The sequence below is a fragment of the Thalassophryne amazonica genome, chromosome 12 (genome assembly GCF_902500255.1).
Source record: "Thalassophryne amazonica chromosome 12, fThaAma1.1, whole genome shotgun sequence".
In the NCBI taxonomy this organism is placed as follows: domain Eukaryota; kingdom Metazoa; phylum Chordata; class Actinopteri; order Batrachoidiformes; family Batrachoididae; genus Thalassophryne; species Thalassophryne amazonica.
In genome coordinates this window covers 21,237,349-21,309,437 of record NC_047114.1, presented here as the reverse complement: position 1 = coordinate 21,309,437, position 72,089 = coordinate 21,237,349, and the positions used below count along the sequence as shown (strand labels likewise).

Genomic DNA, 72,089 nt, shown 5'->3' with positions numbered 1-72,089 from the left:
GGTGCTGTTTCGGAGCATGGGGATTTGCTGCATCACCGACAATCACACTGCAAAGCCTGCACCAGACAAGAAAGAAACAAGACCAAATGTCAAATGTAAGGGATCAGTTCTCAAATTGGGAAGCTCGAATGTCACACTGATAACAGGACTATCCAAGACATCAATGAAGAAAGACAGCTGTCATCAGCAATGAGCAACTAAGACTGCGGGTGAACAATGCCAGCTTGCAAGAGACATGGCTAGCTGACTCAGGAACGCTTCTTTAACAGAGCATGGGGTGGGATTTGCAGTCATGAACGCCTTGCTGAAAATGGTTGCACCAGTTGACAAGGGATCTGAATGACTGTTCAATTTCAATTTATTTTCATTTATATAGTGCAAAATCACAACAAAGTTCCCTCAAGTCGCTTTACCCCAGTAAGTTCAATTTCAATTTTTCTATTTATTTTCATTTATATAGCCTCAAAGCGCTTCACACAGGTAAGGTCTAACCTTACCAACCCCCAGAGCAACAGTGGTAAGGAAAAAGTCCCTCTGAGGAAGAAACCTCAAGCAGACCAGACTCAAAGGGGTGACCCTCTGCTTAGGCCATGTTACAAACATAAATTACAGAACAATTCACATTCATGGACGAATATACAAGAAATGCTATTGGCGCACAGGACAGGAGGATCGCCAACACGAATACAACTCCCATCTCTGGATGGAGCTGCACCTTAAACAGAGAGAAAACAGAATCAGGCATCAGAAAGACAAAAAATACTGTATAATTTGCCAGCATTAAACAACAAGGAAAACAGAGAAGTACTAAGGTGATCACTGGCCACTAGCCCTAAACTTCACTAAAAGACCCAGAATTTAGGTAAAGTTGAGGCCGCAGCCTGCTCCAATTACTAATAAATGAATTAAAAGAGTATAAAGCGTAAAACAAAACTGTACCAGTATGCTAGCCATATTAAAGGCAAATAAGTGGACTTGAAAATCTCCACAGAATCTGACTGTTTTATTGATGCAGGGAGATCATTCCACAGAACAGGGGCATGATAAGAGAAAGCTCTGTGACCTGCAGACTTCTTACTCACTTTAGGGACACAAAGTAGTCCTGCACCCTGAGAACGTAAAGCCCGGGCCGGTACGTAAGGTTTAATTAGGTCAGCTAGGTAGGGAGGTGCCAGTCCATGAATAATTTTATAGGTTAGTAGCAGAACCTTAAAATCTGATCTCACTGGGACAGGAAGCCAGTGAAGGGATGCCAAAATGGGTGTAATGTGGTTGAACTTTCTGCTTCATGTCAAAAGTCTGGCTGCAGCATTTTGAACCAATTGGAGACCCCTAATGCTAGATTGCAATAAACCAGAAAATAGAACATTGCAGTAGTCCAATCTAGAAGAGATAAATGCATGGATCAGGGTCTCAGCATCAGCCATAGACAGGATGGGACGAATCTTCGCTATATTTCGCAGGTGGAAGAAAGCAGTCCTAGTAATATTTCTAATGTGGAGGCCAAAGGACTACGAAGGATCAAAAATTACCCCAAGGTTCCTCACTTGGTCAGTGTGATGTATGACACACGAGCCGAGGCTGAGCATTAACTGGTCAAATTGATGCCGATGTCTCACTGGACCAAGAATCATCATTTCAGTCTTATCAGAGTTTAAAAGTAGGAAGTTTGTAGACATCCAACTTCTCTCTGCTGCAAGGCAATCTTCTAAGGATTTTATTGTGAACGAGATTACCAGCAGTTATCGGCATGTATAACTGAGTATCATCTGCATAGCAGTGAAAGGTAATCCCAAAACGTTGCAATATGTGCCCAAGGGGTGCTATATAAAGGGAGAAAAGCAGGGGCCTAAGACAGACCCCTGTGGAACCCCAAATTTCATATCACTAAGGTTAGAAGTAGTGTTACTGTACAAAACACAGTGAAAACGACTGGTCAAGTATGACGTCAGCCATGCAAGGGCACTCCCAGTAATCCCAAAATGATTTTCCAGCCTATCAAGTAGAATATGATGATCCACTGTATCAAATGCAGCACTGAGATCTAACAGCAACAGAACCGTAGTGGTGTCCGAATCCATTGTAAGCAGAAGATCATTCACCACTTTAGTGAGAGCCGTCTCTGTGGAATGATATTTTCTAAAAGCAGAATGTAGTGGCTCAAAGAGATTATTCTCAGTAAGATAGTCTACGAGCTGCCGTGACACCACTTTTTCCAGAATTTTAGATAAAAATGATAGATTTGATATCGGCCGATAGTTTGTCAATACACTAGGGTCAAGATTAGGTTTCATCACTGCGGATTTGAAACATTTAGGAACAGATCCAGAAGTTAAAGAAAGATTAATAATTTACAGCACAGTTGGCCCAAGAGTGGGCCACAGGTCCTTAAACAGTTTTGTTGGTATAGGATCAAATAAACAGGTTGTGCTTTTTGTTGACATTACGAGTTTTCTCAGCATGCCTAGTGAGATACTATCAAATTCTCTAAATCTAGGTAATACCTCAGTAGTGCCGCCCACCTCAATAGCAGGGTGTAGTGGCTGGGTTAAGGCATGCCAGGATATGTTTAACCTGATGTCTTCTATTTTCTTCCCAAAGTAATCCAGGAAATCTTGTGCTGTAAAAGGAGAGCTAACTATAGGTGGTTGTCCATGCATAAGTGTTGCCACTGTGTCAAACAAGAACTTTGAGTTATGCTTGTTTTTGTTGATCAAATCAGAGTAGTAAGTCCGCTTTGTAGCCAATAATGCATGCTTATATAGTCTAAGATAGCATCATGCCATGCAAGGTGAAATACTTCTAATTTTGAATGCCATTTCCGTTCTAGACCGCTTGCTTTATGCTTGAGGTCATGCAGATAATCATTGAACCAAGGTGACTGTGATTTGGGGGAGCGTGGTTTTAACACAGGTGGTGCAATCATGTCGAGTGTAGTTTTGAGCACTGAGTTTAAACTATCCACAAGTCTGTCTACTGACTGGGTATTTGTCAAATGTGAAGCTAAGACATCAGGCAGTCTAGTTTCGAGTTCAGTCTTAGTTGAGGAGTTGATGCATCGCCGTAATGATATATAAGGTTGTTGTTCCACTAAACATGGCAGCGAAACTGTAAACTTAATAAGTGATCGATCAGACATCACTGATGTAAGAGGCATGATGAAAATATTCGTGACTGCACTACCACGTGTGAGAACCAGATCCAGGGTATTTCCACTAACGTGCGTCGAATCCCGAATGCATTGCTGAAATCCTAATGCATCCACAATTTCCATAAATGATTTGCAGAGGGGATCAGAAGGCTTATTTATATGGATGTTAAAGTCACCAATGATCAAAATGTTATCTACACTAGTTGACAATTTAGAGATGAACGCACCAAATTCATCTAAGAATTCAGAATATGTGCCAGGAGGCCTATATACAGTGATAAAGTAATACGACTGATTTTTATTCTTCTGACCTTGGCAATGTGTAATATCCTGAGCAGAGTGGAGAATCAGATGCTCAAACGAGTGATATTTGTAACCCCCAACAGCTAATAGGCTAAACCTAGATTTATAAATAAGAGCAACACCCCCGCCTTGTATCGCATCACAAGGGACGTGACTAAATGTATATGCTGGTGGGTAGGCCTCATTTAAGGGGAGGACAGCTGTAGGTTTAAGCCAGGTTTCACATAGCCCAATCATATCTAAGTGATGATCAATAATTAGATCATTGATCAACAATGATTTTGAGGACAGTGATCTTATGTTAATGAGATCCAGTGTAAGGACCTCAGCGGGGTTGACAGTTGAAATGTTTGGGTTTAGGGGTGGTTCCAGAGTAGCATATATAAGATGCCCAGTAGGGTGGAGGCCGTCCGGCATCAGCAAGCCACGGCGGCCCCAGAACGAAGGCCAGTTATCAATAAAGCTAAAGCCTTGCTGTCTAAAGAACTGCGCCAGCCACCTATTTAACGATGTCAGCCTGCTAAATGCCTCATCAGTACCCCGGGAGGGGACCAGATACTATTAATCGATGCCGACACATCTTTCTGGCAAGGTCACAAGTCCTCTCTATGTCCATTTCTGTGACCTCTGAGTGCTTCATCCTGATATCATTGGTGCCAACGTGAATAACTATGTGACTATATCTCATGTCATGTTCCTTCGTCTGTCTTCCCTTCTGCAGCGTCAGCACCCTAAGATGAGATGCAATGTCGGGAGCTATGGCCCCAGGAATACATTTAACATCAGCCGACATCTGTAACCTGACTTTGCGGGTGATAGAAACCCCTATCACTAAAGTCCGGTGTTTCGGCCTGGAGACAGCTGTGGAAGTCACTTGTGGGCTCAGGGAATTCACATCAGGCAAATCCAAGGGGGAGAACCGATTCACAGTTCGCACTGGTGAGTGTGAACGGGGTGCCACAACCGGGCACCAAGCCCTACGGGGCTTCCTCCGCCTAGCCACAGTCTGAAAGCTGTCCTCCACAGCCGGCATTTCTAAGCTGATGCTAATGGGCTCGCTAGCCGGCCCAACACTAACCTCATCTGGAGTGCCCGTAACATCTAACTCCACTGAGTTAAGAAACTGCTCTAACTTACGGACACGGCTCTCTAAGAGAGCCACCCTATCTTCCAACATCACGCAGGATTTACGGAGGGTGTAAAGTAGAATTAGTAGTGTACTTTGTGCACTAAGAAATTCAAGAATGTAGCCAAGCAAACACGAGCTAACCAATAATGGATAAGCTAACCACTCCTTAGGCTCACACAGACGCAAATAAATGAATTAAAGTTCACAGCAGTTACACTGAAAAACTAACAGAAGTATTAAACAGGTAAAAAAGCAGCAGTTATAAAATACACTAAACAGTTAATTAACTAACAGGAGTGTAAGAAAATGAAATGAAAAAAATGATGACGGGGTCTGAAATAGCTAATGCAAGCTAACTGCTAGCGAAAATGCTAGCCGCTCCTAAGATTTTACACAGGAGTAAAATAATTACTTAAAATTCACAGCAGTTCGACTGAAAAATGAACAGAAGTATTAAACGGGTAAAAAAGAAACAGCTCTAAAAAGTAATGACAGAGAGGGGAGGGGTCAACCTAGCTAGCGAAAGCTAACTGCTAGTGAATGCTAACCGCTAGCGATTCACAACAGGACTGTTGTTAAATAACGTTCAGAGTAGATACAATTAATGACCAGAAGAGTGCTAAACAGAAATAAAAGAAGCATATACAACCGTGTGAAGTTCAGAGTGGAGTCACAGCAACAAACAATCCGTCAGAAGAAGTAAGTTCCAACCCTACCAATCCCCAGAGCAAGCTCACAGGTGACAGTGGTAAGGAAAAACTCCCTCTGATGATTCGAGGAAGGAGCCTCAAGCAGACCAGACTCAAAGGGGTGACCCTCTTCCTGGGCCATGCTACTGACACAATTTGCAAAAAACAATTTATAAAATGAATAAACAGGAAATTTTGCCTGTGCACAGGAAGGTAGGGTTGCAGAACTAGACACCATACCCATCTCTGGATGGAGCCACATGTCAAACAGACAGAAAAAAATAGAATCAGGCATTGGAAAGACAACAAATACAGTATAATTAGTCAGCATTAAGCAACAAGACAAACAAGAAATACTAAGGTGATCGCCGGCCACTAGCCATAAGCTTCACTAAAAGACCCAGAATTTAGATAAAGTTGAGGCCGCGGCCCACTCCATTTCCTAATAAAATGACTTTACAAGAGTATAAAGCATAGTAACATACTATGCCAGTGTGCTAGCCATACGAAAGGGAAAATAAGTGCGTCTTAAGTCTTTAGTCTTTGAAAGTCTTGACAGAATCTGACTGTTTTATTAATGTAAGGAGATCATTCCACAGAACAGGGGCACAATAAGTGAAAGCTCTGTGACCCATAAAGTCACAGCCCCGCTCTGTTCACTCTTCATTTTCAGACCTCCGACAACCCAGTCATTTTGATAAGTGCCTATGCCCCAACTCTGACTTTCACACCAGAAGCAAAGGATACGTTTTATACCAGCCTCACTGATGTCATCAAGAATGGACCCAACAGAGAACACCTTGTCCTTCTCCCTGATTTCAATCCAAGAATGGGAGCTGATCATGACTCTTGGCCTTCTTGCCTTGGACATTTTGGAATTGGTGGAATTATTGAAAATACGAGGTCTATTAGAAAGTATGCCCAGCTCTCCACAATTTCTCTTATACTCACTGGGCTGGTAAGCACTGAAAGCCGAGATAGGTATGTCCCAACTTGTCCCCTGGCACTCCGAAACGGAGGTGTTCCTTTGTCTCGCTCGATCAGCGAATCGGTCCTTACGCGCGAAGCCTCCGCACGGCTTTCCATGACAAAATCTCTTGTTAAAAGTGAAATCTGCCAGAAAATGGCTGATGTGATAACCAGAGAAATTGCTCATGATGGTCCCTGCTCTACACAGCCATCCGTTTAGAAATGATGTGGTGGTTTCTGCCTCTCGATGGTGGCTCGGAGCGCAGCGCGCCGTGCGCCATTGTGGGGCGTCCTTAAAGCTGTAGTAACAGTCCTTATTCTCTGTGAAGCACGTAAAAATTTTCACAGAAAGCCAGATAAATTTTTCGAATGGTTTCCAGCTGCTTGTCTCTAATAGTTTCTGAAAAAATTCTGATCGAAAAAAAGCCCAAATCATTCCACCATTTCCTCGCAATGAAACAACGACGAGAGGGGTGGACCACTCCTCCCACAAGGCGTGCTCACAGGCGAATGACGCAACCGACAGGCATGGAAAAACTCACGCATGCGCACGAAGGTTCAAGCTTGGCTGACGTAAAAACATATGAATCAAATCCATATGGTTTTTGAAAAAAATAATAAGGTCGGATACTTTTCTAATAGACCTCGTAGACAGTGCTTGGTAGAGATTTGCTTCTATCATGGCCTCTGCTTGACCAGTTTGTACCTTCAAACAAAACTTCAACACCTGCTCAAACCATGGCATCAGTTGCACACAGTGTTGTATAAAGTACCGGAAAATCACACAAGTAAAAGTACAGATACCCATTAAAAAAATGACTTTGATAGAAGTTCAAGTCACCGATTGAAATGCTACTCAAGTAAAAGTATCTAGTATTTATTGTACTTAAGTATGACAAGTAATGTACAGCTAAATGTACTCAAGTATTGAAAGTAAGTACAAGTAAATGTTAATAATCAAAAACGGACTGATTTTTTTATATTACAAAGTTTATCTAGGCTTGTAAATGACTGGTAGTCAAAATACTAAAAATTGTGCACATCACACAAAACACTTCAGAAACAAGGTTTCAAAACCTAAATGAGAGTAGGCTACTCACTAGGTGTTCACAGGAAACAGTTATTTCTATATGTATTTATTTATTTTCATTGTTACATGGGATAATCTTTTCTGTCATGTTTTGTTCCATTAGGTTCTTTTTGTCTCTTTCTCTAAAATTGTTTTGTAACATTATTAGTCTATTATTGACTATTATGTAGACTATTATTGTTGTTGCTATTAATATATGAATAAAAATAAATTTAAAAAATGACATTTTTTTACGACAACAAAGGCTGAGCCATTAATTATACAGAAAACAAATCAACACAAACGTGCTGATGCGAACAGCTTAATGCTAACTTTAACATTGAACAGCCATAGACATGCTAACGCGTTAGCATCGGTCCCGTTTTTAAGTTATAAAATACATCAACCATTTCAGAAGACCATAACAGGTCGGTTTAACAAAAAAATATTAAATATTACTCACAGACATATGCTTTTCAGTGTTTTAGCGGGGAAAAATTAGGATAAAGCAAAATAAAACAATGAATCCATGAATCACTGCTTCGATCTGCGAATCACTGCTTCGATTGGGTCAAGGTTCAAAGCAAAGCCGCGCTGCAGAAAAGTTGATTACAGACCCGCTGCAAGTCTGTAAAAAAAAAAAAAAGGCTGCAAAAAAGCCTACCGGACATGCCTCATGACAAATTGGCCTGACTTTGTTGCAGGCACTAGTAATCAGTTGTGTCTCTGGGTGAAAACACGACTTTTTTCATGTGTGTGTGTGTTTTTTTTTTTGTAACGAGTAATGGTATGGCGCATAGAAAATGTATCGGAGTAGATGTATGCAATTAAGGTCGGAAATGTAGTGAAGTATAAGTGAAAGTAAGCTGAATTTAAAAAACTCAAGTAAAGTACAAAGTCTCCCAAAACTTACTTAAGTACAGTAGTGAAGTATTCTGTGGGGATGTTTTTCAGTGGCAGGAACTGGGAGACTATTTGGTAGTGAGCAGAGGTGTCAAGTAACGAAGTACAAATACTTCGTTACTGTACTTAAGTACACTTTTTTAGGTATCTATACTTTACTTCATTACTTATTTTTCTGCCTACTTCTGACTTCTACTTATTACATTTTCACACAAGTATCTGTACTTTCTATTCCTTACATTTTTAAAACAAACAGCCTCGTTACTCTTGGCTTCAGCGCCGGTGGATGTGCGCTGAGGCCTCAGCGCACATTCACCGGAAGCCCGAGGCGTCAGCGCAGTTCCACCGGCGCGGCTTCACCGAGGCCCGAGGTGCCAGCGCACATCCACCGGCGCGGCTCCACCTGAAGCCCGAGGCGCCAGCGCAGTTCCACCGGCACAGCTTTACCGAGGTGCCAGCGCGGATTTACCTGACCATGGGTCCGAAGAAGGCACTGACGGCGGAGGAGGGAGATGCTGGACTTTTTGTCTGAGGACATCTCTGTTGTTAAAATGCAGCAGAAATCCATTATGGAGCTGGTGGAAGAAGTGAAGGCTCTCCGGATCCAGAATGCCAAGAAAGACCGGCGTCTGGTGTACCTGGAGAACCGTGTTGCGGAGTTGGAACAGTACACAAGGATGAACGACGTTATTATTACAGGAATTCATATTAAACCTCGATCCTACGCACGGGCGGTGTCAGAAGACAGGGAGGGGAGGCCAGTGAGCAGGAGGCCAGCTCAGTGGAACAAGAAGTGGCTGACTTCCTGCAATCTAAAGGTATTCAAATGGACTGTAATAACATTGAAGCGTGCCACCCCCTGCCCAGGAGAGAGGATGGAGACAAGCGAGCTGTTATAATGAGGTTTGTCAACAGAAAACATAAAATGGCATTGTTAAAACAGGGACGGAAACTCAAAGGAACAAACGTATTCATCAATGAACATCTGACCAAAAGAAACGCAGACATCGCCAGGAAAGCTCGTCTCTTAAAAAAGCAGGGAAAAATTCAACAGACATGGACATCCAACTGCAAAACATTCATCAAACTGAATGGAACACCAGAACAAGCGAAGGTTATGGTAATCAGGAACATCGAGGAACTGGACAAATACGACCAATAGGGTATGAGGACACAAACACATCACAACACCATGACACAGACCAGAGGAACCTATTCATCTACTACATCATCTACATCTGGAGACAAGAAGGATATAACTCAAAGGATTGCTGATCATGGAAAACTAGAACTGAGAACATTTAAATACACAGACCACAATGTACTGGACTTGGAGCACGATATAGACCTGGACAATAATTTCTTCTCAAATATTAATGACAGTTGTTGCTATTATACAGATGAACAGTTTAATCGGATCATTAAAACAGATAAATGATCAATAATCCATTTCAACAGCAGACGTCTGTATGCAAACTTTAACAACATTAAAGAATATTTAAGTCAATTTAAAAAAGTATTTAACATAATTGCTATATCAGAAACATGGATCAATGAAGATAAAGGAATGGATTTTGAACCAATCGAAGCAGTGGTTCGCAGATTGAAGCAATGCTTCGACCTATTGTTTTGTTTATTCTTTCTTTCGCTTAATTTTCCCCCGCTAAAACCCTAAAGAGCATACTTCTGTGAGTATTATTTACATTTTCTATGTTAAACCGACCTGTTATGGTCTTCTGAAACAGTTGATAGATGTATTTTATAACTTAAAAACGGGAGCGACGCTAACGCGTTAGCATGTCTATGGCATTTTCAATGTTAAAAGTTAGCATGAAGCGGTTCCAGCTGTCTTCACGTTCGGGTGCATTTGTTTTCAAATTGTAATATTTCTTAAATTTATTTTTGTTTATATATTAATAATTTAATGCTAATTATTATATACAATTTCAGAGAAAGACAAAAAGAACCTGAATAGCAATAGCAATATAAAGCAACTAACAATGAACATACATACATACACTCAAAAATATAAACGCAACACTTTTGGTTTTGCTCCCATTTTGTATGAGATGAACTCAAAGATCTAAAACTTTTTACACATACACAATATCACCATTTCCCTCAAATATTGTTCACAAACCAGTCTAAATCTGATAGTGAGCACTTCTCCTTTGCTGAGATAATCCATCCCACCTCACAGGTGTGCCATATCAAGATGCTGATTAGACACCATGATTAGTGCACAGGTGTGCCTTAGACTGTCCACAATAAAAGGCCACTCTGAAAGGTGCAGTTTTATCACACAGCACAATGCCACAGATGTTGCAAGATTTGAGGGAGCGTGCAATTGGCATGCTGACAGCAGGAATGTCAACCAGAGCTGTTGCTCATGTATTGAATGTTCATTTCTCTACCATAAGCTGTCTCCAAAGGCGTTTCAGAGAATTTGGCAGTACATCCAACCAGCCTCACAACCGCAGACCACGTGTAACCACACAAGCCCAGGACCTCCACATCCAGCATGTTCACCTCCAAGATCGTCTGAGACCAGCCACTCGGACAGCTGCTGAAAAAATCGGTTTGCATAACCAAAGAATTTCTGCACAAACTGTCAGAAACCGTCTCGTGGAAGCTCATCTGCATGCTCGTCGTCCTCATCGGGGTCTCGACCTGACTCCAGTTCGTCATCGCAACTTCGCACAGCCATTGAAGAGGAGTGGACCAACATTCCACAGGCCACAATTGACAACCTGATCAACTCTATGCGAAGGAGATGTGTTGTACTGCATGAGGCAAATGGTGGTCACACCAGATACTGACTGGTATCCACCCCCAATGAAACAAAACTGCACTTTTCAGAGTGGCCTTTTATTGTGGACAGTCTAAGGCACACCTGTGCACTAATCATGGTGTCTAATCAGCATCTTGATATGGCACACCTGTGAGGTGGGATGGATTATCTCAGCAAAGGAGAAGTGCTCACTATCAGAGATTTAGACTGGTTTGTGAACAATATTTGAGGGAAATGGTGATATTGTGTATGTGGAAAAAGTTTTAGATCTTTGAGTTCATCTCATACAAAATGGGAGCAAAACCAAAAGTGTTGCGTTTATATTTTTGTTGAGTGTACATACATACATACAGAAATAAATGTTTCCTGTGAACACCTAGTGACTCTTACACCTCCATTTCATCCCTGTCTTATTTAAGTTTAATGACAGTTTGTTTCAGTCAAACCATATTGTCAATGTGTTAATTTCTTCAGTGATTTCCTCCAGAACTTTCTGCCAAACTAGAAAACTGCTGCGTCCTAGTAAGAGCAGAATACTACTGGAATGAATCTGAATAAGGAAAGTTGTTTTTTTTTCTCACTAAATGGATGCTGCACTCACTGCAGTTTATTGTCTGGAATAGTCCCAGATTGCATTTCAGAGCTTCTAGAATTGAAACATTTCCATGCAGGTGGTGTTGGGGAGTAATTTTGGGTTTGGGGTCTTGGGCCACATGTAGAACGAATCAGTTTTTAAATTAAGCTTTCAATTCATATAGTGGCATCTACCTTTTTTTTTTTTTCTTTTTTTTTTAAGGTTACTTTATACTTTTATACTTTAAGTAGGTTTTGGAGCACATACTTTTTCACTTTTACTTGAGTAAAGAGGTCAAGTTGATACTTCAACTTTTACCAGAGTGTTTTTAAACTGCAGTATCTATACTTCTACTTAAGTAACAAATGTGTGTACTTTTAACACCACTGGTAGTGAGAGATTAATGCAGCAATGTACAGACATCCTGGATGAAAACATGCTCGAGTGCTCTTGACCACAGATTAAGGCAATGATTCATCTTTCGGCAGGACAATGATCCTAATCACTCAGCCAAGATATCCAAGGAGTGGCTTCAGGACAACTGTGAATGTCCTTGAGTGGCCCATCCAGAGCCCAGACCTGAATCGGATTGAACATCTCTGGCAGACATGGTTTTTGATGCTGGCGAAGCGGGCAGTGGCCTGGGGCACATTATTTTAATGTTTTTTATGAAACACAGGGGGCGGCACAAACACTTAAGAAAAAAAAAAAATCTGCACCACAAAGCAGTGATCATATCACTGTGTGGATAATTAGAAAATTAGCACTCCCTCCGTGCAGCTGTAGGCGCCCCCACTTGCTGAGCTGCACAGAACAGAACCAGTGTAAAAGGTTCGGTGGTTGTCTCCTACGTTGTCTCCTGGGACAGGTGCTCTGCTCCGCTTTGACTCCGGACAGATCATCCTGCAGTGCTCCCGTTTCTCTGCTGTTCCGCTCAGCAGGATCCTGCTGTCCGGTGGCAAAGTCCACTTAGAACTCTGCGCCCAGAACAGGCATTTGAAAGCGAACAGACAGAGTGTAAAAACAGGTTCGAATTTCACCAGAGACAAACTGCCCACTCGTGGAAAAATGTTTGCAGAAGGAGAACCTGCTTACTGAGGGTTTAGAAATTGAGCTGCATTCACATTACGAGCTGAAGTGACTTGAATCTGACCTTGTTTTTGTGTGTGTGTGTGTGTGTGTCCCTGCATGATGCAGTGTACACTTGGACAAATTACAACATATATGTATTTAATCTTTTTTTTGTTAACCCTCACCACATAACGTGGTTGTTTAACAAAATACGAGGTCTATTAGATAAGAAACCGACACTTTTTTTTTAACTATATGGATTTGAATGACGTGCGATTACACCAATCATGCTTGAACCCTCGTGCGCATGCGTGAGTTTTTTCACGCATGTCGGTGACGTCATTTCCCTGTGGGCAGGCCTTGAGTGAGATGTGGTTCAGCCCTCTCGGCTGAATTCCTTTGTTTCACACTCTGCTCGAGACGGCGCGCATTGCTTTATCAAAATTTTTTCTGGACCTGTGAGGAATATCCAAGTGGACACTATTTGAGAAATTTAGCTGGTTTTCGGTGAAAAGTTTAACGGCTGATGAGAGATTATGGGGTGTTTCTGTCACTGTAAGGACTTCCCACGGAGCGGGACGTCGTGCAGTGCTTCCAGGCGACGTTGTCGGCCTGTTTTGACCTGAAAACATCCTAATTTAAGGCTTAATTGACCCAGGACGTCGTGAGAGAACAGAGAAGATTCAGAAGAGGCCGGCATGAGGACTTTATGCGGACATTCCACTGTTTAAAACATTTTTTAATGAAAGACGTGCGCGCAAATTCGCTGAGTCATTTCCGTGACGACTCGGTGAATCTGTGTGCGCAGCGACAGGAAAAACACCTCCGTGTTGAAAACCATTTGTAAAATTCAGGCGGCTTTTGATGGCTTTCAACAAGTGAGTAACTGAGAAATTGTTTAACAGCTTGGGCATGTACCAACTTGCCCGTTAAGGTTTCCAACGGAGGTGTTTTTCCTGTCGCGACCCCCCGCGGTCGGGTCCGGCCCTACATGCGACTCTGCCTGCACGTTCCTTCATTACAAAATGTCTGTTAACAATGGAATGTCCGAATAAACTCCTCATGCCGACTTCTTCTGAAAGTTCTCTGTTCTCTGACGCCTTACTGGGTCAACAGGGCCTGAAATGTGGAAGTTTTCAACTTGAAACGGCGAGACGCTGCCGCCTCGAAGTGCAGATCACCGTCAGGTGCCGTGGGTCGTCCTTAAAGCGACACTACCAGACTAAAATCTCTCATCAGCTGTTAAAATTTTTACCGAAAACCAGCTGAATTTATCGAATGGTGTCCACTCAGTTGTGCCTTACAGTTTTGAAAAAATTTTGATCAAACAAAGCAGTCTCTGAGCCATTCCTGAACAATGAAAAAAATCGACGAGAGGGTGGGCCACTCCTCACTCTAAGACTGCCCACAGGCGAATGACGTAACCGACAGGTATGAAAAAACTCTCGTATGCCCACGAGGGTTCAAGCATGTCTGATGTAATCACACATGATTCAAATCCATATGTTTTTTGAAAAAAAATAATAAGGTCGGATACTTTCCTAACAGACCTCGTATATGCAACCCCAATTCCAGTGACGTTGGGATGTTGTGTAAAATGTAAATAAAAACATAATGCAATGATTTGCAAATCCTCTTCAACCTATATTCAGTTTGATACACCACAAAGACAAGATATTTCATGTTCAAACTGATAAACTATTGTTTTTGTACAAATAGTTCCTCATTTTGAAATGGATGCCTGCAACATGTTTCAAAAAAGCTGGGACAGTGGTATGTTTACCACTGTGTTACATCACCTTTCCTTCTCACAACACTCAATAAGTGTTTGGAAACTGAGGACACTAATTGTTGAAGCTTTGTAGGTGGAATTCTTTCCCATTCTTGCTTGATGTATGACTTCAGTTGTTCAACAGTCTGGGGTAAAGAGGAGTGGGTAAACCTGTCCAAAGATAGGTGCACCAAGCTTGTGGCATCAAGAAGACTTGGGGCTGTAATTGATGCCAAAGGTGCATCAACAAAATATTGAGCAAAGGGTGTGAATACTTATGTACGTTTGTGTTGAGTTGTGTGCTAAGTGGACCCCAAAGCAGAGACAGAGTCAGGTAATATCAGGCAAAGCACAAACCAGAGGGACACAAATGCAAGCTCGCAAGACTGATAAAGTTCAAATGGTTTAATAACAGGCAGGGGTTCGGTACACGGGTGGTCCAGCAGCGATGCAAAGGTAGCAAAAGGACAAGAGGCTGAGACGTGGTATAAAAAACAGGCACAGGTCAAAAAACACGGTGTAAGAGCTATCAGAGGCAAGGCAAAGTCAAGGTCAAAAACAAGGCAGAGTCAAAATACTTACAGGCAAGAACAAAGCAAGGAATTGGGCTGGAAGGTGTACAGAGACAACGATCTGGCAGTGAGCTGTGAGACTGTGAGGGCTTAAATAACTGGTGGTATAATCAGTTAAACAAGATGCAGGTGTCAGTGAAAGTTCTGGAAGGGGCGTGACCAGGGAAGACAAAGATTGTGCACAGTGCAAGAAAGTGAAGGCAGGAAAACACAGAGTGGAGTGATGAAAGAGACAAAGACACGTGAGCAGGTGCAAGAGTGGAAGTGGTAGAAAACACAGAACAAAAAGAATCAGTCACAGACGAGGACACAAGAGCTGGTGTAGGGGCAAACAAAGATGATGAGGCAAAAACAGAAACCATGGACAGATTAAAATACAACTATAACCAGGACAGAGCATGAACATGAGAACTGAAAACAAAACTGGACATAACTGAAATCACAAAAGAGAAGAGCCAAAATAAACTACTAATAAACAAACCCGATGACTACAGAATAATGCAATTAATGAAACAAGATAACTGATAAACAGAAATTGCAATACATAACAAATGGAACATAATCAGATAAAAAACACTGACGATAAATAATAACAAAACCCTGTGACTAAAGCATAATATAATAAATGTGATAAACAATTAAAACTAAGACTAAAGCAACTAAGGGACCAAGAGTGAAAGCAAATAATAAACAATAAAGCAAAACAAAATATGTGGCAAAGAAAAGATACACAGAGAATAAATGAAACAAAAGCAAACATAACATGAACATGACAATGATAATAAGACATGGCATAGAGGCTCAGAACATGGAAAAAAGGTCCAAAATCATAACAGCTGGCCCCAAAAGGGGCAGACCATGACAGGTAAAGTTTAACAGTTTATTTACAGCAGGTGGTGGTGACGGAGGCTGGCTGGAGGTAGGTTGTGGGAGGCAGCAGTGGCACCGGACACATCTGGAGACGAAAAGGCACAGGTAAGTATTGACTCAGGTAAGTATTAGCTTAGGTAGGCAGCAAGCAAAGAGAGAGTTATACTAACGACAGTCACTGAATACTCTGGCACTGGAGTCATGGCAAGGTGGGGTCTTATACCCCCACAGATTGAGAGAGACATCAGGTGTGCCCACTTAGCCGCAGAACCCAGCCATGCCCCCATCACCACCCACCAGCTCTGCACAGAGAAACCACAAAGGGAGGGGCAAACAGGCACAGACAACACAAACCCTAACAGTTTGATTTCTTTGGTTTTTTATTTATAATAAATTTGCAATAATAATAATAATAAAAAACTTTTTTCATGTTGCCATTATGGGGTGTTGTGAGTAGAATTTCGCCGCCACCTTGGTTAACGTCAGACACCCAAACATAAATAGAAATCAGTGTGGACATGATCAATGTTTTCAAGAGAGTTTCACCATGAATCTGCGTTTTCTGTGCTATTACATTTATTCAAACTCAGTCCCACATTTGTACAACCACTATTTGTCAAAACAAATACAGAACAGGATCAGACTATTTATATAATAGACTGGAACTGTTCGTCTCCCAGTCCAGATAGAAAATAATACCATCAGTTTGTCAAGCACATTATGTCTGCTACGACACTAGTAAGAGCTTCACATGCTCTCATCATATTAAAGTTATTAATATTAAAGTCTGCTCTTAACCCACCTGCAGTGCCGCATTTATGCAGCGCTGCAGGTGGGTTGAGAATACCATGAAAATAAATAATATAAAAAGAAATGAAACAGCCACGCCAGCCAGGGTGAAAGTAAGATTATTCAATCATCTCTGGACCCCCCCCCCCCTCAAGGGATGCCCCTTGGCAGCCCACCAGGCTTAAAAGGATAGTGGGCATAGAAGTCCCGAAGAAGGGAAGGGTCCAAAATGAGGGACCTAGAGACCCAGGAGCAGTCTTCAGGACCGTAACCCTCCCAGTCAACTAAATACTGGAACCCACAGCCCCAACGCCGAACATCCAGTAGTCGCTTGACAGTATAGGCTGGATGATTGTCGACCAATAGGGGAGGCAGCGGGGAATCTGCTGGAGGGCTCAGAGGACTAGTATTGACCGGCTTCAGGAGGGAAACATGGAAGGCCAGATGTACATTCAAAGAGGCAGGCATCTTGAGTTTGACCACCGTGGGATTAATAATCGTGTCAATTTCATAAGGACCGATGTACCTGGGAGACAACTTCTTAGATTCCATTGGAAGCGAGAGATCATGAGTAGAAAGCCAGACTCTCTGACCAGGCTCATATTCAGGAGCGGGAGTGCGGTGCCTATCCGCAAGCCTTCGGTTCCTTTCTGCAGTGCGACAGAGGGCCGCTTTGACCTCATGCCACACCCGCCGAGCTAGCTGAAGATGCCGCTGGATAGAAGGAACAGCTACCTGTGTCTCCTGGTTAGGGAAGAGAGGAGGTTGGAAGCCATTAGCAGCCATGAAGGGAGACATACCGGTGGCAGAGGAGATGAGAGAATTGTGCGAGTATTCTATCCACGGGAGATGAGTGGACCAGGAACAGGGATGACGCGCTGCCACACATCGGATAGCCGCTTCCAGGTCCTGATTTGCCCGCTCAGTCTGGCCATTGGTTTGGGGATGATACCCAGATGACAAGCTGGCAGAAGTCCTGAGAGCACGGCAGAAGGCCTTCCACACCTGGGAAGAGAACTGTGGGCCTCTGTCTGAAACAATGTCATGAGGAATGCCATGGAGTTTGAACACATATCGAATTAGCAGGTTAGCAGTCTCAAATGCTGAAGGTAATTTGGGCAAAGGGACAAAGTGTACTGACTTAGAGAAACGATCAACTATTGTCAGAATTACTGAATTACCTTCAGAAGGTGGTAGGCCGGTAACGAAATCCACTGCAATGTGGGACCATGAACGGTGTGGTATAGGAAGTGGGCGAAGCAGGCCAGCAGCGGCACGGTGGGAAGACTTGCTGCGGGCACAGACTGAGCATGCAGCGACAAACTCTTTGGTGTCCGAGGACATTGAAGGCCACCAGAAGCGCTGACGAACAAGCGCTTCTGGTGTGCGATGGAATCCTGGATGACAAGTAATCTTAGATGAGTGACTCCACTGAAGGACCTCTGACCTAGCAGACGGAGGAACAAACAAACGGTCTGGGGGACACATGTCCGGAACTGGATAGTTAGTCAAGGCTTCTTTGACAGTCTTCTCCACATCCCAAGTGGCCACACCAACTATACAAGAAAATGGCAAAATAGTGTCAGTAGTATCATCCACCGATGAAGAAAACTGCCTTGACAGAGCATCAGGTTTGATGTTCCTAGAACCAGGACAGTAAGTAAGAGTTAGATTGAATCGTCCCAGAAACAGCGCCCAATGAGCGCTGTACGGGAATTCAACCTGCGAGCAAAGTGGAGATAAGTTTTTATGATCAGTCCAAACCACCAAGGGATGTGTTGAACCATCCAGCCAGTGTCTCCATTCCTTCAGGGCCTCGACGACTGCCAGTAGCTCCCTATTGCCAGTATCATAGTTCTTCTCAGCGGGGCTCAGTTGGCGGGAGTAGAAGGCACAGGGGTGAAGTCTTTGGTCACAGGAAGAACGTTGAGAGAGGACAACCCCTATGCTGGAATCAGAAGCATCCATTTCTACAATAAACTGGGCTGTGGGATCTGGGTGTGAAAGGACAGGAGCAGAACAAAAGAGTCTTTTTAACTTATCAAATGCTGTCTCTGCTTCTACTGACCACTCAAAAGGAACTTTGACCAAAGTTAATCTGGTAAGTTGCGAAGCAACTCTGCTGTATTTCCGGATAAAACGTCTGTAGAAGTTCTCAAACCCTAGGAACCTCTGTAGTTGCTTCCTATTTGTGGGTGTAGGCCACTCTGATACAGCTTTGATTTTAGCAGGATTGGTTTTAATCTGCCCCTTTTCAACAAAGAATGCAAGAAAACTAACAGAAGTCACATGAAAGTCACACTTCTCAGCTTTTATATAAAGTCTGTTCTCAAGTAAATGTTGCAACACAAGTCTAACATGCTGAACATGCTCTTCAATGGTACTAGAGAAAATCAAAATGTCATCAAGATATACAAACACAAATCTGTTCAACATATCACGTAAAACATCGTTGATGAGTGCCTGAAAAACTGCTGGGGCATTAGTCAGTCCAAAAGGCATTACCAAATACTCAAAATGACCCATAGGGGTGTTAAACGCTGTCTTCCACTCATCCCCCTCCTTGATGCGGACTAAATGATAGGCATTACGCAGGTCCAATTTGGTGAATATAGTGGCATCATGGAGGGAGTTGAAAGCAGAGTCGATAGGTGGAAGAGGGTATTTGTTCTTCACAGTTATATCATTGAAACCCCTGAAATCAACACATGGCCGAAGAGTGTAATCCTTCTTTTCAACAAAAAAGAAACCAGCCCCGACAGGAGAGGAAGATGGGCGAATAAGACCAGCAGCTAGTGACTCAGATATGTAAGTTTCCATAGCCTCCCTCTCAGGCTTGGAAAGATTGTAAAGTTTGCAGGTTGGTAAGGGTGCCCCTGGGATCAAATCAATGCAACAGTCATAAGGCCTATGAGGTGGAAGAGCTAGGGCTCGGTCCTTAGAAAATACTTCCTGTAGGTCGTGATATTCTTCTGGCACCAGGGAAAGGTCAAGTGGTAGGCTTGGCAGAATGTAGACAGTGACTATGACAAAACAGGCTCCAATTAATAATGGATTGTTTAGACCAGTCTATGTGAAGATTGTGGAGCTTGAGCCAAGGGAGACCAAGGACTAGTGGAGCAGAGGGGGAACTGACAATGTACAAAGAAATAGTCTCATGGTGGTTACCAGAAAGCAGCAGTGACAACTGGATGGTTTGATGAGTAACGCTGGCCAGAAGCTTTCCATCTAAAGCGTATACGTTCTTGGGCTTAGGTAGAGGCTCAGAGGGGATTTTACACTGAGAAACAAAAACACAGTCAATGAAGTTGTCATCAGCTCCTGAATCTACCAGTACTAACAGGGGAAATGAGTCAGAGTGAGACAAAGTACCTTGAAGCTGAATACGTCGTGTGAAGGGACTTGACGGGGTATGGCTCACCAGCGCTCCTCCGCTGGCTGATGACCCTAGTCTTTTGGCAGTGCGGTGCAGTTGGCCACAAAGTGTCCTCCCTGGCCACAGTAGATGCAGAGTTTGAGACGCTGTCGATGCTGGCGCTCCTCAGGACGGAGTCTCATCCTACCAAGCTGCATAGGTTCCTTGGCCGAGGGTTCAGAGGATCCAGGAGTAGCGCAAGCAAGAGCTGGTGGAGTAGACTGGCGGGGAGGCTGGGAGTAAGGTCCAGTAGGTGGCGTGGCTCTTCTAGCTGTCCTTTCCCTACGCCTTTCTGCTAGCTGGTTATCCAGACGAATGGCTAAAGAAATCAGGTCTTCTAAGGAAGAGGTCTCGTCTCTAGCAGCTAGCTGGTCCTTGATCTCCTCACTCAAACCCCGGAAAAATACCCCTTGTAAAGCTTTCTCATCCCACCCAGTTTCAACAGCTAAAATGTGAAAATCAATGGAATAGTTTGTAACTGAACCAGTACCCTGGCGAAGTGAAAGGAGTCTACTACTAGCCTCTTTTCCCTGAAGGGGGTGGTCAAAGACCCTACGCATCTCAGTAGCAAAAGAATCCAGGGTGTTAGACAGTAGAATTGCTATTAGCTACTGCTACAGCCCAAGCAGAAGCCTTCCCAGACAGTAAACTCATAATAAAAGCTACTTTAGCTCTATCAGAGGCATAAGTTTTCCTTCCCACTGTCGCCAAGTGCTTGCTCACAGGGGGTCATTTTGACTGTTTAATTTAATTTAATTAGCTTATAATGCGCCAAATCACAGCAAAAGCTGTCTCAAGGTGCCTTACATAAAACAAGTCAACATAAAATTGAATAAATAATTAAAAATGAATAAAAAATTCAAATACATAAATAAAAACAGAAGTAAAAGAATAAAACAAATAGAAATAAAAACTATCCATAAGAAAGAGAATAAAAATAGGTTTTGAGTCTTGACTTAAAAATGTCCACAGACTCAGACTGCCTCACGGTCGCAGGAAGACTGTTTGACAGGGTGGGTGCACGATACGAAAAGGCTCTTTGACCTGCTGACTTCTTCTTCACTCTGGGAACACAGAGAAGTCCCGCATCCTGCGACCGCAAAGCCTGGGCCGGCACGTAGAGTTCCACCAGATCAGCCAGATAAGATGGCGCCAGTGAACAACCTTATAAGTCAATAACAAAACCTTAAAATCTGCTCTCACAGAGACAGGGAGCCAGTGCAAAGATGCCAAAATGGGTGTGATATGTTCAGACCTTCTGCTACGTGTCAGAAGTCTAGCGGCAGCATTCTGAACCAGCTGAAGACCCCTAATGGTGGACTGTAGTAACTCTGAAAATAGAACATTACAATAATCTAGTCTAGAAGAAACAAAAGCATGAATCAGGGTCTCAGCATCAGCCATGGACAGGATGGGGTGGATCCTCGCTATATTTCTCAGATGGAAAAAAGCAGTCCTAGTAACATCCCTGATGTGGAGGTCAAAAGACAATGTGGAATCAAAAATTACCCCAACCGTTGGGGTTTTTCTGTAATTAATGTATGGCTTTTGCCTTACAATATAAAGCGCCTTGGGGCAACTGTTTGTTGTGATTTGGCGCTATATAAATAAAATTGATTTGATTTGAAGTTAGCGGTTGTTGGTCAAAGACAAGCATGCACTGGTGTAAAAACTGACTGCATAACCGTACATCACCTGAGTATCTGGCAGGAACGGGGATGAAGGACTCATGGGGTTGAACAATGTGGCTGCTTGGGGCTGGAGGAGGAATCGAAGTAGGAGCAGCAGTCGGAGCAGGTGCAGGTTGATTAGGCTGATTGGGGAACTGGTCCAAATGAGAGGCTAATTGCTCCAAGTGAGAATTAATCCGAGAGAAACTTGAATCTACTTGTTTGAAGTTGTCCAGTATTGTCTTGAGAGCTTCATCATGTTGAGCCATGTGGGTGCCTTGATTGGTTATTGCCTGCTTAAGTCTTTCAACCTCTGCAGGGTCCATATTTGGCCAGAGTATTCTGTTGAGTTGTGTGCTAAGTGGACCCCAAAGCAGAGACAGAGCCAGGTAAAGTTTAACAGTTTATTTACAGCAGGTGGTGGTGACGGAGGCTGGCTGGAGGTAGGTCGTGGGAGGCAGCAGTGGCACCGGACACATCTGGAGACGAAAAGGCACAGGTAAGTATTGACTCAGGTAAGTATTAGCTTAGGTAGGCAGCAAGCAAAGAAAGAGTTATACTAACGACAATCACTGAATACTCTGGCATTGGAGTCATGGCAGGGTGGGGTCTTATACCCCCACAGATTGAGAGAGACATCAGGTGTGCCCACTTAGCCGCAGAACCCAGCCACACCCCCGTCACCACCCACCAGCTCTGCACAGAGAAAACACAAAGGGAGGGGCAAACAAGCACAGACAACACAAACCCTAACAGTTTGATTTCTTTGGTTTTTTATGCAGGTGGGTTGAGAATACCATGAAAATATCAAATAATATAAATAAAAAGAAATGAAACAGCCACACCAGCCAGGGTGAAAGTAAGATTATTCAATCATTTCTGGACCAAATTAAAAGAAATCTGCACTACAGTGTATACACGGATTATATCATAGAGAAATTAATCTCAGTTGTGTATATTCTTATATTAGTAGAATATACAATGTCAAAGTGACTGTCATGTGACCCACCAAATTGAGAGAAAAAACATTTCAATTCTATGAATTTGCTCTTACAGAATGTCTCAGGTTGGAAAACCTGATGTGAATTAAAAACTAAAAGCTAATTACAAAGGGATAAACTTAGACTTATGAAAGTGAGACTTCTAACTGAATCACTAAACGAATGATAAGATATTTATCATGACAAAGCAGGCAATAAAACTGAAGTCACTACTTTACAGAATACAGAGAGACACAAAAAATGAATAATTTTCTAACCTTTATTCAGCAATTTTAGTAATTTTCCCCACATCATTAATATTACATATACACATATGAAAGCTCGCGCCACAATTTTTTTTAAATGTATTTAACTCCTTTGTCAGCTTTCCGCAGCACAAACAGCATTTTCAGATCACTTTAACTCAAGTTTAAGTCAGCAAATAAACTGTTTCTATTTAATGAGCTGTCTATGTAAAAATCAGGCGGGGGCATCCACATGACCCGACTCAGATTTTGATTAAATTTTCACCAATTACCCTTCAAATAGATTGATTATGCATGGTGCAGTTTGTTTATCCATCAGGCAAAATTTTACTTGAGTTTTGGTCAATTCAAAATTTGATGTCAAAACAGCCTGAAATCTCTTTACATTAAAATATATAGTAAAAATGCCCAACTTTGAGGCAACACAGCGTGTAGTTTGAAAAACTGGCTATGGGGCATCATCAACCATCATCCAGATATCAAAGATTCATTTTCTGTCTGGCAGAACCTTTCTGTATATTTGTTTTATTCAAAATTTTTGAAAATCATATGTTGCCCTCCCAGGGTCAAATTCTGGAGGAGTAGGAAAATTGAAAAATGCTCATGAAATGAGCAATATTTGACATATCGCAGCAAATTAGGTATCATTTTGTATGTTTTTGGGTTTGGGGAGTTCATTTATGGGGACGTTTGTGTGATCCAAGGTCAAGGCCATTGAGAAATGTCAAGGTCATTGTCTCATTTTTCCATTTTTTTTTTTTTACCTATTTTCCATATTAAACTACCCCTCCCAATCAGGTGAATGTCCAAATACCTGTCTTTTGTTAAATAATCAGATATATTTTATAAGCTTTAGAATGATACCATATATGGCCTGATTTAAACAGTATCCCTATTTGAAAAGTAAACAAATGTAAACTAACAAGAATTATGTTCCAGGTGAGCAATTACCAAATTATCACATACACATGTGCATGACTCTGCTAAACCTTTACAAATACAACAAAGAAGGAATCACACCATAAGTATTAAACCTTTTATCTAATATTGCAGCAATTATACAACTTTGAAGGTCAAGGCCACTTAGACATATTAAGGTGAATCATACATCAACATCAGGTGCTTTAATATAGCGTACGATATCATTTGTCCACCACTGTCTAGAATAACAGATGCATTCAGTATCATTTAAAAGCTGTGAAATTTTAACTGTATGTCTTTTGTGGGCTGGTATAGTGAATTGGTTTAAGTGAAACTATGCTTGACCCAGAGCTGCAAGTAAAATAGTTAGGTTCACCAATATTGGTGTAAAAATATGTATCTGTCTTGATGAGGAATAACATGGTACAAATGCAACCAAGGGCGCAATTTAGAACTAGAAATTGGGGGAGCCCGCAGTGCCAGGCCTGCAGGGCCGAAGCCCATAGGCCAGGGGTCTGGGGGCCTAAAGCGGCCCTCAGAAGCCAACGGTATCTAGATAAGCTCAGATGCATTCTGAGCATCCGGAACAGCAATTTTAATGTTTTGAGTAGACCATAAAGTGGACACCATTTGACTTATGCAATTTGAAACTGTGGATGTAAGTACTTTATTCTGAGAATAGCCAGCATTGATTTTATTAACATCCTGGTGTAAATAAGGTATCACCGCATGTGTAGAACTCAAAAAGAATGATAGGTTGAGTTTTCATTTAAAAAAACAACTGCAATGTGGTAAAATGTATTCATAAATATGAAAGAACAGGCCCTTAATAATTATTAACTATCGCATACTGTATTTTTTTCTCAAGATTTGTTTTTGCATAAGTTTGAAAAAACAACAGATCATACGTTTAGGATAAATTACTTATCATGAATTTAATTTTCAAAGTGGCACTAATGACAATACTCATACTGAACATAATTTCGCTCGCATAGACTGATTTTGGAGATCAAGCAATAGTTACAGATGGGCTTTCTGAGGCCCCAGATAGCTTTTACGATTTCCTTTTCTATCTTTCAGAATTTAGTAAATTAGCATATTGCCGTCTGAATCTTCCGAATGGTTTCCACCTGGCTGTCTCTCACAGTTTCTGGAAAAATTTGATGCAGCAAAGCTCCAAATCATTCAGACATTTTCCTCGCAATGAAAATCCAACGAGGGGGGAGGACCAGTGCTCACACAAAGCCTGCTCACAGGCGAATGATGCAACCGACGGGCGTGAAAAAACTCACGCATGCACATGAAGGTTCAAGGTTGGCTCATGCAAGCACACATGATTCAAATCCATATGGTTTTTGAAAAAAATAAAAAGGTCTGATACTTTTTGGACAGACCTCGTATGTCAGAAGGTGAGGGAGACATACCATATTCTGTCCCCCCTGGTTGAAAAGGTGGGGGGGACATGTCCCCCTATCCCCCACCAAATTGTGCCTATGAATGCAGCACTTTGAAATAATTGAAACCATTACTTATTTAGTTCAATATTTTACATCATACCAATCTATTTCTAACTGTGTTGCAGTAAACTTGAGAAAACGTTTTACTTTTTGTAAGATGACAATGTAAGTTTGATCTTGAAATGCCTCTTTACCTTGATGTTCAAAGTTAAGTAATTATGATATAGGATACAAATGGTCTACAGCTTGTGTTATGGCTGTATGATTGAATGAAATTAAGATCATCTTACCAACAACACAGATATTTGTCTTTAATGTGATACTTTAGGAATAACTGTGTGAAGCATCTGGGATGAAAATCAGCATCTCCAAATCCGAGGCCATGGTTCTTGACCGGAAAAAGGTGCTTTGCCCTCTTCAGGTCGGTGGAGTGTCCTTGCCTCAAGTGGAGGAGTTTAAGTATCTTGGGGTCTTGTTCACGAGTGAGGGACGGATGGAGCGTGAGATCGATAGACGGATCGGTGCAGCATCTGCAGTGATGCGGTCGCTGTATCGGACCATCATGGTGAAGAGAGAGCTGAGTAGGGGGACAAAGGTCTCGATTTACCGATCGATCTACGTTCCGATCCTCACCTATGGTCATGAGATTTGGCTCATGACCGAAAGAACGAGATCGCGGGTACAAGCGGCCGAGATGGGTTTCCTCCGCAGGGTGGCTGGGCACTCCCTTAGAGATAGGGTGAGGAGCTCGGTCACTTGGGAGGAGCTCGGAGAAGAGCCGTTGCTCCCCCACATCGAAAGGAGTCAGTTGAGGTGGCTCGGGCATCTTTTCTGGATGCCCCCTGGACGCCTCGCTGGAGAGGTGTTCCGGGCACGTCCTATTGGGAGGAGGCCCCGGGGAAGACCCAGGACACGCTGGAGGGACTACATCTCTCGGCTGGCTTGGGAACGCCTTGGGGTTCCCCCAGAGGAGCTGGGGGAAGTGTATGTGGATCGGGAGGTCTGGGCGGCTTTGCTTGAGCTGCTGCTCCCGCGACCCGACTCCGGATAAAGCGGAAGAAAATGGATGGATGGATGGATGGATATCTTTGAAGAGAATTCTTATTAATCTATATTTCAAGTGCTTTGGCGCTACCATACTGCTTAAATTAGGTCATATATGGTATTGACACTTCCTTGACTGTGAGATGTGGTGAAATGTTTGAAATAGATGAAAATATAGGAAAATGAGACATTGACCATAACATTTCTCAATGACCTTGACCTTGGATTACACAAACGACCCCATAAATGAACTTCCCAAACCCAAAAACTTACAAAATTATCCCTCATTTGCTGAGATATGTCAAATATTACTCATTTTATGAGCATTTTTCAGTCTTCCAGAATTTGACCTTGGGAGGGCAACATATGAATTTTGAAAAGTTTGAATAACTGAAATTTACGGAAAAGTTCCACCAGACGGACAACGAATCTTTGATATCTGTATGATGGTTGATGTTGCCCCATGGGCATTTTTACTATATATTTTAATGTAATGAAATTTCAGGCTGTTTTGACATCAACTTTTGAACTGACTAAAACTCAAGTAAAATTTTGCCTGATGGATAAACAAACTTTACCATGCATAATCAATCTATTTGAAGAAGGGTAATTGGTGAAAATTTGATCAAAATCCGAGTCCGGGCATGTGGACATCTACATAGGCAGCCGTCTGATTTTTACATAGACAGCTCATTAATCTAATGTCTGACGATGCATTATAATGCTAAGCAAGATGATGGCTGCTGGCAACAGTTCACAGGCTGCATCTGTGATTAAATAGAAATCAATGGGGAAATATGAGCTTTTCAGTTATGTCGTTGAACAGATCCTTTTCTGGGGCAGAATGATTGTATAACATATACTGTACATTGTTAGTAGAAAAGAAGAACAAGTTGGTGCAGAGCTTTGTAGTTTATTGTTTGTTTCCTGAAATCATCACCATGTCAAAATTATAGAGACCAGCAGGTTAGTTCTAAGGAATAGTTACCAGTCAGTATTCAACTATCAAAGTCTGTGCAAGTCTTAATTGAAGTGAAAGTGCTGAGGCAACCTCTTGTGAAAAACAAGAGAGCAAGAGTTGAAGGGACTTACTAAGATTGATTCATATACATGCATTGTCTGAGTTTATAATACATTCCATTAAAGAGACAATTTGAACAAAATATTTGTCACTCATTTTCTGACCTCAGTCCTGCTAAAGTTCATGGAAGGAGGGGCGTCCCAGTGGCCACTGCAGAAAAGGAAGGGTACAGTCTGGACGTGCTGCCAGTCTACAGCAGGGCAGAAAATATTTGCCATCACTTTCAATTATTGACTTTTTTTTTTTTTTGCATATTTTTTCAACTTGTAAAGCACCTGTCTGTATGTATTATTGTAGGTATCATTCAGTCCAGTAACTTGTTACAGGGCAGTTTTGTCATTTAACCCCTTGACCCAAGTTTTGTTTTATTTATTTATTTATTTATTTATTTATTGGCATTTTCCACTTAAATGTATAAAGGATTATTACTGTTGAACACATGACGAAGGAGCCATTTACTTACATATTTAATCAGTTTCCTTTCTTTCACTGAAAAGCAAAAACAAAATTAATACATTTTAAATAAATATTCTCAGCTGTATTACAGGTAAATGTAGAAGTAGATAAATGTTAGGGGTTTAGAATAACAAATGTTTTAGTTGTAACACATATATTTGCACATGATTGGGAATTCAGAATAAAAAAAGCATATGAATTAAAATAATTCCAGAAACCAGATATAAAAAAAGACATTGCAGCTGAAAGGATAAGGATGCAGAAAGTTCAGTTTGAGGATGAATATAGTACAGTGTAATTCCCCCATTTTTTCTTCCCTTTTCTCCCTTCCCTCATCTCCACAATTCCTTATTAATGCTCCACATCCAAACAGTTGGTGGCGGTAATGCATCGTATTGGTTTGCAAAACGCCAATAAAATTGAAAGAGGAGGAAGAGAAGAAGACGTATGAGGACTTTGAGCCCCTCCTCCAAACGAAAGGTTTACTGAATGACCACGAATGCGTCACAAGAGATCTCGTGATACTAGAACGAGAGCGAGAGTTAAAAACGGGTCTAGCAGGTTAGCTTTTTGTTTGTTTTGGTCACAGACAGAAAGCGGAGTGACATGCAGGTTCAAGGTGAGACTTTGCGTTACACATGGATAACAGCATTGTACGTCCATTACAGCGTATGTTGCATTGAAACTCTGTTTCAAAGGCTGTTTGATGTAACTGGCAGCAGAAGTTGGCTAGCCGTTCATAATCACAATGTTTGAGAATATGAACAGAGACGTTTCTTGTGAACTCGTGGATCTGATCAGGAGTTGAGTCGGAAAGACGAGGTGGTTCAAGCCTGCGCATGCTCAGCACGTGCTGCTGCTGAAGAGTTTAAAAGAACTCAAATGGACTACTTGAATTCCTGTAAAGTCACAAGTAGTTTTTCCATGATGTCCGTGAAGCAGCAGTCCCTGTTGTCTCTGATCCACAGTAATCTGGAGGCGCAAGAAATAAAGAGTGAACAATGAGAAGAGGTGGTGGCCAAGTGGTTAGTGTGCTTGGTTTTAGTACGGAAGGTTACCTGTTCAAACACCACCCATGCCACATTTCTCCATGCAATGTGTAGTTGCATCATGAACGGCATCCGGTGTAAAACTTGTGCCAAATCAACATCCACCACGGATTTCCTGCGGCGACCCAGAGTGCAATCAAGGGAGCAGCCAAAGGAGCATAATGTAATTCTGCCGCTTTTCTTCTCTTGTTCACAGCATCTCTGTTGCTGTTGCAAAAGTCTGATTTGGGGTTTTATTCCTAAACATCAGTTTACACAGTCGGAACAATTCTAGAAGTGCTGCACTTTCAGGCAAAAGCAAAAGTTCAGAGTCTCCTGATGGCACCCTTGCTAGAAGCGCTGGCACCTGCTTGACTACATCATCATCCCAAAGCATGACCAGAAGGATGCCCTGTCCACCAAGGCGATGACTGGTGCAGACGACTGTTGGATGGCTCATCATCTGATCTGCGACAAAATCCAGCTGAACATCCGCCCCAAAAGGAGGCCTAGACACTGCAAAACTGTCAAAAGGTTCAGCATCGCCTCCATAATACTGTGAAGACCAAGAACAAAAGTAATTTCATCAGCGCCTGATCAAAGAACTTCTTGTGAAGTACTCTGACCTGGCTCCTAAACATTTGGAGTAGCTTAAGACATCCATAACAGCCTACCAAGAAACACTCACAAGAAGAGGACTGACTTGATGATAATGACCAAGGTCCTCCAATGACTCACTGACCAAAAGCAAAAATCTTGCGGAATCTCCTTACTGTCTACTGCAGGAAAGGTTCTTGCATGGATTGCCAACAACCGTCTAAGACCACTAGCAGAAACTAGTGGGTTTGAACCATCAAGAGGGATAACAGACATGATCGTCACTGTCTACCAATTGCAACTGAATTGTCAAGAGCAACACCAACCATTGAACCTCACCTTCATCAACTTCACAAAGGCATTCAACAGCATGTTATGCCCACTTATTGTGGAGCATCTTGAGCAAAACGGGCAGGCCAGAGAAATTCATCAAGATACTGAAGCTCCTCCAGAATATGTCTGCCAAAGTTCTGGTAAATTGCACAGAAACTGAGGCCATCAAGGACAAGGTCCACCATTAATTGACATTGTGTACAGCAGAGGTCTCAAACTGATTCCAGAAAGGGCTGAGAGGGTGCAGGCTATCTTTGCAACCACCCACTCCACCAGGTGATTTCACTGATTAAGTGCTTCCACCTGCTCAAAGTGATGTTAATCTGTAGACTGCCCTTCCTTCCTCAGACAGGAAGGGCAGTCTGCCCAAAATGTCACATATCTTTGAATAAAGCTTTTTTGTATGGGAGCGCTGTGGTGGTACGGATCATTCCATTTCTGTTAATGGGATTATTAACCATCAGATGAAAAGGTAAAACCTTTTAAATCATTCTAAAGTAAGTTTTAAACAGACATGAGGCCATTTTAAGCAGAAACGAGGCGACACTGTGTGATGCTTTGAAATGACCGACATGCAGTGAACGCACCAGCTAGCAGCTCGTGTAACTGCGGTGCTCTGATCGCTTCCCCCATCTCTTAAATAATGCTGAATTTATGTGGAAATGATTGTTGTACAAAAGCTTCAGATATCTGTCGCTCAGACAGATGATGACTGGAGTGCAGTTTTAAGCAAAAACTAGGTGATAATCCATGAACCGTGGCTGATGATGCATGCGGAGTGAAGGCAGGATGGGCCGATTTTTTAAGGGGGACCGTTCGGTCAGCGACATCGGACCTGGATAAGTGGTTGAAAATGAATGAATGTAGAGAAGCTTGGTAATGATTAAGATAAGACTGTTCATTTTACTGACTGATTTAATTCTGTGCTGTTAAATCTGTTGACCTAATAAAACCAGGCTACTGATTGAATTAGAAACTTTACAATAAGAAAGATTTTTGCATCAGTTAATAATGTGTTTCTTGGATGTCCTTATGGTGGTCTTCTTTGTTCTCTTTTCAGAATCTAAAGCTGCTTTTGAAGTTTTGTCTGGAGAGAACAAACCAGAGACCTCAGCTCTCACCTCACTCAAATCTGCTTTTCAAAGCCACCTTCTGAACCCTGGTTAGTTTGCCCCCATAACATTATATGTGTGATTTTTTTGGAGTGGTATATTGCTTAATCTGGTACATTATAGACTAAAAATGATGCACTGAACTGGACCCATGTTCAACTAGTGAACATTGTTTGGATAGACCTTAATGTCAAACCTTGATTGTGTACAAAGTTTCACCTGGACATGTAATTTCTGTGTCTGGATATCACATACACAAGGTTTCATAAACCTGTCCCGGTGGTGGCCACAATTTAAATCAAAATGCCAGCAGCATTTCCAAGGTCTTCTCGTGCTTTCAGCTTCCCAGTTATTGGGTTTAAACCTCATTGTTGTCATGCGGCAAATCTAGATGGTTTCTTTTGTGAGGTAGCAATGGACCAGCTGTCATCCAGTGCCAAAGACATGCATCCAAACCTGTCGGCACAGATTTCAAACAGTCTATGAAAAATTGCACAGATTTGTTTCAATGGTTTCTGATGCTTTTGTGGGTTTCCTCCGGATGCTCCGACTTCCTCTCACATACAAACGCATGCAGGTTAGATGAACTGGAAACTGTAAAATGTCCGTAAGTGTGCGAGCGGGTCTGATTGTGTTTGTCTATAAGCAGCCCTGTGGTAGACTGGCATCCTGACTAGGATGTCCCCTGCCTCATGCCCTAAGACAGCTGGGACCCCCCCCCCCCAAAAAAGGATTTTTTTTCAAACAAATGTCACATCAGAATAACTAAATAGAAATATGTTGGCACACCTCTGACTTAAGAAATAATAAAAAATATGCCCATTACAATTACTTTGTGTTTAAATTTCTGAAGGTTCAAACTACATTATTTTATCCTTAAACATTACTAATAGTAAGTCAAAGACTCACAACATCCATTATGAACAGCATTATACTACTTTTTAAAAATTATTTTAAAAACCTTGAAATCTTTGTAAGATAGTGATTAACAAATTATTTGTCTAAAATATATAATATAACTATACGAGGTCTGTTAGAAAACTATCCGACCTTTTTATTTTTTGCAAAAACTATATGGATTTGAATCATGTGCGCTTGCATCAGCCAAGCTTGAACCTTCGTGCGCATGCGTGAGTTTTTTCACGCCTATCGGTTGCGTCATTCACCTGTGAGCACGCTTTGAGTGAGCAGTGGTCCACCCCCCTCGTCGGATTTTCATTGTGAGGAAAATGTCTGAACGATTTGGAGCTTTGCTGCATCAAATTTTTCCAGAAACTGTGAGAGACAGCCAGGTGGAAACGATTCGGAAGATTCAGACGGCTTTCAGGGACGATTCTATGAGGATCACACAGATTAAGGAGTGTAGCTTTTACTTTTTTCAATGTTTTGTTCTTCTCTTGCAGCGCTTACTCAGATGACCTTGTGTTACACACCCAAAATGCACCCCTTTAGACTGTTTAAATGTCAGCTCTTTCAAGCTGATGCAGCATTTGAAATATGTGATTGTTTTGACAAAAACAGCTGTCTTTTCAAAAGCAGTAGGTGTATGGAATGAAGTAGCCCACTGAGCTGCTCCATTTGTCCTTTTCTCTCCACTGACACATTGATTGCAAATATGTTCCCTTTCATTTCTCTTTGGGCAGGTTTCTCTTTTCTTTGCATTTCATTGCTGTAGATCTGCGGTTGTCTTGAAGGTCTCCAGAGAATGGATCCAAAGCTATGGGGTTAAAATTGTCTCATTAATATTTGTAAATGCACACAGGGTGATCTACAAATAATCATTGTTTTGCAAATGTGTTCAAATATCCATAAATGCAAATTTCATATTTGTAACTTGTAAATTGGTCTTTGCAAATAATGTTGTATTTGTAAAAAAAAAAAAATTACATTTGTAAAACTGGAAATTGTATTTGTGAATTGAGTTTCAGCATTTGTGGATCACCAATTACATGCATTCATCGCTTTTCTCTGTGACGTAATTTTGAGTCATTCTTTTCACGAAATCCACACAGATCCACAAACAAATGCCTACTGATTCGCAAATACACACTCACGCACACTGGATATCCACTAGATGGCAGTGTGGTTCCATTCATTACACAGCCATCTATTTAGATTTCAGCCATTTGACTCATTTTGACTTCTGATATGAGCTGGACAGACAAGGAGAGCAGTCGCCATCATCTAATGTAAGTACAAACAACTTTTGTTGTCCTAACTTAAGATAAGACTCGACTCGCTTGATTATGTATCAACTCGCGTGGACCTTGGAGGGAAAATTGACTTTATTGCGATTCGTCAACAAGGAACATAATCAAGCGAGTCGAGTCTTATCTTAAGTTAGGACAACAAAAGTTGTTTGTTAGATGATGGTGACTGCTCTCCTTGTCTGTCCATGTCCATCCAACTCATATCAGAAGTCAAAATGAGTCAAATGGCTGAGAGATCCAAATAGACGGCTGTGTAATGAATGGAACCACACTGCCATCTCGTGGATATCCAGTGTGCGTGAGTGTGTATTTGCGAATCAGTAGGCATTTGTTTGGGGATCTGTGTGGATTTCGCAAAAAGAATGTCTCAAAATTACATCACAGAGGAAAGCGATGAATGCATGTAATTGGTGATACACAAATGCTGAAACTCAATTCACAAATACAATTTCCAGTTTTACAAATGTAATTTTTTTTTTGTTACAAATTAAGTTTTATATTTGCAAATACAACATTATTTGCAAAGACCAATTTATAAGTTACAAATATGAAATTTGCATTTGTGGATATCTCAACACATTTGCAAATCAATGATTATTTGTAGATCACCCTGTGTTCATTTACAAATGTTAATGAGACAATTTTAACCCCATACAAAGCTTCCTTTGCTTGATGGTCAATGACTATAACACAATCGGAAAATCTTCCACAGTGTCCTCTCTTTTTCTTAATTTTGTATGTGGTATTGCACTCCCTTTCCATCTCTTTGTGTGGTCATTTGGATTCCACTATCCTCACATTTGTAGGATTATTAGTTTCTTCCATAAAACCAGTCAAAAATACAACTTGAGCATTTAGCACTTTTCTGTCTTCTGACTTGATTTGTGGCAACTTCATGGCTTTGTCAGTGAAGCATGAGTTATCATTAACTCATTTTCATGATGTGTCTGAAGTAGGCTTTTAGCTTCTGTGAATCCTCTGTGCAGCAGCATGTGTTCACGGCTTTACCCAAAACTATGTACAGGTAAGTCCCGTTATCTCACTCATCCATAAGTCGCGATTCAGCTTTACTCGTGGTCAAGTAGTGGACCCTGAAAATTTAGACTATTGTATAAAAGTCTATTTTGATTTGACCATTTTTGGGAGGGATCATCAGTGCAGATGATTCTGGACGATGATTCATTCTCTCTCCTCTGGCTGCTACTCGTCACACACATGCTCGTTATATACGCGCTGCCATGTGTGGATCTGGAGTGGGGTCGGAATCTTTATTTCCTCCCCGGCTACTGCATGTCAGCATTGATTGCTTTATCAGTGTGGAGGATTCCTGACGATTTAAAGTATTTGGATGTGAATCTTTTGAGTCCTTACTACTTGTGTTGCAGACTGAATGGTCCCCCCCCCCCCCCCCCCAAAAAAAAAAAAATTTGGTCTGCCCTTCATTTGGGACCACAGCAGCTTGTCTGAGACAGAGTCTCTTCACCCAAAGCGATCAAAGGGAATAATGTGATTATTAACCATCAGATGACAAAGTAAAACAGTTATTTTAGGCAAGCTGCTAGCTGCTGCGTTCACTACGCCTCCGTCATTTCAAAGCATCAGTAGCGACTTACCAATTATCGCCTCGTTTCTGCTTAAAACAGCCTCATTTTTGCATAAAACTGACTTTAAATGATTTACGAGGTTTTACCTTCATCATCTGATGGTTAATAATCCCATTAATCCATTTGGGTGGCTTTGGGTGAAGAGACTCCTCACAGGTGTGCTGCTGTGGTCCGAAATGACGCATGTGCAGTTGCAGAAGGCGGACCGATGTTTAGGGGTGGACCGTTCGGTCTGCTACACCGACATAATAAAGTAATAGTTGCTACCAGTCACACTAAGTGGCAACAGGTAGTGATGCGATGAACAACACTGGTGCGTCAACACTTTGCTGAGCACACAAGAGTGAAACCCCGTATTGGTGCGTGTATCACTTTAAGAAAAACTCATGTGACCGATACAGGAACTGTGTCGTTCAACTGCGCTGTGCCAAATTGTGTTTACAAGGAAACAAACTGTATCGACATGTTGCGGATTTGTTGGATGGAGTTTTGCTGTTGGATTTTTGCTTGCCCTCACCTTGTTCCACTGACTTCATGGATCGTTCAAAGACGTTTCCCCAGTCTGGAATAATTTTGATCTTTTGACGCCAAATAAGGTAAATCTTTTTCTCCTTTGGGCATTGTTTACTGTTATTTTTCCAATTAGATATGTTTGTACTCCTTTACAATACTGGAAGAATAACCAGAAAACATATCCACACCTTTATCAACTCGCACTGAAATGTTTATGCTCACCATCTTCATCTGTACCCTGTGAAAGAGTTTTTTCTAAGGCAGGGGAACTGGTGTGTAAGAGGAGAAATCACCTTGGAGCAAAGACACTTCAGAAACCTTTGTTCCTCAATAAAAATGCATAAATGAATCTATTTTTAGTCTTTTATTTTGTATGCTTTAACACTTAAGTTAACAAATTTCCATACATAAGTTACAAATTGTAACTTTGAATTTTATTACAGGCAAATTTGCTATATTTTACAAACCAACTCAGTTTAGCATTTACACAAACAGGGTTTTAAGCAAATTTTAAACTCTTCTCATGAACAGCTTAACTTGACACACAAATTGAGCACATGAAGTTATGCAATGATAAGATCATATTTTAAATAGAGGACTGGCGATTAACTTTTTCACAGGCTGATGTTGCGTTTGCAGCACGTTAGCTTTTCCATCTTATTTTCATTTTATTTACCTGCAATGATTTTATAACTACTGCAGAGGTCACTAATGAGCGACCAACACTGTCAATACAGTGCCGACACAGTTTGTGTAGTGTGTCAGTACACTCCTTGAGGTATCATCATCCCATAACTAGGAACAGGGGTCTAATGTTTATCCAAGTTTTTACTTGTGCCCTTAAGGACTGAAATTCCTCCAGATTCCTTGAATCTTTTAATGATATTATACAATGTACAGGGATAAACATGCAAATCTATTGTAGTCTTTCTTTGAGGAAAATTCTTTTTAAACATTTCAATTTTTTTTATGCATTTGTTGACAAACTGGAGCTCCCCTGCCCATCTGTGCTCCTCAGAGACTCAGCCTTTCATGGAAAATGCTTTTGTACCAAATTGTGACTACAGTCACCTGTTGAAATGACTTATCAGAAATAACTATTTAATTTTATTTATTTATTTACTTTATTACTAGCCTTAAATTGCTCAAGCTCACCTTTTTTGGAGTGTGTGTGTGTATATATATATATATATATAGATATATATACACTCAACAAAAATATAAATGCAACACTTTTGGTTTTGCTCCCATTTTGTATGAGATGAACTCAAAGATCTAAAACTTTTTCCACATACACAATATCACCATTTCTCTCAAATATTGTTCACAAACCAGTCTAAATCTGTGATAGTGAGCACTTCTCCTTTGCTGAGATAATCAATCAATCAATCAATCAACTTTTTTTTTATATAGCGCCAAATCACAACAAACAGTTGCCCCAAGGCGCTTTATATTGTAAGGCAAGGCCATACAACAATCATGAAAAACCCCAACGGTCAAAACGACCCCCTGTGAGCAAGCACTTGGCAACAGTGGGAAGGAAAAACTCCCTCTTAACAGGAAGAAACCTCCAGCAGAACCAGGCTCAGGGAGGGGCAGTCTTCTGCTGAGACTGGTTGGGGCTGAGGGAAAGAACCAGGAAAAAGACATGCTGTGGAGGGGGGCAGAGATCGATCACTAATGATTAAATGCGGAGCGATGCATACAGAGCAAAAAGAGAAAGAAACAGTGCATCATGGGAACCCCCCCACAGTCTACGTCTAAAGCAGCATAACCAAGGGATAGTCCAGGGTCACCCGATCCAGCCCTAACTATAAGCCTTAGCGAAAAGGAAAGTTTTAAGCCTAATCTTAAAAGTAGAGAGGGTATCTGTCTCCCTGATCTGAATTGGGAGCTGGTTCCACAGGAGAGGAGCCTGAAAGCTGAAGGCTCTGCCTCCCATTCTACTCTTACAAACCCTAGGAACTACAAGTAAGCCTGCAGTCTGAGAGCGAAGCGCTCTATTAGGGTGATATGGTACTACGAGGTCCCTGAGATAAGATGGGACCTGATTATTCAAAACCTTATAAGTAAGAAGAAGAATTTTAAATTCTATTCTAGAATTAACAGGAAGCCAATGAAGAGAGGCCAACACGGGTGAGATATGCTCTCTCCTGCTAGTCCCCGTCAGTACTCTAGCTGCAGCATTTTGAATTAACTGAAGGCTTTTTAGGGAACTTTTAGGACAACCTGATAATAAAGAATTACAATAGTCCAGCCTAGAGGAAATAAATGCATGAATTAGTTTTTCAGCATCACTCTGAGACAAGACCTTTCTGATTTTAGAGATATTGCGTAAATGCAAAAAGGCAGTCCTACATATTTGTTTAATATGCGCTTTGAATGACATATCCTGATCAAAAATGACTCCAAGATTTCTCACAGTATTACTAGAGGTCAGGGAAATGCCATCCAGAGTAAAGATCTGGTTAGACACCATGCTTCTAAGATTTGTGGGGCCAAGTACAATAACTTCAGTTTTATCTGAGTTTAAAAGCAGGAAATTAGAGGTCATCCATGTCTTTATGTCTGTAAGACAATCCTGCAGTTTAGCTAATTGGTGTGTGTCCTCTGGCTTCATGGATAGATAAAGCTGGGTATCATCTGCGTAACAATGAAAATTTAAGCAATACCGTCTAATAATACTGCCTAAGGGAAGCATGTATAAAGTGAATAAAATTGGTCCTAGCACAGAACCTTGTGGAACTCCATAATTAACTTTAGTCTGTGAAGAAGATTCCCCATTTACATGAACAAACTGTAATCTATTAGACAAATATGATTCAAACCACCGCAGCGCAGTGCCTTTAATACCTATGACATGCTCTAATCTCTGTAATAAAATTTTATGGTCAACAGTATCAAAAGCAGCACTGAGGTCCAACAGAACAAGCACAGAGATAAGTCCACTGTCCGAAGCCATAAGAAGATCATTTGTAACCTTCACTAATGCTGTTTCTGTACTATGATGAATTCTAAAACCTGACTGAACCTCTTCAAATAGACCATTCCTCTGCAGGTGATCAGTTAGCTGTTTTACAACTACCCTCTCAAGAATCTTTGAGAGAAAAGGAAGGTTGGAGATTGGCCTATAATTAGCTAAAATAGCTGGGTCAAGAGATGGCTTTTTAAGTAATGGTTTAATTACTGCCACCTTAAAAGCCTGTGGTACATAGCCAACTAACAAAGATAAGTTGATCATATTTAAGATTGAAGCATTAAATAATGGTAGGACTTCCTTGAGCAGCCTGGCAGGAATGGGGTCTAATAAACATGTTGATGGTTTGGATGAAGTAACTAATGAAAATAACTCAGACAGAACAATCGGAGAGAAACAGTCTAACCAAATACCGGCATCACTGAAAGCAGCCAAAGATAACGATACATCTTTGGGATGGTTATGAGTAATTTTTTCTCTAATAGTCAAAATTTTGTTAGCAAAGAAAGTCATGAAGTCATTACTAGTTAAAGTTAATGGAATACTCAGCTCAATAGAGCTCTGACTCTTTGTCAGCCTGGCTACAGTGCTGAAAAGAAACCTGGGGTTGTTCTTATTTTCTTCAATTAGTGATGAGTAGAAAGATGTCCTAGCTTTACGGAGGGCTTTTTTATAGAGCAACAAACTCTTTTTCCAGGCTAAGTGAAGATATTCTAAATTAGTGAGACGCCATTTCCTCTCCAACTTACGGGTTATCTGCTTTAAGCTACGAGTTTGTGAGTTATACCACGGAGTCAGACACTTCTGATTTAAAGCTCTCTTTTTCAGAGGAGCTACAGCATCCAAAGTTGTCTTCAATGAGGATGTAAAACTATTGACGAGATACTCTAACTCCCTTACAGAGTTTAGGTAGCTACTCTGCTCTGTGTTGGTATATGACAATAGAGAACATAAAGAAGGAATCGTATCCTTAAACCTAGTTACAGCGCTTTCTGAAAGACTTCTAGTGTAATGAAACTTATTCCCCACTGCAGGGTAGTCCATCAGGGTAAATGTAAATGTTATTAAAAAATGATCAGACAGAAGGGAGTTTTCAGGGAATACTGTTAAGTCTTCTATTTCCATACCATAAGTCAAAACAAGATCTAAGATATGATTAAAGTGGTGGGTGGACTCATTTACTTTTTGAGCAAAGCCAATAGAGTCTAATAATAGATTAAATGCAGTGTTGAGGCTGTCATTCTCAGCATCTGTGTGGATGTTAAAATCGCCCACTATAAGTATCTTATCTGAGCTAAGCACTAAGTCAGACAGAAGGTCTGAAAATTCACAGAGAAACTCACAGTAACGACCAGGTGGACGATAGATAATAACAAATAAAACTGGTTTTTGGGACTTCCAATTTGGATGGAAAAGACTAAGAGACAAGCTTTCAAATGAATTAAAGCTCTGTCTAGGTTTTTGATTAATTAATAAGCTGGAATGGAAGATTGCTGCTAATCCTCCGCCCCGGCCCGTACTACGAGCATTCTGACAGTTAGTGTGACTCGGGGGTGTTGACTCATTTAAACTAACATATTCATCCTGCTGTAACCAGGTTTCTGTTAGGCAGAATAAATCAATACGTTGATCAATTATTATATCATTTACCAACAGGGACTTAGAAGAGAGAGACCTAATGTTTAATAGACCACATTTAACTGTTTTAGTCTGTGGTGCAGTTGAAGGTGCTATATTATTTTTTCTTTTTGAATTTTTTTGCTTAAATAGATTTTTGCTGGTTATTGGTGGTCTGGAAGCAGGCACCGTCTCTACGGGGATGGGGTAATGAGGGGATGGCAGGGGGAGAGAAGCTGCAGAGAGGTGTATAAGACCACAGCTCTGCCTCCTGGTCCCAACGCTAGACAGTCACAGTTTGGAGGATCCAAGAAAATTGGCCAGATTTCTAGAAATGAGAGCTGCTCCATCTAAAGTGGGATGGATGCCGTCTCTCCTAACAAGACCAGGTTTTCCCCAGAAGCTTTGCCAATTATCAATGAAGCCCACCTCATTTTTTGGACACCACTCAGACAGCCAGCAATTCAAGGAGAACATGCGGCTAAACATGTCACTCCCGGTCTGATTGGGGAGGGGCCCAGAGAAAACAACAGAGTCCGACATTGTTTTTGCAAAGTTACACACCGATTTAATGTTAATTTTAGTGACCTCCGATTGGCGTAACCGAGTGTCATTACTGCCGACGTGAATTACAATCTTACCAAATTTACGCTTAGCCTTAGCCAGCAATTTCAAATTTCCTTCAATGTCGCCTGCTCTGGCCCCCGGAAGACAATTGACAATTGTTGCTGGTGTCGCTAACTTCACATTTCTCAAAACAGAGTCGCCAATAACCAGAGTTTGATCCTCGGCGAGTGTATCGTCGAGTGGGGAAAAACGGTTAGAGATGTGCACGGGTTGACGGTGTACACGGGGCTTCTGTTTAGGGCTACGCTTCCTCCTCACAGTCACCCAGTCGGCCTGCTTTCCCGACTGCCCGGGATCCGCCAGGGGGGAACTAACGGTGGCTAAGCCACCTTGGTCCACACCGACTACAGGGGCCTGGTTAGCTGTAGAATTTTCCACGGTGCGGAGCCGAGTCTCCAATTCGCCCAGCCTGGCCTCCAAAGCTACGAATAAGCTGCACTTATTACAAGTACCGTTACTGCTAAAGGAGGCCGAGGAACAGCTAAACATTTCACAACCAGAGCAGAAAAGTGCGGGAGAGACAGGAGAAGCCGCCATGCTAAATCGGCTAAAAGCTAGTAGCTACGCAACCTAGTGGATTCCTAAAAACACGCAAAGTGAATAATGTGTAAATAATTTAGAGGTGATTCAGCAGAAGGAGTGCTTTAGTTAAGGCACCAGACAGGCCATGAAGCAGCACAAGTAACGCACGGCAACAGCGAACGCACGACAACGGTGCAAAAATAAAATAAAAATCCACTAGACAGGCTGTGGAGCAGCACAGGTAACACACGACAACAGTGGTAGAAAATAAAATAAAAATCCACTAGACAGGCTGCGGAGCAGCACAGGTAACACACGACAACGGTGGTAAAAAAAAAAAATAAATAAAATAAAAATCCACTAGACAGGCCGTGGAACAGCACAGGTAACGCACGACAACGGTGGTAAAAAATAAAATAAAAATCCACTAGACAGGCTGTGGAGCAGCACAGGTAACGCACGACAACGGCGGCAAAAAATAAAATAAAAATCCACTAGACAGGCTGTGGAGCAGCACAGGTAACGCACGACAACGGCGGCAAAAAATAAAATAAAAATCCACTAGACAGGCTGCGGAGCAGCACAGGCAACGCACGACAACGGTGGCAAAAAACAATAAAAATCCACTAGACAGGCTGTGGAGCAGCACAGGTAACGCACGACAACGGTGGTAAAAAATAAAATAAAAATCCACTAGACAGGCTGTGGAGCAGCACAGGTAACGCACGACAACGGTGGTAAAAAATAAAATAAAAATCCACTAGACAGGCTGTGGAGCAGCACAGGTAACGCACGACAACGGTGGTAAAAAATAAAATAAAAATCCACTAGACAGGCTGCGGAGCAGCACAGGTAACGCACGACAACAGTGCTAAAATAAAATAAAAATCCACTGAACAGGCTGTGGAGCAGCACAGGTAACACACGACAACAGTGCTAAAAAATAAAATAAAAATCCACTGGGCAGGCTGTGTACCAGCACAGGTAACACACGACAACAGTGCTAAAAAATAAAATAAAAATCCACTGGGCAGGCTGTGGAGCAGCACAGGTAACACACGACAACAGTGCTAAAATAAAATAAAAATCCACTAGGCAGGCTGTGGAGCAGCACGACAACAGTGCTAAAAAATAAAATAAAAACGAAAGCGTTAGCAAGCTAGTTAGCTTGCCAACGCTGATGAAAGTTAGCTGATAAAAGTGCTCCGTCGCGATGTTTCGACCGTTAGAGGTCTTCTTTAGGCGTTGGAGCACGGTGAAAAAGTAAAAAAAAAAAAAGTAAAAAAAAGTAAAAAGTGGCTGGACTGACTTTCTAGAATGCAGCTGAGCAGAAATGACTTCTCTTAAAGCGGTTCAGATGATCACAACTTTGCAACTGAATCCATAATCCATCCCACCTCACAGGTGTGCCATATCAAGATGCTGATTAGACGCCATGATTAGTGCACAGGTGTGCCTTAGACTGCCCACAATAAAAGGCCACTCTGAAAGGTGCAGTTTTATCACACAGCACAATGCCACAGATGTCGCAAGATTTGAGGGAGCGTGCAATTGGCATGCTGATAGCAGGAATGTCAACCAGAGCTGTTGCTCGTGTATTGAATGTTCATTTGTCTACCATAAGCCATCTCCAAAGGCATTTCAGAGAATTTGGCAGTACATCCAACCAGCCTTACAACCGCAGACCATGTGTAACCACACCAGCCCAGGACCTCCATATCCAGCATGTTCACCTCCAAGAATTTCTGCACAAACTGTCAGAAACCGTCTCAGGGAAGCTCATCTGCATGCTCGTCGTCCTCATCGGGGTCTCGACCTGACTCCAGTTTGTCGTCGTAACCGACTTGAGTGGGCAAATACTCACATTCGCTGGCGTTTGGCACGTTGGAGAGGTGTTCTCTTCACGGATGAATCCCGGTTCACACTGTCCAGGGCAGATGGCAGACAGCGTGTGTGGCGTCGTGTGGGTGAGTGGTTTTCTGATGTCAGTGTTGTGGATCGAGTGGCCCATGGTGGCGGTGGGGTTATGGTATGGGCAGGCGTTTGTTATGGACGAAGAACACAGGTGCATTTTATTGATGGCATTTTGAATGCACAGAGATACCGTGACGAGATCCTGAGGCCCATTGTTGTGCCATACATCCAAGAACATCTCCTCATGTTGCAGCAGGATAATGCACGGCCCCATCTTGCAAGGATCTGTACACAATTCATGGAAGCTGAAAATGTCCCAGTTCTTGCATGGCCGGCATACTCACCAGACATGTCACCCACTGAGCATGTTTGGGATGCTCTGGACCGGCGTATACGACAGCGTGTACCAGTTCCTGCCAATATCCAGCAACTTCGCACAGCCATTGAAGAGGAGTGGACCAACATTCCACAGGCCACAATTGACAACCTGATCAACTCTATGCGAAGGAGATGTGTTGCACTGCATGAGGCAAATGGTGGTCACACCAGATACTGACTGGTATCCCCCCCCCAATAAAACAAAACTGCACCTTTCAGAGTGGCCTTTTATTGTGAACAGTCTAAGGCACATCTGTGCACTAATCATGGCGTCTAATCAGCATCTTGGTATGGCACACCTGTGACGTGGGATGGATTATCTCAGCAAAGGAGAAGTGCTCACTATAACAGATTTAGACTGGTTTGTGAACAATATTTGAGGGAAATGGTGATATTGTGTATATGGAAAAAGTTTTAGATCTTTGAGTTCATCTCATACAAAATGGAAGCAAAACCAAAAGTGTTGCATTTATATTTTTGTTGTGTGTGTGTGTGTGTATATATATATATATATATATATATATATATATATATATATATATATATATATATATATATATATATATATATATATATATATATATATATATATATATATATATATACACACACACACACACAATGAGGAAAATAAGTATTTGAACACCCTGCGATTTTGCAAGTTCTCCCACTTAGAAATCATGTAGGGGTCTGAAATTTTCATCTTAGGTGCATGTCCACTGTGACAGACAGACATCCAAAAAAAACAAAAAAACGGAAATCACAATGTATGATTTTAATAATTTATTTGCATGTTACTGCTGCAAATAAGTATTTCAGCATCGTTAGCTGCATAAAGACACCTGTCCACCCCACACAATCAGTAAGACTCCAACTACTAACATGGCTAAGACCAAAGAGCTGTCCAAACACACCGGAGACAAAATTGTAGCCCTCCACAAGGCTGGAAAGGGCTACGGGGCAATTGCCAAGCAGCTTGGTGAAAAAAGATCAACTGTTGGAGCAATTATTAGAAAATGGAAGAAGCTAAACATGACTGTCAATCTCCCTCTGACTGGGGCTGCATGCAAGATCCCACCTCTTGGCGTATCAGTGATCCTAAGAAAGGTGTGGAATCAGCCCAGAACTGCATGGGAGGAGCTGGTCAATGACCTGAAGAGAGCTGGCACCACTGTTTCCAAGGTTACTGTGGGTAATACAGTAAGACATCATGGGTTAAAATCATGTATGGCACGGAAGGTTCTCCTGCTTAAATCAGCACACGTCCAGGCCTGTTTTAAGTTTGCCTATAAACATTTGGATGATCCAGAGGAGTCATGGGAGAAAGTTATGTAGTCAGATGAGACCAAAATAGAACTTTTTGGTCTTAATTCCACTAGCCGTGTTTGGAGGAAGAAGAATGCTGAGTACCATCCCAAAAACACCATCCCTACTGTAAAGCATGGTGGTGGAAGCATCATGCTTTGGGGGTGTTTTTCTGCACATGGGACAGGACAACTGCACTGTATTAAGGAGAGGATGACCGGGGCCATGTATTGCAAAATTTTGGGGAACAACCTCCTTCCCTCAGTTATAGCATTGAAGATGGGTCATGGGTGGGTCTTCCAACATGACAATGACCCGAAGCACACAGCCAGGATAACCAAGGAGTGGCTCCGTAAGAAGCATATCAAGGTTCTGGAGTGGCCTCTAGACTCTTTACATATAAATTGTTTTGAGGCATTTATTTATTTTTATAATTACCGCCGGTAGTAAGTCAAACCTGTTTCCAGTGCACGTTGGCCTCCGCCAGGGCTGCCCTTTGTCACCGGTTCTGTTCATTATTTTTATGGACAGAATTTCTAGGCGCAGCCAGGGTGTAGAGGGGGTCTGGTTTGGGAACCACAGAATCTTGTCTCTGCTGTTTGCGGACGATGTGGTTCTGTTGGCTTTGTCAAATCAGGACCTTCAGCGTGCACTGGGGCAGTTTGCAGCCGAGTGTGAAGCGTCCGAGATGAAAATCAGCACCTCCAAATCTGAGGCCATGGTTCTCGACCGGAAAAAGGTGCTTTGCCCTCTTCAGGTCGGTGGCGTGTCCTTGCCTCAAGTGGAGGAGTTTAAGTATCTCGGGGTCTTGTTCACGAGTGAGGGACGGATGGAGCGTGAGATCGATAGACGGATCGGTGCAGCATCTGCAGTGATGCGGTCGCTGTATCGGACCGTTGTGGTGAAGAGAGAGCTCAGTAGGGGGGCAAAGCTCTCGATTTACCGATCGATCTACGTTCCGGTCCTCACCTATGGTCATGAGATTTGGCTTATGACCGAAAGAACGAGATTGCGAGTACAAGTGGCCGAGCTGAGTTTCCTCCGCAGGGTGGTTGGGCGCTCCCTTAGAGATAGGGTGAGGAGCTCAGTCACTCGGGAGGAGCTCGTAGTCGAGCCACTGCTCCTCCACATTGAAAGGAGTCAGTTGAGGTAGCTTGGACCATCTTGGATCTGCATGTTGATTTGGCACAACTTTTAGCTCAGATGCCCTTCCACTTTACAAGAAGAATGGGACGGGTGGTTTTGACTTGGGAACCTTCTGCTCTGGAAACAAGTGCACTAACTGCTTGGCCACCACACTACTGTAAGGTAAGTCTATTATTTGCACATTTACAACATGATTGTCTAAGTGACCACAAAACAGGAGTTTTACTGAGGTTTTGTGGTTTGTACAATAACATTACATAGCTCATTAGCTTCTGCTCACTAACCTGGTGTTTCCATTATAAATAAATAGTGCAGAGAGGTTTCATTGCAGTATGTTGCATGTTTGCCTTAGCTATGATGGTTTATTCCAGTGGTTCTCGAACTGGTCCTGAAGTACCACCTTATTTACAAATTTATCATCTCTCCCTGCTCTGCCTCAACCTAATTATCACATTCAGCTATCAGTCATCACTTGATTGGCTGTACACCTGAATAAGCTAATCAGCTTGTGGCAAAGTAAGGACAGGTGGAAAATGTGTAGGTTAGGTGGTACTTGAGGACCTGGTTGAGAACCATTGGTCTATTCAGTAACCACATGAAACAGTTTCCTTGAATTCTTTGTGCCTTGTACAGTAACCTTAATCTGCTTTGGGTTCTACTTGCTAATGCAGCATTAATTAGCTTGTTGGTTTATACTTGCTAATGCAACATTTGTGTTATGAATTAATGTGCCAAATGTCCCTACCACATATAGGTACTTATGTACTGCAATAAGGGGTGCACTATATGTTTTTGCCTGAATTTTCCACGGTTGGAAAACGAACGTAGCTCCAGCTACTTTGCAACCCACTGTGTATTCAAGAAAAAAATATCAAATAAGTCTAAATAAGTTTGGATAACCACAAATAAAATAATAATAAATGCAAACCCTGAAACACAGCTAACCCAAAAAGGATAACCCAAAAAGGGCAATCTTGGTTTCATCAGTCCACAAAATGTTGCACCATTTCTCTTTTAGGCCAGTCAGTGTGTGTTGTTTGGCAAAATGCAACCTCTTCAGCACATGTCCTTTTTTTTAACAAAGGGACTTTGCAGGGACTTCTTCCCATCGCTTGGCTTATATAGACATCTTCATTTTTTAGAGTACTCATGGATACCTTTAGACCTTCTTTAATCACCCTGGAGCTAATCATTTCCTGGGTCTTTGCCATTCTGGCTATTCTTTGATCCATTTGAATGGTGGTTTTCTGTTTTCTTCCACATTTCTGGTTTTGGTTGCCATTTTAAAGTAGGTGAGCAACCTTTCATTTCTTTATACACTCAACAAAAATATAAACGCAACACTTTTGGTTTTGCTCCCATTTTGTATGAGATGAACTCAAAGACCTAAAACTTTTTCCACATATACAATATCACCATTTCTCTCAAATATTGTTCACAAACCAGTCTAAATCTGTGATAGTGAGCAATTCTCCTTTGTTGAGATAATCCATCCCACCTCACAGGTGTGCCATATCAAGATGCTGATTAGACACCATGATTAGTGCACAGGTGTGCCTTAGACTGCCCACAATAAAAGGCCACTCTGAAAGGTGCAGTTTTATCACACAGCACAATGCCACAGATGTCGCAAGCTTTGAAGGAGCGTGCAATTGGCATGCTGACAGCAGGAATGTCAACCAGAACTGTTGCTCCTGTATTGAATGTTCATTTCTCTACCATAAGCCGTCTCCGAAGGCGTTTCAGAGAATTTGGCAGTACATCCAACCAGCCTCACAACCGCAGACCACGTGTAACCACACCAGCCCAGGACCTCCACATCCAGCATGTTCACCTCCAAGATCATCTGAGACAAGCCACTCGCACAGCTGCTGAAACAATCGGTTTGCATAACCAAAGAATTTCTGCACAAACTGTCAGAAACTGTCTCAGGGAAGCTCATCTGCATGCTCGTCGTCCTCATCGGGGTCTCGACCCGACTCCAGTTCGTTGTCGTAACCGATTTGAGTGGGCAAATGCTCACATTTGCTGCCGTTTGGCACGTTGGAGAGGTGTTCTCTTCACGGATGATGCGAAGGAGATGTGTTGCACTGCATGAGGCAAATGGTGGTCACACCAGATACTGACTGGTATCCCCCCCCAATAAAACAAAACTGCACCTTTCAGAGTGGCCTTTTATTGTGGGCAGTCTAAGGCACACCTGTGCACTAATCATGGTGTCTAATCAGCATCTTGGTATGGCACACCTGTGAGGTGGGATGGATTATCTCAGCAAAGGAGAAGTGCTCACTATCACAGATTTAGACTGGTTTGTGCACAGTATTTGAGGGAAATGGTGATATTGTGTATGTGGAAAAAGTTTTAGATCGTTGAGTTAATCTCATACAAAATGGGAGCAAAACCAAAAGTGTTGCATTTATATTTTTGTTGAGTATATGTTTTCCCCTCTCCAATCAACGTATGCTGTTCTTCTTAATAGTGATTTGAATGACCCATTTTACTTTTTTCAGAGAGAAATGCACTACAACCAGCATGTTCAACATTTGCTGCCTTCTTCCTTAAATAAGGGTCACCTGTTTACTTTCTTTTTTTTTTTTTTTTGAACAGCCGAATATTCCTTTTTCTTCACTGTCTGTAAAGTGATAACAAATTTCATCAATTTTATACAATAGAATATGCAGTGTTCCCACTGCATCTGCATGTTATGTGTATGGAAATAAAAGCTATTTTAAGAATTTTGAGCTTTATTCACTTTTTTAAACACACTTATTTTGAACACAACTGTGCATATATATGTATATACACATGTTGTATTATTATATGGCTATGGCAGTACTCGCACTCTAATTGGCAGATTTCCGGTCTGATATTTTTCCATATCAGACCGTTACCATGACAATCGGACCGGTCCAGATCATGTATCATATTTGTGACTTTGTTTACCATTTTCATGGCTTGAAATAAAACAAAAAGCAAACAATGAAATTATGAGCACTGAAGAGGAATGTTCTCAAGCAAATTTTGCTACGCTGACGAGTTTGAATTGGAGGAATTAGCAGCAAACGAGTTGGAAGTGCACAGGCAAAATGAAGACCAACAAGATGAAAACACAGCTCCAAACAGCCATATAATAAATTATTAGCATTGCTTGCTTGGTCTGTACTGGAATATCAGACTTCAGTCTTTTTTTGCATGGCCCAAGTGCAGTGAGGTCTGTACTGTCAAGACCTTGGCATGATATTTTCCTGTGCAGACCTCGTGCTCGGTTAATAATCCTTTAATATAAATTCTTGTGAATGAGTTACCTTTGCATTCCATGTGATGGGGAGAGGAGCAGCCAGAACATTCACTCCAGTCCAATTATATACTACCAAGGTGAAAACTGTACCAAGGTTTGACTCAGTTGGACTAAACAGCGGAGTTGTGAAAATGTAGTGTCTGGGTCCAGTTCAGTGTGTGAAACATAAAAGCAGTCTTGATGTACATTTAATTAATTTAATTATTTCCTTCCTTCCATCCTGCTAATGAGTAAAGATGAAATGCTCCCTGGGCAGCAGGATTTGAATCGGAATATTGACAAGAGGGACATTAAAGAGGAACAAGAGAAACTCTGGACAAGTCAGGAGGAACAGCAACTTCACCAGCTGGAAGATGCTAATGGAACTCTACTAAGTTTCACTGTTGCCCCTGTGAAGACAGAAAATGAAGAAAAACCACTGACATCGCAGGGAATTCAAACATCTGGTCTTAACTACCTGAAGAACAGTGATACTGATGGCACTTGCAGGTATGATATTACTAAGGGCCCCTTCACACATAGTGCAAATTTGGTTGATTTGCGCATAAAGTGCATGAATCAGGAATCATATGCAAAACGTGTAGCTGCTTCTAACGCCTCGTACACCTGTTGCTACAATTACACACCAGCTGCTAAAAGACAGTGTGCTGTGCTAGCCCATCAAACCCTCTCACAGCAGGTGTCGGCCAGATTCCAGGTGACATGCACAAACATCTAAACCGCTCGCATGACACTTAGATGATGAGTGGCCATTCGCACTATCAGCACAGCAGCAGTCTGCAGATAATCATTGTCGACCTGGATGTGAAATTTGTCTTACGTGCCCCACGACTGTGGAGTTGCAAAAAGCTACACACGTGGTGCATGTGTCTTGCACGTGTGCATGTGTCGCACATGTGCTCTGGTAATCAGAGTTTATGGGTTTGAATCCCGTGAGTCACATTTTGTTTTGTTTTTTTGTAACCAGGGTTATTTAACCACAGGGTTCTGTATTGCGTCCCCTTTTATGTATTATTTACATCAACCCAGTGATATTCACTAATTATACAGCTGGTTATTATTTTATTGTTCTCCACATCAGCGGTGTGATGTGGTACAGCTGCTCATACTGTGTTTCCTGCTTGAAAGACACTGTCGCGTGCATGAACTGTCGCACCAGGATCATACACGCCTGCCCATTAGCACGATGTTTTCGTGGTGCGGTCATACGACCTCTACTGCTGTGAGTCCCCCTGAGTTGTACGTATTCGCAATATATGTGAAAAGGCCCTAGTATACAGTTTATTGGCTCTAAATGTGGAAAAAATGTTTGCTCACATAAGCTATTCAAAGCAACACAAGTCTGGCAAGTGAGGAACACTTTACAAGTCACACAGTGACACACAATTGCTGAGAATGTTGTCCTGCTGTCGGACACTGCTTTAGGCCTTATATGCATTGTAAGCTTCGATACTTTCAAGGTGCTCGAGTAACATCATATAGCCATCATCACATTTATGTTTCTTGATTCCCCCCACCTCCCAACTTTAAATTGTCCGTAGGTGTCTGTGAGGTGTGAATGTGCTTGTCTGTCTATATGTGGCTTTGCGATTAGACTGGCGTCCTGTGCAGGGCATACCCTGCCTCATGCCCTATGACTGCTGTGATGCGCTCCAGCCCCCCCCCCCCCCCCCCCCCCAGTAAAGGAGCTCCCCAGACCCTTAATTTGAGTAACTGAGTATAGAAAAAGGATGGATGGATGGATCCCCCCTCCTCCCGATGCATGCACACACACAGGCACGCACAATTTGTTTCTCTTGAGATCACGAACACAGCCGTCTGCTTCAGGAGACGTAGTGCTACTTCGGAATTCACACAGTTTTGTATACTTCATAAACGTTGATACTGCCAAGTTCTATGAATATGACATTATGGTAAACATCCGTTTGCCATCATCAGATTTACATTTCTTTATTATTTCCTTTGTCCAACCACAGTAAGCAGGTAAGCATACACGTACTGAACATGAAGCAATGATAACTGTAGTCAACCCCTGCCTCCCTCCCCCACCTTCCAGTTCTCTCGCCAAGCCTTCATGGTCACACTCTTCCAAAGTTGGATAAATTTGCACGGCTTTCTCATAGACACATATCAAACATAGTTGCTATGGCCTGCAAAGAGAAACTTCACTCCGTGAAAGTGACCAGAAGTTCATCTGTCTGCCTGAAAACTCTGGATGTTGACATTCTATTGTATTCTAGGTCCTCTTTTAATACCAGTATGCGATATGGAGAATTAGAAAATTTTGACCGTAATTTGGAATAATCGGGGTGCTCTAAAAGAGATGGCGGATGTCCAACTTCCATCAGTTGTTTCATGAGATTCACCGTGTCAACACTGTCAAGATTCACAGGGTCAAAACCATCAAGATACACCACAGCTATGCCCACCAGAGGACTATGGAAGGGCAGAGGCAAGGGGAGGTCCAGTGACAATGAGGAGCAGCCACGACCTGAGGAAAGGCAGGAAGATCAGCCTAGGTCACCAAGCCCACCTCTCAGTCCAGATATCCTGTCTGGTAGCCCAGCCAGATCCACCACCCCAGCTGTGTCCAGTGAGGAGGGGGAAGAGATAGATGTGAGAGGGAGGAGGAAGAAAGGAACACTGGATGAGTTCCTCTTGAGGTTCACCGAGAAGGAGCTGGACAGGCTGCTGGAGTGGTGGAGGGATAACCCGTGCTTGTTTGACAACACACGAGGTGACTTTCTTGACAGCAAGAAGAAGCAGAGGTTGAGGGAGGAGATGGCTGCCAGGATTGGAAGAGGCTGCACTGGTGAGTTTATTTTATAACTTTCAACTTCACCTGGCAGTGCAGTGGGACCCAGTGTAGTCCCACTGCAATCTTTTCTATGTTGTTACGCTATGTTTTCTGATATGTTGTCTTTAGCATTTATAATGTAATTGGTGAAATATTATACAAATAATGAATGTTTGAGTTCAGTGGTAGGAATATTTCATGAGGTGAAAGCTGGAATGTACCATTCAACAAGGCGAAGCTGAGTTGAATGGTACATTCCAGCTTTCACCAAATTAAATCTTGATTCCATAGAAATAATGTAAAAACATTAATTATTTGGTTTATATAACAGCTAAATAGATCCTTGTTATTTGATATTATATTAATTTATAAATAACAGAAAGGGGACTTACATTTTGGTGTGCATCACCGGTGCTTTGACATCAACAGTCCAACACAAACTTTAAATAGGAGTCCAAAATTGTTCTCAGTCTACTTGGAAAAACAGATAATTCAAAAATAATTCTGACGATGTAGTCCATGATGCCGGGCACTGACTTTGTGTACTTAAAAAAAAAAAAAAAAAAAAAAAAAGACTTTTGTGTGCTTCCACAGACCAATGAAAATCATGTAAGAATTTTGTCCAGCTCTTCATGCCTCAAGACAGCTTACAGCATAGTGAATTTGGATTTTGTGTGTGTGTGTGTGTGTGTGTGAGAAGAATTAGCACCGTCAATTAGCTTGTTCAAATCATTGTCGTCAACAAAATAAACTCTGCCATGTTTAGCTTAACACCATCCCCGGTAGTGTGCAATAGCGCATTTTATATATACCAAAAATTACACGCTACAAAGAACTATTACACAGACAATGAAACAAAATATCAAATGGTATGAATAATCCATGTCATGTGACATACAAGCCACCAATCAAATGACAAGGACCCACTCAGCCGTTATACAGTAGTGTTCAGAATAATAGTAGTGCTATGTGACTAAAAAGATTAATCCAGGTTTTGAGTATATTTCTTATTGTTACATGGGAAACAAGGTACCAGTAGATTCTCACAAATCCAACAAGACCAAGCATTCATGATATGCACACTCCTAAGGCTATGAAATTGGGTTGTTAGTTAAAAAAGTAGAAAAGGGGGTGTTCACAATAATAGTAGTGTGGCATTCAGTCAGTGAGTTTGTCAGTTTTGTGGAACAAACAGGTGTGAATCAGGTGTCCCCTATTTAAGGATGAAGCCAGCACCTGTTGAACATACTTTTCTCTTTGAAAGCCTGAGGAAAATAGGACGTTCAAGACATTGTTCAGAAGAACAGCGTAGTTTGATTAAAAAGTTGATTGGCGAGGGGAAAACGTATACACAGGTGCAAAAAATTATAGGCTATTCATCTACAATGATCTCCAATGCTTTAAAATGGCCAAAAAAAACAAAACAAAAAAAAAACAGAAGCGTGAAAGAAAATGGAAAACAACCATCAAATGGCAAAGGCTCACCCATTGATCAGCTCCAGGATGATCAAAGACAGTCTGGAGTTACCTGTAAGTGCTGTGATAATTAGAAGACGCCTGTGTGAAGCTAATTTATTTGCAAGAATCCCCCGCAAAGTCCCTCTGTTAAATAAAAGACATGTGCAGAAGAGGTTACAATTTGCCAAAGAACACATCAATTGGCCTAAAGAGAAATGGAGGAATATTTTGTGGACTGATGAGAGTAAAATTGTTCTTTTTGGGTTCAAGTGCCGCAGACAGTTTGTGAGATGACCCCCAAACTCTGAATTCAAGCTACAGTTCACAGTGAAGACAGTGAAGCATGGTGGTGCAAGCATCATGATATGGGCATGTTTCTCCTACTATGGTGCTGGGCCTATATATCGCACACCAGGTATCATGGATCAGTTTGGATATGTCAGAATACTTGAAGAGGTCATGTTACCTTATGCTGAAGAGGACATGCCCTTGAAATGGGTGTTTCAACAAGACAATGACCCCAAGCACACTAGTAAACGAGCAAAACCTTGTTTTCAAACCAACAAAATTAATGCCTTGCAGATGTGAAGAAATCATGGAAAAACTATGGTTATACAACTAAATACTAGTTTAGTGATTCACAGGATTGCTAAAAAAAGCAGTTTGAACATAATAGTTTTGAGTTTGTAGCGTCAACAGCAGATGCTACTATTATTGTGAACACCCCCTTTTCTACTTTTTTTTACTAATAGCCCAATTTCATAGCCTTAAGAGTGTGCATATCATGAATGCTTGGTCTTGTTGGATTTGTGAGAATCTACTGAATCTACTGGTACCTTGTTTCCCATGTAACAATAAGAAATATACTCAAAACCTGGATTAATCTTTTTAGTCACATAGCGCTACTATTATTCTGAACACTACTGTATGTTTTCTTATTATTTGACACATACATTTTAAGTTTTACATTTTTTCAAAATATGTCATAAATGTATTCTGAAATGACATTTTTCCAGTTTAAATTGCATTTCATATACATTGTATGCTTCTGTGTTGTAGAAAAGGATATTCAGCGGAAAATGAACACCTTAAGGACACAGGTGGGAAATATCTACAGGGAAACTGGGCCAAGCGGGCAAGGCGTGGATGGAGTGGTAGACCCAGCCAAGCTGGTTGGCAAGAAGAAGTGGGTGTGGGAAAGATTGGCTTTTCTTCTTCCTTACATCAGGACAAAGGAAACACGCAGTACTGCCCAGGTAAATACATAAATGTGAATCTGTACTATATTTCAGATGTGCATCCAACATCAAGAAGATAAACACTTTGTTGTTATTTAAACAATATTTACATGTAGTTTTATCTCCAAGCTGTTGTGATATATGTTGACTAATCATTTATTACAATAAGAAAGTTCCAATTTTAATAAATGTTGGTAATATGTCATTTCAAGGGAAGATTATCTTCTGTTGTAATGAGGCAGTGGAGGACCCAAATAAACAAGAATAAGCAGAGAGTTCCCCAGGTAAGTAAACCAGCTTGAATCCATGACCAAGACTTGTAGTATTTTTAGCAAAAAGGTAAATTAAGACTCTCTATCTTGATCAGAATAAAGTTCTTCAACAAGGCAGTGTTCAGAGTCTTTCTCTTTGTGATGATGGGAAGAGCGTAGCCAGGTGTGTCCTGGTTGTGGCAAAGGCAAAGTTGGCATGGAGCTGGTGTAGGCATTCTATGACAGGTCAGTGGCAATGAATCTGAAGAGCAGATGGTGAACATCCAGGTAAGCAGTTCCCCACTACGAGTGATTCAACAGTCCGGCAAGTGGCAAGAACTGCTGTGTTGGGTTCCAGACAATCAATCCTGCCAGGTGGAGTGCCCACCAGTCCACTGCAAGAAGTAGCACACAGAAACACTAAAGCCCAACATTCTTTACACAAAAAGAAGTATAGGGAAAATGACAAAAAAAAAAAAAAGATTCCAGAACCATGATACCATGACATCTCAATTCCTGCATTTGTTGAATGATGCCTGCAATATATGGGATGAAATAAATGTTTTTTTAATATATTGTTTCAGTTTGGAGATGAGGATGATGTTGATGAAGCAGGGGATGGTGGCCCATCTACGTGTAGTGAGGAGTTGTCCACCTCGGGAGATGGTCCTTCAACGGCAGCATCTATCGGGAGTCTCAAAACAAGCAACAGCAACTTCAGTCTTAAGCCTGCAATGAAGAAACCAAAGACTACCAACAAGATGGACCGCATGCAGGCCATGCTTGACAACAACAAGCTGCTGTTTGAGAAAATTTCACAGGTTAGTGTGCTGAAATACAACAATTCTAAAATGTATGTATTACATATATCCATTGGCTGGCCTAATATTTTGATGTGCAGATTGACTGTTATATGAATTGTACGTACATCTGCAGTAAATAAATACTGTAAAAGTTGAAACTTAAAATGCAGTTCAAATATTTTAGATGTCCAGCCGCATTGAACAGCCGCCTCCTCCAGCTACACTTGCACCTGAGATGAAGGATCCCTTCTTCGCTTTGCTGAAACAGAAGCTTGACCGTCTGCCAGATGTGAGGAGGAATGTAGTGCAAGACTATTTCCTTCGGGTTGTGATAGATGAGGTCCACCTCCATGAGAATCAACAGCCATATCAGCCCCCTACTGCTACAGCTCAGTGGAGACCTACGCATCCCTATCAACAGCTGCAGCCGTACTTCAACCAGCAGCCAAGCTATCAAGCAACATCACATCCGTCATCACTTGCCAGTTATCCGCAGCAAACCTATATTTCTGCTGCTCAGCAGTCATCTTTTGCCAGTCCGACACCTCAGCAGCCCTTCATCACTCCGACACCTCAGCAGCCTTTCCCCACTCCGACACCTCAGCAGCCCTTCACTGTTCTACAGCAGCCATTCTCCAATCCTCCCTCACAGCAAACACTCACCACTCTGCCATCACAGGGAAACCTCACTCAGCAACTTCAGTCACCAGTGATCCCAGCAACTCCTGCTACTTCAACAGCTCAAGATGCCCCTTCAACATTGCAAACTGAATGCTGTGTGAGTGCCGGACCATCTGCGACATCTCTCCTAGCGCGTGAAATCACTTTGAGCCAACGTACATCAGCAGCGTCCTCTGCTACTGACATATACATGTAAATGTGGGAAAACTTGCAAAGAGAACTTTGTTGCCTGTATAGACTGAAAAACAAAACAAGTGCATTTTGTAAATATAAGGTTGTGCACAGAGACTTGCACATATAGAGGTAAACCTGTAAATATGATAATAAATAATGTTGAAAGAATATTGTTGACAAAATATATTTTATCCATTAAATGTATTTTCAATTTAAATTGTTTATTTGGATTACCCTTAATATTTGGCTTTTATGAGGGTGGGAGGCATTCTTAAACAAAAAAAAAAAAAAATTCAGAAGGAAAATTTTTTCCTTTGTAATGTTTTTTTTCTGAGTTTTAGGTTGTTCATCCCCCCTTCAACACATTTTTAACGTGCCCATTAAGTAATGGAAATATATTATATTATATTATATACACAGACACTGAGGTAAAAAAGTATTTAGTCAGCCCCTGATTGTGCAAGTTCTCCTACTTAGAAAGATGAGAGATGTCTGTAATTTTCAACATAGGTACACTACAATTATGAGAGACAAAATGAGGAAAAAAAATCACATTGTAGGATTTTTAAAGAATTTATTTGTAAATTATGGTGGAAAATAAGTATTTGGTCACCCACAAACAAGCAAGATTTCTGGCTCTCACAGACCTGTAACTTCTTCTTTAAGAAGTTCTTCTGTCCTCCACCTGTTAAAAGACACCTGTCCACAACCTCAAACAGTCTGACTCCAAACTCAACCATGGCCAAGACCAAAGAGTTGTCAAAGGACACCAGGAAGAAAATAGTAGATGTGCACCGGAAAGATGTCATCCCGTGGGGTCAAAATGATCATGAGAACGATGAACAAAAATCCCAGAACTACACAGGCGGACCTGATGAATGACCTGCAGAGAGCTTGGACCACAGTAACAGGCTACAAACTAGGTAGAGAGGGACTCAAATCCTGCAGTGCCAGGTGTGTCCAAGCCCATCTGAAGTTTGCCAGAGAGCATATGGATGATCCAGAAGAGTGGGAGAATATCATGTGGTCAGATGAAACCAAAATAGAACATTTTGGTAAAAACTCGTCGTGTTTGGAGGAAGAAGAATGCTGAGTTGCATTCCAAGAACACCATATCTACTGTGAAGCATGGGGTTGGAAACATCATGCTTTGGGGCTATTTTTCAGCAAAGGGGACAGGACAACTGATCCGTGTTAAGGGAAGAATGAACGGGGCAAAGTATCATGACATTTTAAGCCAAAACCTCCTTCCATCAGTGAGAGCATTGAAGATGCAACGTGGCTGGGTTTTCCAGCATGAAACTGATCCCAAACACACCGCTCGGGAAACGGAGTGGCTCCGTAAAAAGCATTTCAAGGTCCTGGAGTGGCCAAGCCAGTCTCCAGACATCAACCCCATAGAAAATTAGTTGAGGGAGTTGTTGCCCAGCGACAGCCCCAAAACATCACTGCTCTAGAGGAGATCTGCATGGAGGAATGGGACAAAATACCAGCTACAGTGTGTGCAAACCTGGTGAAGACTTACAGGTAATGTTTGATTTCTGCCATTGCCGATAGGTTATGTTACAAAGCATTGAGTTGAACTTTTGTTATTGACCAAATACTTTTTCCACCATAATTTACAAATAAATTATTTGAAAATCCTACAATGTGATTTTCTGGAATTTTTTTTTTTTTTCCTCATTTTGTCTCATAATTGAAGTGTACCTATGTTGAAAATTACAGACCTCTCAGGGGCTGACTAAATACTTTTTTACCCCACTGTGTGTGTGTGTGTGTGTATATATATATATATATATATATATATATATACACTCAACAAAAATATAAACGCAACACTTTTGGTTTTTCTCCCATTTTGTATGAGATGAACTCAAAGATCTAAAACTTTTTCCCACATACACAATATCACCATTTCCCTCAAATATTGTTCACAAACCAGACTAAATCTGTGATAGTGAGCACTTCTCCTTTGCTGAGATAATCCATCCCACCTCACAGGTGTGCCATATCAAGATGCTGATTAGACGCCATGATTAGTGCACAGGTGTGCCTTAGACTGTCCACAATAAAAGGCCACTCTGAAAGGTGCAGTTTTGTTTTATTGGGGGGGATACCAGTCAATATCTGGTGTGACCACCATTTGCCTCATGCAGTGCAACACATCTTCGCATAGAGTTGATCAGGTTGTCAATTGTGGCCTGTGGAATGTTGGTCCACTCCTCTTCAATGGCTGTGCGAAGTTGCTGGATATTGGCAGGAACTGGTACACGCTGTCGTATACGCCGGTCCAGAGCATCCCAAACATGCTCAATGGGTGACATGTCCGATGAGTATGCCGGCCATGCAAGAACTGGGACATTTTCAGCTTACAAGAATTGTGTACAGATCCTTGCAACATGGGGCCGTGCATTATCCTGCTGCAACATGAGGTGATGTTCTTGGATGTATGGCACAACAATGGGCCTCAGGATCTCGTCACGGTATCTCTGTGCATTCAAAATGCCATCAATAAAATGCACCTGTGTTCTTCGTCCATAACAGACGCCTGCCCATACCATAACCCCACTGCCACCATGGGCCACTCGATCCACAACATTAACATCAGAAAACCGCTCACCCACACGATGCCACACACTGTCTGCCATCTGCCCTGAACAGTGTGAACCGGGATTCATCCGTGAAGAGAACACCTCTCCAACGTGCCAAACGCCAGCGAATGTGAGCATTTGCCCACTCAAGTCGGTTACGACCACGAACTGGAGTCAGGTCAAGACCCTGATGAGGACGACGAGCATGCAGATGAGCTTCCCTGAGACGGTTTCTGACAGTTTGTGCAGAAATTCTTTGGTTATGCAAACCGATTGTTTCAGCAACTGTCCGAGTGGCTGGTCTCAGACGATCTTGGAGGTGAACATGCTGGATGTGGAGGTCCTGGGCTGGTGTGGTTACACGTGGTCTGCGGTTGTGAGGCTGGTTGGATGTACTGCCAAATTCTCTGAAACGCCTTTGGAGAGGGCTTATGGTAGAGAAATGAACATTCAATACACGAGCAACAGCTCTAGTTGACATTCCTGCTGTCAGCATGCCAATTGCACGCTCCCTCAAATCTTGCGACATCTGTGGCATTGTGCTGTGTGATAAAACTGCACCTTTCAGAGTGGCCTTTTATTGTGGGCAGTCTAAGGCACACCTGTGCACTAATCATGGTGTGTGTGTGTGTGTATGTGTATGTATATATATATATATATATATATATATATATATATATATATATATATATATATATATATATATATATATATATATATATATATTTGCTGCAAGAAAAACAAATTCAGCTGGAGTGAGGTGGGGGGGGGGATAATTAAAATTTATTTCAACATACAGGTATGTCATTTTGATAAGTATATAAAGCATTTCATTAAATATTTTCAGTTAAATTATATATTTGTCAAACACATTTTCCACCACTCTACAAGCCCTGGACACATGCTGTGGTCTGTAACCAGAGGCATTCCTGGCGAGTGACATTGCATTGGGGATAGGGCTTCATCAGATATGGTTTCAGTGGGAATGCCTCATCCCCCACCAAAGAAATGGGCCTCAGTACTGTGTCACCAGCGGAGGGCCTGGGTGGTGGGGCTCTGGCAGCTCCACTTTTCAGTGCATGGGGGGGGCTATGGGAGAAGACGCCTCCATTGCTGATGTGCCCTTGCATCCTATGTTGACATGTGTAAAGCTGAAACAGACAATTTAACAATGTTTGGAAATTATACCCATTGCATGGATTTGTAAATACTATAGAAAATATGGAATAATAAATATGGGTCATAGAATTTCACATGTATTGGGATTTACTGTCCACTACTCCCAACAAAACAATACTGAAAATATGTTTGTAATTAAAGTAGAAGGAGCCACTTCTTGGTGGAAAATGCAGGACTGTGTTTCCCATGAAGGGCATGCAGAAAATTAGCAGTTAAGGCAGTAGTCCTTGGCAATCTTCTCCCATTCCTCCTCTGTCTGTGGGCACTGAAAAAAGTCAGTCCCATCATTTATGAAATGTAAACCTTTAATGTAATGTTTCTCACTTCAGTCATGTGTATGACATCATAATACAGTTATTGTCTTGCAATTAAAACAAGGTAATGACAAGGTGAGCTCCTCTTGATACCCCAACTTGAAGTTAAGAGTTTCAGATGGATGATGGGGCCATCCTTGGCCAGCAGCTCCCCAGACAAGGTCCTTTGTGATTCGCTGAAAGGATCTGTATCCATCAAGGTCATCTTTTGGCAGCTTTACTAGAACTTGGTTGTACGCTCTAACCTGGAATCTGTGTGTCAAACATAGACTGTAATATACAGGTGTTGACCAGGTTTTTACCCAGCAAATAGTTTTGTTTTTTTTTTAAATCCTGTTCTCTGAGCGGATACTTCCTTCTGATCCTCCTCCACAGCATGAATCCCATGAAAAACATGTCACACTCTTCAGCAGAACATATTTTAGAGTTTTTAACAGAATTTTTCAGCTTTGGAAAAGTTGGAAAACACAATAAGAGAAAGTACCATTTTGCATATTCACAAAAGAATTGTAAAAATATAATAAAATCATACATAATCAGTGTACTCTGCAATAATCAGACTGAAAAAGGGAATAGTAAGAACTGTAAATAGATGCAATTTGGCTTCAATTTTTAAAAATCGCCCATTTTCCTTAATTTTGACATTGGGATGGAATACCCCCGTATGTAAAGGGAGACCTGTCTACTGCCTACAGATCAACTTGAACACTAGTAGTCTGAGATGTTAAAGAGGTGAAACTCGACGTACATAAAATGTTACATATGTTAATAATATTACCAGAAAAAAAGGGTTTTCTTTCATTTGTTGCAATTGCCAAAGATAAGTAGGTTTGACTGCTGTTTTAATATGACTAAGGTTGTATTTTTAAAACGTGCACTAGTGTTTTTAAAACATAAATGAATGTATTATGTTTCATCATTTAATAAAATTTAATTGACCTTGATGTCGTTTTTGCAGTGTAACATAACGGAGCCGGGTTTTATATTTACATATACGTATATAGTGACTGCAGTCACTTCCATAGACATACGTAGACGCCTCATCGACTGCAGCTGACGTTCAGTGCGGCCGCCATCTTGGATGGGTTCCCTGTTGCGCCCCCCAGTGCATTTATTTCTACTGGAGAAGGTGTACCTCCAACTACGACACGCTGATAACGTCGGCTCCAGTCCATGAGGCGTATATAATGTTTGTGGTCGCTTCCACTCAGTCACTTTCCTGGTGACGTTTCTGTGTAGGCTCTCAGTTGTCCAGGTCGTTTCCATAGTAGAGAAGCTTGAATCTTCGACTGGACTGGTTTCCTGGTGACGTCATTTAAACCTCCGAGGGAGGTTTCAGCGGCGGATAGGGTTTCGGGGTTGGACCAATCCTTCCACCTCATCCAACTAGAAGGGTTTTAATTGGTTAATGTATCTGGGCCAATCATTTTGCTGTTTGGACGGAGGTGATTAGTGTGCTTTGTTCGTGTAAAACAGAGGTAGGTATAGGTATTAAAGGCACTGCGCTGCGGTGGTTTGAATCATATTTGTCTAATAGATTACAATTTGTTCATGTAAATGGGGAATCTTCTTCACAGACTAAAGTTAATTATGGAGTTCCACAAGGTTCTGTGCTAGGACCAATTTTATTCACTTTATACATGCTTCCCTTAGGCAGTATTATTAGACGGTATTGCTTAAATTTTCATTGTTACGCAGATGATACCCAGCTTTATCTATCCATGAAGCCAGAGGACACACACCAATTAGCTAAACTGCAGGATTGTCTTACAGACATAAAGACATGGATGACCTCTAATTTCCTGCTTTTAAACTCAGATAAATCTGAAGTTATTGTACTTGGCCCCACAAATCTTAGAAACATGGTGTCTAACCAGATCCTTACTCTGGATGGCATTACCCTGAGCTCTAGTAATACTGTGAGAAATCTTGGAGTCATTTTTGATCAGGATATGTCATTCAAAGCGCATATTAAATATGTAGGACTGCTTTTTTGCATTTACGCAATATCTCTAAAATCAGAAAGGTCTTGTCTCAGAGTGATGCTGAAAAACTAATTCATGCATTTATTTCCTCTAGGCTGGACTATTGTAATTCATTATTATCAGGTTGTCCTAAAAGTTCCCTAAAAAGCCTTCAGTTAATTCAAAATGCTGCAGCTAGAGTACTGACGGGGACTAGAAGGAGAGAGCATATCTCACCCATATTGGCCTCTCTTCATTGGCTTCCTGTTAATTCTAGAATAGAATTAAAAATTCTTCTTCTTACTTATAAGGTTTTGAATAATCAGGTCCCATCTTATCTTAGGGACCTCGTAGTACCATATCACCCCAATAGAGCGCTTCGCTCTCAGACTGCAGGCTTACTTGTAGTTCCTAGGGTTTGTAAGAGTAGAATGGGAGGCAGAGCCTTCAGCTTTCAGGCTCCTCTCCTGTGGAACCAGCTCCCAATTCAGATCAGGGAGACAGACACCCTCTCTACTTTTAAGATTAGGCTTAAAACTTTCCTTTTTGCTAAAGCTTATAGTTAGGGCTGGATCAGGTGACCCTAAACCATCCCTTAGTTATGCTGCTATAGACGTAGACTGCTGGGGGGTTCCCATGATGCACTGTTTCTTTCTCTTTTTGCTCTGTATGCACCACTCTGCATTTAATCATTAGTGATCGATCTCTGCTCCCCTCCACAGCATGTCTTTTCCTGGTTCTCTCCCTCAGCCCCAACCAGTCCCAGCAGAAGACTGCCCCTCCCTGAGCCTGGTTCTGCTGGAGGTTTCTTCCTGTTAAAAGGGAGTTTTTCCTTCCCACTGTAGCCAAGTGCTTGCTCACAGGGGGTCGTTTTGACCGTTGGGGTTTTACATAATTATTGTATGGCCTTGCCTTACAATATAAAGCGCCTTGGGGCAACTGTTTGTTGTGATTTGGCGCTATATAAAAAAATTGATTGATTGTAAAACATCTGAAAAATAACGTTTTATTCTCGTCATCTGCACAAGTCCGTGGAATGGTACATTTTAGCAGGTAACAGTGTATGCTTTTATATTACTGAAAATACAGTAATGGATGTTTACGACTCACAGGGCGTGAGGTTTTTTTAAGTGGTCAGGCCATTTTCTTTCATGTGACTCATCATGTTTGCCATCCGTTGTTATTTATTGGCTTTGGTTGATATCTACTGGGTTTCCTCAAAAGGTTTGGCTCAGCAGTGTCCAGTACAGTCATATGAGCTCGCCCTGTGTAGCACATTATTTTAGGGTTTTTTATGTTCATGTGCTATTTATTGATGTTTTTATTTTCTTGTATTTAAATAGTCATTTGTTCATTTTGTATAGCTGTTACCTTTATTTTTATTCATATCTGTTCAGTATTCGGGCTTTTCACGTATCCCACAATCCCTTGCGTGCCAGACAGTCGCTGCAGTCAAAACAACATAGAGAATCCACACAATGACAATTGTAAATGATTATACTACAAAAATGTCATTTTTTTTAATGCTTTTCGTCACGTTAATAAGAGACTGCTGCATGATACCCTGAAAACTTGCTAAAACAATTATAACAAAAAATCCGTGTCTGCTACGTTTAATCTGCGTGGAATTTAATAAACGCAGACCGAATTTCAGACATATTACATATATTAGTCTCGAACAAAGGACAAACAGTGTTCTAAAGAACAATAATCAAGACATTAAAGAGCAAACGTCACTTTCCCCCAGAACGACATGAACAGGAAGTGAGCGTAGCTCACAGCAGCTCCCATTGAAAATAACAGAGAGAGACAGCCTGTGATTCTCGCATGTTTACATAAAACAAACGCAATAGCAACATCTAAAAACCCAGAGAATATATTCACAAGAGTTTTAGGCACAATATAAAAATACAACCCCTGGCAAAAATTATGGAATCACCGGCCTCGGAGGATGTTCATGCAGTTGTTTAATTTTGTAGAAAAAAAGCAGATCACAGACATGACACAAAACTAAAGTCATTTCAAATGGCAGGTTTCTGGCTTTAAGAAACACTATAAGAAATCAGGAAAAAAAAATTGTGACAGTCAGTAATGGTTACTTTTTTAGACCAAACAGAGGGGAAAAAAATATGGAATCACTCAATTCTGAGGAAAAAATTATGGAATCATGAAAAACAAAAGAACGCTCCAACACATCACTAGTATTTTGTTGCACCACCTCTGGCTTTTATAACAGCTTGCAGTCTCTGAGGCATGGACTTAATGAGTGACAAACAGTACTCTTCATCAATCTTGCTCCAACTTTCTGTGATTGCTGTTGCCAGATCAGCTTTGCAGGTTGGAGCCTTGTCATGGACCATTTTCTTCAACTTCCACCAAAGATTTTCAATTGGATTAAGATCTGGACTATTTGCAGGCCATGGCATTGATCCTATGTGTCTTTTTGCAAGGAATGTTTTCACAGTTTTTGCTCTATGGCAAGATGCATTATCATCTTGAGAAATGATTTCATCATCCCAAACATCCTTTCAATTGATGGGATAAGAAAAGTGTCCCAAATATCAACGTAAACTTGTGCATTTATTGATGATGTAATGACAGCCATCTCCCCAGTGCCTTTACCTGACATGCAGCCCCATATCATCAATGACTGTGGAAATTTACATGTTCTCTTCAGACAGTCATCTTTACAAATCTCATTGGAACGGCACCAAACAAAAGTTCCAGCATCATCACCTTGCCCAATGCAGATTCGAGATTCATCACTGAATATGACTTTCTTCCAGTCATCCACAGTCCACGATTGCTTTTCCTTAGCCCATTGTAACCTTGTTTTTTCTGTTTAGGTGTTAATGATTGCTTTCGTTTAGCTTTTCTGTATGTAAATCCCATTTCCTTTAGGCAGTTTCTTACAGTTCGGTCACAGATGTTGACTCCAGTTTCCTCCCATTCGTTCCTCATTTGTTTTGTTGTGCATTTTCGATTTTTGAGACATATTGCTTTAAGTTTTCTGTCTTGACGCTTTGATGTCTTCCTTGGTCTACCAGTATCTTTGCCTTTAACAACCTTCCTATGTTGTTTGTATTTGGTCCAGACTTTAGACACAGCTGACTGTGAACAACCGACATCTTTTGCAACACTGCATGATGATTTACCCTCTTTTAAGAGTTTGATAATCCTCTCCTTTGTTTCAATTGACATCTCTCGTGTTGGAGCCATGATTCACATGATTCATGTCAGTCCACTTGGTGCAACAGCTCTCCAAGGTGTGATCACTCCTTTTTAGATGCAGACTAACGAGCAGATCTGATTTGATGCAGGTGTTAGTTTTGGGGATGAAAATTTACAGGGTGATTCCATAATTTATTCCTCAGAATTGAGTGAGTCCATATTTTTTTCCCTCTGCTTGGTCTAAAAAGTAACCGTTACTGACTGCCACAATTTTTTTTTTCTTGATTTCTTATAGTGTTTCTTAAAGCCAGAAAGTTGCCATTTAAAATGACTTTAGTTTTGTGTCATGTCTGTGATCTGCATTTTTTCTACAAAATTAAACAACTGAATGAACATCCTCCAAGGCCGGTGATTCCATAATTTTTGCCAGGGGTTGTAGTTTTATGTTGCGATGTTAATTGTGTTGTCCGTGTGCAGCGGTTAAAGTGAAGCGTGATCAGAGCGTATCAATGCAGTTCTCAATGTTACTGAGATCTCGCAGCACAGCGACCTCTCCGAGGTTTTGCGGGATTTGAAACCTGAAAAGCCTCAATGGGTTGCTGCGGAGTTTACACCGTACACCCTCTGGTGGCCATTTCTGGCCAATGAAAACATCGTTTGATATAACCGGTGTCAAAATAAATAAAACACTGTCATGATCTACTGATGCCAGACATTCAGTACTTAAGCTGGGCTGAATTTTGTCCCTTTTTCAGCCGACTTTTTACTCGTGCAAATTTTTTTGGATCTCGCCGAGTTTCAGGTTAATCCCGCGTCCTGAATCGTGTAGTATATATGGCGTAACGAGCTGCGTTTAACCTCTCACAACCACCTCGTGATCGGCAATTGTATGGTCAGTTGAAAATCAAACCTGTTTGATATTCTGGTTAGCCGTCGTGAGGGTATCGCGCTGTTGAAGTGCTACAAGCGTCCAACCTCTCGCACTGTGCATGTGCAAACACCAGAGCATAAACAGTGATCATCTCTTTGACCTTGACCTTCAAAAGTTCGGTCAAGGTCAAAGTTGACTCAAAAAATTAAGATTCTGTTTTTAATCTGATGCGTAGAAGTAGCAGGGGTGGTGGCCAAGTGGTTAATGCACTTGGTTTCAGTTCGGAAGGTTCTGGGTTCAAATCCCACCCCCTGCCACATTTCTCCATGTAATGTGGAGTTGCGTCAGGAAGGGCATCCGGCGTAAAACCTGTCCCAAATCAACATGCAGATCCACCTTGGATTTGCTGTGGCGACCCCGAGTCCAAACAAGGGAGCAGCCGAAGGGACTTACTAATCTGATGCGTAGAAGTGGTGTATTGGGTCCTAGAATACAGCAAGTTCACTTTTCAAGGTCACGCAAAACATGAAAAATGCATAATCAATTTAGATCCAACTTGAATTTCACTATTGTGGAGTGTCATTTTGGTCAACACTTAGCTGGAATTTTCAAATGGAGCCACTTGCAGGAGATTGTTGGCTTCATACCAGAACTATTTCAGAAACATTTGATCTGACTTGAATTTCACCATTCTGAAGTGCCATTTTGGTCAATAATCACTTGGAATTTTCAAGTAAAACCATGTGCTTTCTTCCATCTGCGAAATATAGCGAAGATTCATCCCATCCTGTCTATGGCTGATGCTGAGACTGACATGCATTTGTCTCTACTAGATTGGACTACTGCAATGTTCTATTTTCTGGTTTACCGCAGTCCAGCATTAGGGTCTCCAATGGATTCAAAATGCTGCTGCCAGACTTTTGACAGGAAGCAGAAAGTTTGACCACATTACACCCATTTTGGCATCTGTTCCTGTCCCTGTGAGCTCAGATTTTAAGGTTCTAAATAGAGCCCGACTGATATATCGGCCGGCAGATATAAGCCCTTTTCAAAGTACTCACTATTGGCTGAAATGTTGCCGATACAACGCCGATAATTTCTCATAAACAGAACAGTTACTAAAATAATGTTTGTGCTGGCAATGTAAAATGTCCTTGCACCGTTTGTCCAGTAGATGGAGCTCTGACTCCATTCAACTGAGAGCTGCTTACATCCCTACTTAAATGTGTTCATCACCGGCCCCGTAATTTGCCGTCACACTGCACTGATCGGCTGACAAAAACATACAAGTAAGTTTATAAGGCTCTATATCCTTATCATGAACCTGTATCTAAGTTGCAGCAACAAGAGGTACAAGATCAGATGTATTTCACAACAGATCATATGTATTTGCTAATTTCACAAAGGTTTAATTCTTGATTGCATTTTTTGAACTTGAAAATTCTTCTCTGTTATAAAGTTAATCAATATGAAGACAAAGCTTCAGCTTTTAGCTCATACCTTTTTTGTTAAGGGTCCAACAAAGAACATTTTTATTCATTTAATAATAATAATAATATCGGCTGATTTAGCGGCTACTGGCAAATCAGCCGATTTATCGATTATCAGCATTTTTTTCATCCAAATACCGTTATTGGCATCGGCATCAAAAAATCCATATCGGTCGGGCTCTAGTTCTAAACACAGAAAACTGCTTGCCTGTGTGCGTATATACACACACACACACACACGTGCACACGTTTGGGTGGTCCTCCACAGTATGCCAAAAAATAAAAATGTGACTTTCTTAAGGTGCTTCCTGACAAAATTGTGCATCTTGATGAGAAAATGTTTTGTGCAAAATTTTATTTAGATACGACTGTTCTAACCACTGCTGCACGCAGGGTGGAAATTGCAGTAGTTGAGCATATTAGCACAAACCAGCAATAGCAATGTACCTGTTCAAATGAAATACAAATAAAAAAAACTATCCTTTCTCCTTTAACTGATTATATAGGAGAGATAAAAAAGTATTACATTTACTATACCATACATATTACCACTGTCCACCTATTTGGTGAAAACAAACAGTCGTGGGGAGTGTGGCATTTGGTTCAGATTGTCTTCACCTCTGGCAACTGACGTTGATAACACTCTACAAATTGCAGCAGATATGGGTGCTGCTGTTCGTCCTTCGTTAGGATTCTGATTGTAATCCTCGCTCAGAAAAATCACTGCCAGCAGCAGTGTTATCCAGGACCTGCTGTGACAACTGGAATGATTGGTCATTCTCCCACTCTGAGGGGTCCTTGATGAAGACCATGTTGATGTCCATGTTCACTTTGAGTGCTTCAGAAATGTGACCTGAGATAGATGCAACAAAATATGCCACTAATGAACTAATGTATCCAGTCCATAAATCAAAATGTCACTTACACGTCACAAAAAACAGGGGCCAGGCAGCAGTGGTTAATATTTTTCAAATCTTGTGAAATTTCACCCAGTTCATTTTTCCCCTAAAGGAACAAATAAATGAAGAAGCACCTTGAAAAAGTTGAAGTTTTGCTTATTGGGGTTACCTTAACGAATGTGTGGCCACGGGTCCGTGACAGACACAAGGATAACTTAGAATTTGATTGCTTTCTTGATTTCTGTTTTTTTGTGCACCACAAAACTACGAGTGCAGTTCATATCAGAGAAACCTTTTTATTTTTATTTTTTTCATGAAATTTATTTCGTCCTTATCCTAATATTAAACTGAATTTAAAGTGCACTAACAGTGTTGCCAACTTGGCGACTTTCTCACTAGATCTGGTGACTTTCCAAACCCTCTTGATGACTTGTTTTCTTGAAACCGACTAGCCACAAATGTAGCTACATTTCCTGGCATCGCTGGAGACTTTTCTGGTGTTTGGCGACTCAAAAGTGAAAACACGTATTGATCTAGTCTCCGTTCTCACCAAGCTGCAGCTGCAAAGCACTGAGAGGAGGGATATCTACAATCCTCCACGTTCAAAGTGCAAATGAAACGTGTACGCCCGTTGCCTCCGTGGCTGTTCCCGCATTGAATGCCAAACCTGAGTCTGACTCAGTCAGCCTACTTATCTTGTTTGCTGCACTGTGTGTCTCTGTGACTATTTAGTCTCCAGACTTTGAGAAGCCCTGGCCTTGACAAGTTATTTTATTTTGAAACGTGATGACCAATTATATATATATATTACTATGAGGAGGCAGCACCCTTTTCAATTTTCAAATATAGATAGATAAACAAATGATTTGTTTAGAGATTTTCTTATGGCTGTTTTCTCATTTCTCTTTTCTTGTCCAGAGTCTAAAGCTGCTTTTGAAGTTTTGTTTGGAAAGAAAAAATAAAACAGAGGCATCCGCTCCTCAGCTCGCTCGGATCAGCTGCAGAAAGTCCTCTTCTGTACCGGTGTTGCAGACCAAATGGTCCGCCCCTAAAAAATTGGTCCGCCTTTTGCATCTGCGCATGTGTCATTTCGGACCACAGCAGGACGTCTGAGATGGAGTCTCTTCACCGAAAGCAATCAAATGGATTAATGGGATTATTAACCATCAGATGATAAAGGTAAAACCTCTTAAATCATTCTAAAGTCGAAATTCCGTGACTCTTTGAAATGTCCGACGCACGGTGAACGCATCAGCTAGCAGCTCCTTTAGCCATTGCTTCTGCCTCCTTTTATGATGATATAATGCTGAATTTATGTGGAAAGGATTGTTGTACGAAAGCTTCAGATAGAAGCTTCAGCTTCAGATGTCGCTGAGATAGATGATGACTGGTGCGCAGTTTGAAGCAAAAACGAGGAGTTAATCTGTGAACCGTGTCATCGGGGGGGGGCCGATTCGTAGGGGGACCATTCGGTCTGCAACACCGGGATTCGCTGCCCATGAAACATTATGTCTGGTCAGTATGAACCACATACTTGTGCAATGTTTAGGGACGCCTCAATATTTGAATGATGGTGAAATAAAGACTGATGTATAATGTCAGGACCATGTCTTCCTCAAAAGACTGTGATTTTGAAGTGCTCCAGTGTTGCTCTTTACACGATCACAGTGGAGTTAAAATGAATGTGCTCGTTGGATAAACTTCCAGATTTATTTTAGAAGGTTTAACAAAAGGATCTCATTATCCATTTAGCTGTTACAGCCATTTTTGTACACACTCCCTCCATTTTTAAAGGCCATTAGTCAATGACAAGTCAGTGCATGAACACATGAACATTTGTAAGTCGCTGAATATGTTTTGGACTTGATTTTCCTCAGCCATTAAGAAGTACAAAGTGTGGGGCTGTATGGTAAATCTGTCTGGAGTAGGCAGTTTTAAAACCTGAGTGAGCATGCAACGGGGGTAGTGAAGGGAGCCACTAGGGGTCGACTGATTATCGACGCTGATATTAAGCATTTTTGCGGTATCTGCCATTTATTTTAGTCATAACATATTTATTGAGCACTTTACATAATACAATTTTGAATTCACAGAGTGAAGCTCAAGAATTTTTGTATAATATAATATATTAGGTATTCATACAGACACATATTGTAAGACATCTGTAAAGGGTTGCCAAATGTTCTGAAACAATGACAATTTGTCCTTCAGCAGATATGTTATTTTATTCCAGATGCAAATTGTTGGACAGCTCTCATAGCCACATTTTAGCGTTAGGTACTGCTGGTCCTTTCCATGACATCAGAAATAATTTTTTTGCAGTGATGAGAGAATAGGAATTAAATTTTCATTGTGCGGGAGTAAATTTTCTAGATATCTGTGATGTGCCCAGGATGAATACTAAAGGTTTCTGTGACAGTGTAGTACTAAAAATTCTTGACAATATATTGAACACGTCAGACCAGTAGGTGGCAAATTTAGGGCAGGTAGAAAAGGCATCGAAGTAGTGCTGGGTTGAAAAGATCGGTCGCCAATTTTAAATCAATTCTCATTTTAATTACCACAGATTGATTCATACATCCAAAGAGTGATTAAAAAAATACATATTCGCACTTTTCACCAGCATTATAACAGAATGCCTGAAAAAGTTACTTTGTAGTTAGGCCTTTATGCTGTTTCTGAGGGTGTGAAAATGATCATTTCTCTACATTGATTAGAGAAATGATCTGCTGGTCCTGATTTAGGTTAAACCATTTAGCCTTCTTGGACTGTGATGTTACGATTGGAGAGAACAGGCAGCTCCAGACAGAGGTTTACAGAAAACCCACTCACACTGACCAATATCTGCTCTTTGGCTCAAAACACCCCCTTGAACACAAGTTCGGGGTGATCAGGACTCTTCAACACAGAGCCCTACAGGTGCCCACAACTGCAGAGGGAAGGGCTAAAGAACAACAACTTGTACGGAAAGCCCTCACAGTATGTGGGTACCCACGATGGTCCCTAGACAAAGTGCATAAATCCCAGAAAACAGAGAGACCAGATAGACAGGAGACGGAGACAAGAAGAAGAGGAGTGTCTCTCCC

At 41.5% G+C, this 72,089-nt stretch overlaps 1 protein-coding gene across 2 annotated transcripts; it reads left to right on the top strand.

Moving 5' to 3' along the window:
- Positions 1-28,485: 28,485 nt before the first annotated feature.
- Positions 28,486-57,006, top strand: LOC117521611. 2 transcript variants are annotated; one of them, XM_034182942.1, is made up of 8 exons: positions 28,486-28,560; positions 30,960-31,061; positions 49,359-49,611; positions 51,507-51,934; positions 54,437-54,633; positions 54,828-54,899; positions 55,451-55,687; positions 55,854-57,006. In XM_034182942.1, the coding sequence occupies exons 1-8, from the start codon at positions 28,548-28,550 to the stop codon at positions 56,544-56,546; spliced, it is 1,995 nt and encodes a 664-aa protein (XP_034038833.1). In that variant the 5' UTR covers positions 28,486-28,547; the 3' UTR covers positions 56,547-57,006. The 2 variants fall into 2 exon arrangements, with proteins under 2 accessions (XP_034038833.1, XP_034038834.1); XM_034182943.1 differs by lacking the exons at positions 28,486-28,560; positions 30,960-31,061; positions 49,359-49,611 and adding an exon at positions 31,321-31,634 and having other exon boundaries at positions 50,675-51,934.
- Positions 57,007-72,089: the final 15,083 nt, after the last annotated feature.

Excerpts from the sequence above, each read along its gene's own strand:
- LOC117521611 (XM_034182942.1), top strand. Across the intron at positions 49,612-51,506 it reads GATACTGATGGCACTTGCAG|ATTCACAGGGTCAAAACCAT; the intron begins GTATGATATTAC and ends AACACTGTCAAG. Across the intron at positions 54,634-54,827 it reads AAACACGCAGTACTGCCCAG|GGAAGATTATCTTCTGTTGT; the intron begins GTAAATACATAA and ends TGTCATTTCAAG.